Consider the following 71,527-nt stretch of genomic DNA (forward strand, 5'->3'; position numbering starts at 1 on the left):
TTGGAATTTGAAAAAACAAGCCTTGCGTGTGCTGCATGAGGAGTGTTGCCAGTGAACATAAAGGACTGAGATTTTCCGGTAAAAAGTAAAAGAGAAGAGGAAAAAAGAAATTGGGTCGCTTTATACTGGAATTTACGCAGTTGTCAGCCTAACGGGTTGCCGTTAAGGAGCGTGAGGCAAAGAGTAAAGCTGTCGAAGTTGATGTGACGCAGCGAACGACTTATGGAAGCATTGTTCTGTTCCTGGCACTGAGTGGGCGCCCCTTAGCACCGTGCTTAGTCCCCTCTGTGGTTTGTGAGGACTGGTGTGCGTGCCGTGAAAAGCAGTGAACACTCGTGAGGGAGAAGACGTAGCAGGTCTTTCTCCGAGGAACCGCAGAGTCGTCAACAGGAAGTTCCGGTCCTGTAATCGTGAATTAGAAAGAGGACTTCGTAGCCTATACTACTTTCTATGTGAATTTTGGAGAAAAGGAAGAAAGGTGGAAGTACTCAAGTCGGTAACAGAGGGAGTTGTACAAGTCTATGAGGTGAGCCCTTGAAGCCGCGTGAGGAGAAGGGAGCGGAGCTAGGAATGAAGTCACATTTCTAATACCGTAAAAGAAACTGATCTGAGGTGAGCGCCTAGCGTTCGAGGCATGAGTGAGTGACAGCATTGGGAAGCGGGTATCCCCTAACTCCCAGAAGTATTGGAGGCGAGTAATTAATTGTCTCAGAGAATCCGGGAGTATTCTTATATTTAATTGGGAGGAAGATTAACCGTAGGGGACCCAAGCTGGATTACATAATTGTAGTGAGCCTTTGAAACACTGTGAGGAGCGGTGAGCGGAACATAGTGTGTAGAAAACTTATGAAACTGTACGGTGGCAGCGCGTTGTAGCTGTGTGAGGAAATATCAGAGGAACAGAGAGTGTAGCGAGCCTTCGTTCCAGTGATTGAAAATTAACTGTGGCAGCACTTTGAGCTGTATAAAATATCTGAGATGATCAAGCAAGGGAGTTAACCCCTGTTGCCACGCGTGAAACGGAACTGAGGCAGCCTTTGGAAGCGGCGTGAGGAGATTTTAGAGGAACAGAGGGAGTGTGGTAAACCTCAGGGTTCCGTGTAGTAAACTGAACCTAAGCAGCGTGTGGAAGCAGCGTGAGGAAATCTCAGAACTGAGGCAGCGCTTGGAAGCGGTGTGAGGAGATTTCAGAGGAACAGAGGGAGTGTGGCAAACCACAGGGTTCCGTGTAGTAAACTGATCCGAAGCAGCGTGTTGAAGCAGCGTGAGGAAATCTCAGAGGGGCAGGTAGTGCAATGAACCCCAGTGGCGGAGTTTATACAGATTTGAGGCAGCGCGTCTTGTGAGAGATACGTAATCTCTTGGTATCATTGACTTTGGATTGACAAGGATCATAAATCAACAGACGGCGTGAGCAAAGCATATTTAGTGATTTCAGGGAGCTAAGAAGGGAAACAGTAGGCGGAGTAGGAAACCTGACCTTCAAATTAAGAACCCCAGTGGCCACAGCCTGCGCATTACTTTTAATCAGCTTGGGGCACCAGACAGTCCTGCGAGGTGCACTTGTACCGCAATCTTTCTGTAGGAGGTGGATATTACATCTTCATGTGAATTCCTAGATATAACTGCGCATTTAACATGGAGTGGGGCCTGAAGTATAATTTTCCGCCACCAGTGCCGTTTATGGAGGGGGATGAAAAAAACATTGCAGAATGGAGTGAGTGGAAAGAATATTTTGAGAAGTACATATCAGTTTTTGAGGAAGAGGAAGTATCTCTTATACCTGAGGAAAAGGCTGAAATATTACTTCACAGTTTAGGAACTGGGGGACGGAAAAAGTACCATGAGATGAAAAAGGTATTCATGAAAGGATCAGTCAGAAACATTTATGAGGACATCTTGAGGGTGTTGGATGAATATGATATACAAGCCTCGATGGTAAAGGTACAAAGGGATGAAGTGTTCAAGGAAAGAATGGATAGCAAAGAGGAAGCTAATGCAAGTAAAATAAACCCGGTGTGTACTATCTTCATAGGCGGAGTAAAGACAGATATGATCTCAGATTCAGGATCACGTTACAGTTTGGTAAGCAAGAAGGAATGGTATAGAGAATTAGCTAAAAAATATGGAGATGAATTGAAAGAGGCCAACATATCCCTAAAAACGTACACAGGGGAGGACATCAACGTAATAGGTTACAAAGTTATGGATTTAATGCACAAGGGAAATTATACTAGGAGTACCATATATATAACGGAAAGTGGACCCACCATGCTAGGGTGGAAGGATCAAAAGAAATTGAGAATATCACTTAATGGAAGAAGAAAAGAACAAATGAGTGAGCTGGCACAGAACCAAAGCATGCATGTAACAAAGGGTGAAGCATTGAAGGCTCGTACGCCGCCATCCAAGGGTTCGGTAGTTTTTGAAGGAGCTGCAAGTAATAAAGAATGTGGAAAAGAAGTAGCTAAGGACAAACTTAAGGAAAAACGAGAAACTTACCAAAGTTGGGTGGATGAAAGAGAAATACGTAAGAAACACGAGAGAAAAGGCAGTGAAGGTAAAGTTGGGAAAAAAGGAGAATCCGAAAGAAAGGGAGAACGCATAGTTACTACAGCAAATGAGCGGCAAAGGATAAAATGTAAGAGTAACCAATTTAATCGCAAAGAGATGTGGCAAAGAACCCCATCGTCCGAGTTCAGGACCAAAACTATGGAGGAGTATGTGGACAATTATGAACAGGAAAGAGAAGTGGACTCAAGTTTGTTTGAATCTAAGGGTGAGAATAAAGGAAAATACTTTCAAAGGCCCAATAGTGGTAAGTTGGAGAGTGAGAGTAAAGAAATGCAGAAAATACTAAAAGATTTCCCATTAAAGGTCCTGTCAGGGAAGAATGGTCCACTCTATGAGTACAGGAGAAAGCATACGTTTCGTGACCCAGAAAACACAACTGAGTTCTCCTATGGTAGTCTCGTGATGGAACAGGAGGACAGACTCAGGGCAGAAGAGGCTCATGTTGATGATCCGGAGCTGTTTGAAAAGGAATTCGATAAAGGTTTGGATTCTGGTAATGGCCAAGGGAAGGAGGGTAGAAGATGGCCTAGACCAGTCACAGAGGATGACATTGTAAGAGAGACATAGTGTGTCAGAGGGAGTTGCCGGGGTGTGCCCTGGCCTAAGTTACTGCCTAAAAAAAAAAAAAAAAAAAAAATGAAGAGCATTACCGCCAGGATCACCCCTCCTGAGGGGGATGGAAAGACTAGTAAGAAAAGTGCGGAACTCTATGGTGAAATAGACTGTAGGGTTTGTTCAGACCAAGGGGAGCCCAAGGTGAAAGAGTGATGTGGCACACATACCTGTTTTTAACCTATGTCATGAGGCTCATAAAAGAGACATTAGGAAGAGTAATGGTGGGGTGGCAGAAGAGGTGTTCAAGGCATAGGAAGAATCTGCCACACCCATTGTGAGACAAAGTTGCTCATCCCCGTGCGAGAATAGTCAGGACATAGCGTGGGACCTAGCGGGACATATTAACCTACTGTTCCAGAGTTCTTCCAGTCAGTTCGATACAGAGGTTAACCTTAAGGTTATAGTTTACTTTTAAAGTTGCCCATGATAAAGTTCTATCCTACTTACCCTTAATACCCCCGGGACAGCCTCCGCTGGCTCTGGGTTGGGGGGGGGATCTCCCCTCCCTTCCATAGTTGTTCGTTCTCTGTAACTTAAGGGGGTCGTCTTCCCCATACTCCTTCTTTTCATGTGGCGGTTCTCTTTCCTCTCCCATGTGGTCTTTCCCTCTCCCCTGTTTCCATTTCTTTCGTTGTTCTCTTTCAGTCTCCCTCTATCCCTCTCTTTTCCCTCTCCTTTTCCGTTTCCTCGCCTCCTCTTTACTCACCCCTCTTTTTCTCTATTCTCCCTCTAACTGCTCTTTCCCACCTCTGCCTGGGGCTCTGTATTTCTTTGTCATCTGTTCTCCTTAGGGGGGAAGGTGTGTTGTAACCTTACCTGCTGTGACTTCCCAGTCACCCACCCCTCTCCCTTCTCCCCTCTTGGTATGGTCCGCTCTGCCTCCGGGAGCGCGAGTTAGAATGTTGGTTATTAGAGTAAGCCGCCAAGCTGGGAGCACCTGTTTTATCTATGACCAATAAATTCATTCTTGGAACCCTCTTTGAGTAGTGATTTATTACTACACACTGATAATGAGCCACCTGGACTACGGCAATGCCAATCTGGTGGGTAGTAATGAAGGCTCCTGGCCCAGGTTCCAGGTGGTGGAGGACTCTGCTGCTCACCTGATCCTGAACCCCCCCCCTTTTCTCCTCGGAACCCTCTCTCCACTCCCTTCACTGTCTCTAGATTAAAAAGTGTGCCCTCTTCAAACTTCTCTGCCTGATGTGTAGACCCTGCTTGGGAAGGGTCCACTTTACCTTAGGAAGAAACAGCAGACATATATCCCAGCACCTCAGCTTAGATCGAGTGATCTATTGCTTCTATGCCCCAAATGTATTAGAATGACTAGGTTCGGAAGCCACTCCTTTTCATTCCTGGCTCGGCATCACTGGAATTGGCTACCTTTATCCATATTTATTTTATTTTATTATGCAGCTTATAACGCGCAGACTAAACCCGAAGGTATCAAGGCGCCTATCAAAATCAATAAACAGAAAATACAAAGTACCACTACGGGTATGCACGTGTGAAAAGATGAGTTTTAAGCGCGGATCTAAAAGTTTGCAAAGAGGGACTGGATCTTACTTCCAAAGGGAGGGCATTCCACCACTTGGGTGCTAGAAAGGAAAAGGCCTTACCTCCCCATCTTGCTTTTCTAACACGGGGTACAGAGAGGAGAAGTTTGTGACTGGAGCGAAGATTCCTACTAGGGTTATGCCGAGAAAGAATAGATCCCATGCTTGTAGGGCTGGGTTTAGCAAGTGCTTTATACACCAGGCACATGGTTTTGAAAAGGATCCGGTATTCAACGGGGAGCCAGTGCAGTTGTTTTCGGGCTTCAGTGGCAGAGGCACGTTTTGGTAGGTCAAGAGCAAATCTCGCTGCCGCGTTCTGGACCACCTGCAAGCGCTGTAGGTGACTCTTGTTCAGCCCTGCATACAGCGCATTGCAGTAGTCTAGTCGCGAGCCCAAAAGAGCGACAGCAAGTTGCTTTCTTGCCTGGGGTGACAAGAAGTGCCTGATTTTCCTCAGTATGTGGATAATCCCCCAGCAGGTCGAAACAGTCCTGTTGACCTGTTGGCACATACTAAGGTTGGGGTCGATCATAACTCCCAGGTTTTTTGCTGACAAGGTGGGCTCGGGACATACGCCCAGCGAGTTCGGCCACCACTCCGCCGACCAGATCGATTCCTTTCCTCCAAAAACCATCACCTCCGTCTTCTCCCCATTCAGCTTTAGTGAATTGTGGATCATCCACTGGCCAACTGCCTCCATACAAGATCTAAAATTGGCGGCAGTTGACGTAGCTGGCTGGGAGAGAGAGACTAAGATCTGAGTGTCGTCCGCGTAGGAAACTACCTCCATCCCAAAAGATCTAATAAGTCTGGCAAGGGGGGTCACATAGATATTAAAAAGGGTAGGACTAAGCGCTGACCCTTGAGGGACCCCACATTGCACAGACAGGGATGGAGATAGAAACGATCCCAGCATTATCCTTTGTTCTCTAAGGTCGAGAAAAGAGGAAAGGAGTCCCAGAGCAGACCCGCGGACCCCAATCTCCCTCAGGCGAGATGTTAACACCACAGGAGACAGGGTATCGAAGGCCGCTGTGAGGTCTAGAAGGATCAGGAGGGAGGTCTGACCCTCATCAACTCTGGTGCGGATGGTATCCAGCACTATGGTGAGGGCAGACTCGGTGCTATGTTCCCTCCTGAAGCCATGCTGGGAGAGATCCAAACAGCCCGAGCTCTCCACAAATGCAGCCAGATGTTTATTTAGATGGGCTTAGAGCATCTTTGCGGGAGCCGGGAGCAGTGAAATGGGGCGAAAGTTCTTTAACACCCCGGGGTCCAGAGAAGGCTTTTTAAGCAAGGGTTTTACTACAGCATTCTTCCACTGTTGGGGAAAAATGCCTTCCTTCATCGCTCTGTTCATGATGTCAACCAGAGGAGGAAGGAGAGATTCTCTGCACTGCTTGAGGATCTTTAGCGGGCAGACATCCAGCGGAGAACCAGATTTGGTTTTATCAAGCAGGATTTCAAGATCCTGACAGGAAAGGGGAGGAAAGGAAATCAATTCCTGATGTTGAGAGGATTCCGCAACACTAGGCTCAGGGAGAGCAGGCAGCAAAGGAACGGCGGTCAGGGATTTTTGGACCTCCAAAGCAGCATAGATGTCAGCGATTTTTGACTGAAAAAAGGCAGCTATCTTGTTGCACAGGTCCTGAGAGGCAACCACAGGATCCGGTGTCTGAAGGGTCGTAAGGGAATCGACAATCCTGAAGAGTTCTCTAGGAGATGACAATGAGGAGGTGAGTGCCGTAAAGTATTCCTGCTTGGTCTTAATAACTTCTAGTTTGTAGTTTTTAAGCAGGACCCTATGGGCTTCTCTGTCCTTAGAGGCCCAGCTAGAGTGCCATAGGCGCTCCTGCCTTCTTACTTCCTGTCTCCGAAGCCGGAGCTGTTCGGAGAACCAGGGAGCTGAGGGTCTTTTCCTAGCAGAATAGCAAGACCTTGCGGGAGCAAGCTCCTCCAAGGCCTCAGCAATGGTATTTTCAAATATAGAGACCGCAGTGGAGGTATCTGCCTCCCGAGGAATGGACAGACTGGTTGTCCATGGATGGAAGGAATCTTCCCTGATCTTTTTGAGGTTCCTTCGCACTTCCATGGTGCTCGAGGCCCTTCTAATATAGCCCCGTGCGGGATACATCATGTTGAAGGGAACGGCCAGATGGTCCGACCAGGAGAGATGGAAGGGGCTGGCAACTGTCAGCCTAGGGTCGTTGGAGAAGATACCATCGAGCGTGTGCCCCGCTCGGTGGGTGGGACCGTTCACCAGCTGGGTGAGTCCGCAGGCTGACATTATTTCTACCAGGGAGATAGTGTCGTGAGCCTCCAATAGCTCAAGATGGAAATTGAAATCACCTAGAATGGTCAGATTTTGTCGGCCAAAATAGGGTTCCAGAACCTGCATCAGTTTCAGCCCAAATCCTGCTCTTGGGCCAGGGGGGCGGTATACCAAGATTCCATTAAATGCTGGGTTAGCAGAATCTGAGAGGGAAAAATATAAGACCTGGAATGTGTCCTTAGGGTCAGAAAGGGGTATAGTGTGGCAGTGAAATTTGTCCTGATATAAAATGGCCAGACCACCGCCAACACGGCCTAATCTGTCCAATCGAGTAAGGCAGTAGCCCTCAGGGACCGCTTCAACCAGATCAGGGCCCGAGGAGTCTTTGGCCCAGGTCTCCGTAATAAAGACCCAAGAAGGTGTTTTATCTAAGACCAGTTCCTTGAATACAATGTTATTTTTAATGAGCGAGCGAGCATTGAGAAGAAGACAGGACTCGCAAACAGGACATACAAACATTCAAAAATCTCTTGAAAACATGGCTATTCACTCAGTAGGCTCTCACTTAGAGGCTGCTCACACACTGCAAATGTGAGTAGAGATCCCTTTGGGGATGATTTGTGCGCCTAACAAGTGGAATAAATAAATAGAGTCTTGCTGAACCTGAAATTCCAGCTAGAGTGGCTAACGCTTGCAAGAATCAATCAGCTGTTTATTTGGGAATATATGGCATCCTGAAGGATGTGGGATGGTCACTTTTACTGATCTTCATTAATAAACTAATATTGAAATGCTCTACAAAGTAGGTTTGCCTTATGTTGTTTCTAAATATGGTCAGTGCATTTGACTGAGTGGAGTGGGTCACAGAAGTGGCTGGTACATCTATGATTGTTTGGTATTTCCACATGATTGCTTACTTTCCAGTATGCTCTGCTTTCCAGCGTATGTGGCAGATTGTGAGAATGGAGAACGACCACAGTGGTGCAAACTGGATGACAACAGCTGAAGAATGTTAACATTTGAAGTATGTGCCATGACCTGATCAATCTTAAGTACTTGTTCAGGTGTGTATATTCAGCTGTTATTTGAGTAGTTGTGCATGTGAGGGAAGCTTTTTACAACAGGGAAGCTTTTTTTGGTACAGGTTGTTAAACTCTAGCAAGGGGGACAGCATGCTGAGGAACAGCTGAAAATGAGAGTTTGTGTGGGAGGCTCCATTCTCCCTGAACCAAGAAGTTGCTCACTTGTGAGTCAGTATCTAAAATGTCAGCTTATTTTTATTTAAAAAACTATACAACCATTGCACAATAAATACAGCAAGTTTATTAAACAATAAATAAATAACAGAAAACACAAAATATGTTTCACTAACAAAACATGAGAGACTAGCATAGAAAGTCCTTGCATTGACTTATTTTCTCCGGTGTTTTTAGAAAGGTACACATGATAGAGCTGGACACAGAGAATTCAAAACTGGTATAAAATTTGAAGATCCAGCTGTCCCTTTCTTTGGCTCCCGGGGCGAATCATTCATTGTGAAGCAGACATGATATTTCAGTTAGATCAGAGCTCATTTTTCACAATAAACAAAGATTAAATACCAATAAATAAAAAATAACATTTTACAGTCCTTACAAAGGAATCTCAATCCTATAGTTTCTGGCCAGCCAGATGCTTCTTATTTGTAGGGGTCAAAGGGGACCTTTTTGTACTGTGAGACATGACAGCACTTTTCATGAGAGGTGAGTACATGACTGTCACTCATTGTTTTATACAATGTTTAGATAACGTTCCTCTCCTTGAGGCGATTTTCAATTTTATATAAAACAACGTATATTAAAGATGAGTGCACCAGGTGCGTCATTCAACATTTGTGAAAGGGATGTATTTTGATTGAGCACTTTTAGTACAGGGAGGATGTCAGGTCTGAGCTGTCAGCACCTTTAATGCAGAGAGAATGCCATGTGTGAGCTGTATACACCTCTACCGCAGAGAGAATGCCAGGTGTGAGCTGTCCGCCAGGCTCTCGATCTCCTCCACCACTTCAATAATGGCTTCCACCTCGTCTTGGTGGAGCACATGGCTAGCGTTGGAGCAGATTTTCTCATAGAGTGATTCTTGGCTGAGGGGCTTCCTCCAGTGTCCATAGAAGGTGTCACATCTGCCCGTCATGATCTCTCCGCTGTCCAGGAGCAGCGCTACTTCTCCGTACATCTTGTCGAAATTAGCCACATTGTCCTCAGGGTGTTCCACAACCACCTTCTTCAGCAGGTTGATGAGGTCAGGTCTCCTGAGGCTGTCCTCACTGAAGGAAGAGATGCCCACCTTGCCATTCAGGAGGGCTCTGCAGGCGTTCAACTGGAAGGAGTGTCGGGCCTGGTGCTCAGACTCTGGGAAGGGGCTGTTGATGTACTTGGAGACTGGGACCCTCAGAAGAATAGAGCGGATGGCAGTGGGGTTGAAGGAGCCCATTATATTGATGACTCGGTTTCTGGCTGAGATGGCAGCGTCTATGACCCAGTGCATGCCCAGGTGAGCTGGGAACCTCTTGAAGGCAATGTCTTATTTCTCTAACAGGAAGCTGTAATCTTGATCTGGCACTGCCAGAGGCGAGGGCTGGTATTCACCATAGAAAGCACTGAACCCTGAGCAGCCGGGCACATCATCCAAGATGAGTGGGTTGGCTTCCATCCCTCGGGCAGCTAAAAGTACTGCTTCCATGCCAAGGCGGGTGGCGTTGCCAATATGGAGAGGCTTTGCAAGAGTCGTTGCATTGGCCATAGGTGCCCCTGCCAGAGAGGTTGCGGTCGCCAGAGCATGGGCACACTGGTCTGCATTCAATGAAAGAAGTTTCGCTGTGGCAGCAGCACTGCCCATGGTGCCAACAACAGATGGTGGGTGGAATCTGATAGGAGATACAAAGAACAGTGTCAAACATGGCATAAGGTTAATGGCAAGATAGTTGCATGGGTAGTACTAATAATAAGTGTGAACTAAAGGAATATGCTAAGAGCATGTCAGATATGTACCATTAAAGCCATCATGCAGTGTGAGGAGGCATTGTCAATATGCTAAGATCTAATCAAGCACTTAATATAAATATATAACCCAGTTACAGTGAACAGAAAAATAATCTTTACCATATTTACATTGTGTGCTATCCACATACAGAAACTGTTTGGATCACGGGCTCTTCTTTGGGATATTTCTTCCCTCTGTGCACATCAGGCACAGATCATAACATTACCCCTTCTAGGGATCTCACTCATACCACATGGGCTATTTCTACCCTCTTTGAGCATCACAACCATGGTCTTGAGATACTGCAGCCCCTGAGGGCATTCTGTGTTGGTCATGGAATATTTATGTCCTTTGTGGGCATCACACATACCTCTTGGGATATTGCTAGCTTCATTGAAGAAGCGCATGAGTCTTCCTTGCAACTCGATGCCTACATTGAATGCCAACAGGAAGTCTGAGCCACTGGGTCGTGAACCCGCCGGGAGCATCTGGGAAGCAGCCATTAGAGCCGGCAGCACAGCGCCCGAGGGGTGAGTGGCAGGGTGCCAAGTGTCATCGAAGTCCATGGAGTGAGTCTGTAGAAGAGGAGAAGAGGGTTAGGAGGTCTTTAAAGAAGAGGACCAGGAAGTGATGGTAACCAGAGCGATAGTGTCATTAACCTATGGAAACAATTTACAGACAAGGAGGAAACATATTCTAAAATGTTGTTGATTGACTGCACCTTTACCCAATACAGACTCTCTACAGAAGTGGAAACAGACAAGATTGAACACTGGAGGAGAGTGTATAGGAGTAAAATTCTCTTGAACTCATCGCTCCTAGTCTACAATTGATGGATACATTGATAAGCCGCTGTCAAATTCCTTACCGCCACTCCATTGACATATGCAGCCAGCGTGGGAGGGAGTCTCATTCTTTTCCTTCCGTACACAGAGCTGATCGCAGACAAGGAGAACATGTCCTATTGGAGAGAGCATAAAGTGATGAATGAACAGTGCTCCTAGTCACCTAGTGGAGGAAGAAGGTAGCTTGTGAGAGGATGGGTAACTCATCACTAAACACATGATGGTACATCTCCTACCTGGAGTGGTCTAGAAGGAGAAAGACAGAAGCAGGCCAGAGATCTCCATTAGCAGGAGTAGTGTTCCTGAAGGACAGCTTGGTGATACTCGCTCTCCTGGCACTGTGTCGAGCTATTAACTGCTTAACGACCCCAGGGAGCCTAAGTTGTGATTTGTGAAAATTCAAGGTGGATATTATGACTTGGTTTTCCTCTCCTCTCGCCTATTATTTCAGGAAGCTGGTCACACTGTGGGTCTAGAGGGTTATTTAATGGGTGGGGAGTCCAGGGTGTGATGCTTGGTTAGATCCAAGACTCTGATAAGCAGGTAAAATCTCTTGGTGATACTGAACAACTAAAGTCTGAAGAGGTTCTGATTAAGGGATGGTTTTATCATGAGACATTGCTTTTTTAGTCAAAGTTTCCTTTACCTTTCAGGGTATCTCAAGACCAAGGTAACTTTCTGGGTCCTGGTAGTGTGTTTTAATGGTGGTGTGTTACAGGTTGTAGGGTTTGTTTTGCTTCCAGCCTCACTTTAACTGAGAAGACTCTTGGGAGATGGTCCCCTCTTCTGATATATGGGGTTTTAGTGGGCATGTACTTTATGGTGTGCTTTCTGGTTTGGACCCCGCCTCCCTTTAAAACATGAGCTCCCAAAGAGATTATGGCATAGGCGTTTTTTAATGGCTGGGTGGTGAATAGTGGGTGTGCTTGTTGTGGCCCATGTCTAAGGCTGGATCACAGGGAGATGGTGATCAGCATCGGTCTGGAGGGGTTTGATGGATGATTGTTGCTTTGGAGTTCTGTGGTGTATTTCATGGTGTGGCACTTGTTGCCACTTACATGGTGGCATCACAGGAAGATGGTCACACTCTTGGTCTAAAAAGGGTTTTTTATGTCATTGTGTACCATGGGGTGGTCTATGGTGTCTTCCATGTCTCCTCCTACCTGGCAGGATTACAGGGAGATAGTGCACACTGTTGTCCTAGAAGGATTTTTAATGGATGTGTGTTGCAAGGTGTGTTGCATGATGTGTTCCATGTCACCTCTTACCTGGCAGTATCCCAGGGCGATGGCCACACTGTTGCCCTTTAAGAGTTTTTTATGGATGTGTGTTGCATAATGTCTTGCTTTGGTATGTTCCATGTCTCTCTTACCTGGCAATATCCCAGGCAGATTGTCATACTGTTTTTGTAGAATGGGTTTTAACCGACGTGTGTTGCAGGGTGTGTTACTTGGTGTGCTCCATGTCTCCTCTTACCTGGCAGTATCACAGGGTGATGTTGAACACATGGGTCGTGCTTCCCACCAGTCCAACCCCGATGCTGTCCAGGATCATACACTTGCTTCGGTGCCGCACAGCTTGGGACAGGTGATCTGCCTGGACTCCATGTATGAAGAACGCAAAGCTGCTGGTGACCGCCTTCTCCAGGGGCCTCCCCTCCAGCGCTGGGTGAGGAGAAGAGACAGGATCAGAACTACTGGCACTCTGGGTTGGCATGAGACAAGAGTCCAGCTGATCCGGACCAGAACCAGATCATGTGTATATGGGACAATCATTACTCAGGACCCTTGGAGTTCAGACCCATAGAAGGGTGCACAGACATAATATCGACTCCAAAATATCGACTGGACATAATATCGACTTTTAAATATAGACTGGACAAAATATCGACAGGACAGAATATAGATGACCAAAATATCGTTTTTAAGGTAAGTGATATAATATCGACTGTTAAAAATATAGATAGTAAAAAATATCGAATTTTTAATAATATCTAATTCTTTATAGTGTATTTTTATGGTATAATATGTGTGAAAAGTGTGTATTTATGTTATAACTAATTTTTATTAATGATTTTTGTTTTTATAATCATTGTGTAATTTAATTCTGTAGCGGGTTGTGGGTTTATAGGGGAATAGGGTGGGAAGTATTTTAATTATAATTAATCAAATATTTAAATGTATTTATTGATAGTAAATTTAAATTAATACTTAATTAATGTATAATAGTTAATTAATTAAATTTTAATTGGTAATTAATTTTAATTAATTGATTAATTGGTAATTATGTAAATTTTACAAAATTATTTTTGTAGCGGGTTGTGAGTTTATAGGGGAATTGGGTGGGAAGTGATTAAATTATAAATAATTAATTAATGACATTTATTTATATTTATTTAATTTCAAATAATTGTTAAATACTTTTTCATTATTAAATAATTAATAGTAAATATTTGTATTAATTAGTATTAATAGGTGATCAATAGAAATAATTATTGTTAATTAGTAAATATAATATATTAATTAATAAATTGTATACAAATATTAATTATTTTTAATTAATTATTAATAGATATTCAATAATACATTTTATAATTATTTATGAAGTATTTACTTTCCCTAATGTTGTATTCTCTGGAGTGGGAATAGTAATTTTAATCCCTACGCTATCCAACTTTTTCCCTACTGTTGCACCCACTGGAGTGGGAATAGTAATTTTAACCCCTACGCTATCCAACACTTTCCCTACTGTTGCACCCACTGGAGTGGGAATAGTAATTTTAACCCCTACGCTATCCAACGCTTTCCCTGCTGTTGCATCCACTCGAGTGGGAATGTTAATTTTTACCCCTACGCTATCCAATGCTTTCCCTACTGTTGCACCCACTGGAGTGGGAATAGTAATTTTAACCCCTACGCTATCCAACACTTTCCCTACTGTTGCACCCACTGGAGTGGGAATAGTAATTTTAACCCCTACGCTATCCAACGCTTTCACTACTGTTGCACCCACTGGAGTGGGAATAGTAATTGTTACCCCTACGCTATCCAACGCTTTCCCTACTGTTGCACCCACTGGAGTGGGAATAGTAATTGTTACCCCTACGCTATCCAACGCTTTCCCTACTGTTGCACTCTTTGGAGTGGGAATAGTAATTTTAACCCCTAAGCTATCCAACGCTTTCCCTACTGTTGCACCCACTGGAGTGGGAATAGTAATTTTTACCCCTATGCTAATTAATGACATTTATTTATATTTATTTAATTTGAAATAATTGTTAAATACTTTTTCATTATTAAATAATTAATAGTAAATATTTGTATTAATAGGTGATCAATAGAAATAATTATTGTTAATTAGTAAAAATAATATATTAATTAATAAATTGTATACAAATATTAATTATTTTTAATTAATTATTAATAGATATTCAATAATACATTTTATAATTATTTATGAAGTATTTACTTTCCCTAATGTTGTATTCTCTGGAGTGGGAATAGTAATTTTAATCCCTACGCTATCCAACTTTTTCCCTACTGTTGCACCCACTGGAGTGGGAATAGTAATTTTAACCCCTACGCTATCCAACACTTTCCCTACTGTTGCACCCACTGGAGTGGGAATAGTAATTTTAACCCCTACGCTATCCAACGCTTTCCCTGCTGTTGCACCCACTCGAGTGGGAATGGTAATTTTTACCCCTACGCTATCCAACGCTTTCCCTACTGTTGCACCCACTGGAGTGGGAATAGTAATTTTAACCCCTACGCTATCCAACACTTTCCCTACTGTTGCACCCACTGGAGTGGGAATAGTAATTTTAACCCCTACGCTATCCAAAGCTTTCCCTACTGTTGCACCCACTGGAGTGGGAATAGTAATTTTAACCCCTACGCTATCCAATGCTTTCCCTACGCTTGCACTCTTTGGAGTGGGAATAGTATTTTTTACACTTCTGCTATCGTACGGTAATATAATAGTATCTTATTTAATTATAGTATGTTACTATATATATATGTTTTAACAAATATGATTGTAAAAATTTTTTTTAATTAATTTCATTCGTTATTTAATTATTATAAGTTAATTTAAGTATTTTTAAGTATATTTTAGTAATTAAATTTTAATATTAATTTAATTTAACACTGTTTTTAATAAAGTCGATATTTTTTAAAACTATATTATTGTAAACGATATTTTGTACTCGATATTTTTGTACTTACCTGTTTGTAGATACAAACTCGATATTTTGTCTGTCGATATTTTGTCCACGATATTTTTGCAAGTCGATATTTTGTTCCTCGATATTATTTCAGTGATCCCCATAGAAGACGTAAGCCAGTGTGAGCAGCACCAGAACCAGTAACTGGACCCATGACATTAGAGACACAAGTCAGGGTGAGTGACACCAGAACCAGTAAATGGGCCCAGGATATAGAGAGAGGTCTAAGACCAGGGGGAGTGACACCAGAACCAGTAACTGGAACCATGGCATAAGGGACACAAGTCAGGGGGAGTGACTCCAGAACCAGTAACTGGAACCATGACATTAGGGACACAAGTCAGGATGAGTGACACCAGAACCAGTAACCGGGCCCAAGTAATACAGAGAGGTCTCAGACCAAGGAGGGTGACACCAGAACCAGAAACTGGACCCAGGACATAGAGAGGGGTTTCAGACCAGGGCGAGTGACACCAGAACCAGTAACTGGACCCATGGCATTAGAGACACATGTCAGGGTGAGTGACACCAGATCCTGTTATTGGGCCCAAGTGATACAGAGTGGCATCAGAGCAGGGGGAGTGACACCAGAACCAGTAACTGGACCCAGGACATGGATAGAGGTCTCAGACCAGAGGGAGTGACACCAGAACCAGTTACTGGACCTAGGACATAAAGAGAGGTCTCAGACCAGGGGCAGGGACACAGAACCAGAAACTGGGCCCAGGACATAGAGAGTGAGGTCTCAGACCAGGGGGAGTGACACCAGAACCAGTAACTGGAACCATGGCATTAGAGTCACAAGTCAGGGTGAGTGACACCAGAACCAGTAACTGGAACCAGGACATTAGAGACACAAGTCAGGGTGAGTGACACCAGAACCAGTAACTGGGCCCAGGATATAGAGAGTGAGGTCTCAGACCAGGGGGGAGTGACACCAGAATCAGTTACTGGACCTAGGACATAGAGAGAGGTCTCAGACCAGGGGTAGTGACGCCAGAACCAGTAACTGGGCTCAGGCATAGAAAGAGGTAAAGGGCTAAAAGAGCAGATCAGAGGGCAACGAGGGTGAGAAGGGAAAGAGGACAGAGAAGGAGAAATACCAGAGGAGAGGTTTGAGGGTGGTCCCTGTTAAAGGCTCCAGTCTGTCAAGCTGCAGTCCAAGACTGGCAAATGAGAAACTTCAGCCGGGCCCATGGGCAGTCCCAGCTTTGCAGATAAGCAATCCTAGGAGGGCACATGCCCTCTCCCAGCATGACACATAAGACGTCACTGCCTGGCATATCAGCAGGTAAAGCCTGGTTTATGAACAGCCCTTGACTTGCACATTAGCTGCAGGCTGGCACCGTAGCCACTCTGTCTCAAGGATCAAACCTGGTCCATGTAAACAGCGCCGCTAACGCATTGAACAGCACCTGGGATTTATAGGCACCACCCTGGCATATGATGCCAGCATCTGGACACACATGTGATGGCAGCACTCTGATAAATTATGCCAACACCCTGGCAAATGAAGTCAGCACACTGTCACATTATGAAAGTACCCGGCACTATAGGAACTATACTTGGATGCTATGCCAGCGCCTTCCGTTGGCATATATCTGATCGCAGCACTCTGACAAAGTAAGCCCGTCTTCTGGACTATGAAGCCAGCACGCTGGGAGATGATGCCAGCACCTTGGCACGTCATGTTTGGACTTGAGGTGGTCTCTGTTCTGGTGCAGGGACTCTGGTGAGATGTTGGCACGGGAACAATGTGGGCATGATATCAGCTGGCACAGTATGAAACTGTTCATCTTGTTCCTGTCATGGACGTGAAATGGGCAATGTTCCCTAGGGCACAGTGTACCACCAGGGTACACCAAATGGCACAACCATGTCATCTGGGACCCCATATTTCTATTGTCAGACTTCTGATCGGTTAAAGTTGTGTTATTTAAAAAAATCCCCTCGGGGCTGCCTCCAAAGACTCTGGCTAATTGAAAACGTTGTGTAACGTGCATTATTACACATTGTGAAAGAAGCACTTACAATCCAGTCCCAAACTCCTCTTACAACAGACCTTAATTACCTAAGATGCTCCTGTTATGCTCCCGGTAGACATGCACATCCATAGCATGAACAGAACTCAAACACATGACTAATGCACTCAGAGCAGACGATTGAAAAACACAGGATGAGGTCAGAATAAAAGGGGCCATCCTTTTATTCACCAACGTACATTTAAAAACGGAAAAGCGCTAAAAAGTGTGAGTAGGCGTCACTAGGGGGGTGCGGGGGGTGCGGACCGCATCGGGTGACACCCTCACTGTGGGGTGACACCATCTGGTTACGGTTACGCTGTGCAGGAGCGTAACAAACACCCTTGCAGCTCCCCAGTCTTCAGTACTTAAGGGGGCACCCTTCGAGAAATTAATCCTTCCTGCCTGCGCTGGGCTTGGAGGACTCGTTCTGATTACGGATCAGTTGTGTATTTTTCTGTGCTCCCTCTGTCAGACTGTCAGCCCCGCCCAGCCTGCCAGGAACAAACATAGGGGTCCATTAGGATGTCGGGCGGATTGCCTCCGCCAGGGTAGCGGTGGCCACCGCCACCCTGGCGGAGGCAATCCGCCCGAAATCCTTCCCTGCATTCCCCCCCGCCATATTACGATGGCGGAGGGGACCGCAGCGGTGGGAAACACCGCCCGCCTGTTTTCCGCCCCGGTCGCCTTGCGGCCGGGGCGGAAAAGGGATAACATGGTGGCGGTGTCTATCAGACACCGCTAGCCATATTAGCATAGGCATTTTACAATGCCTTTCCGTGGCGGCAATGCCGCCACGGAAAGGCATGCGGTCTTCACTCTGGGGGCCCCCTGCGGGCCCCCAGAGTGAAGTACAGTTGGGGGGTGCACATGGGGGGTACCTGTGGTACCCCCCCTTCACTGTCATTTGCAAAGCGGCAGGCACCACGCGGTGCCTACCGCTTTGCAAATGAAAATGTAAAAGTGCATTTTCTGCATTGTGGCGGGCGGTGCAGAGAGCTCCGCCCGCCACAATGCTCAATATACAGGATGTGCCCGCCACTGTGGCGGGCACATCCTAATGGTGCGTGCGGGACCCCCGCCCTTAGGGCGGGCGGTCCCGATTTCCGATAGGATGGCGGGCGGGCAAAGCCCGCCCGCCATCCTAATGGGGCCCTTAGTTGCGAATCTTCGGCGCGGGCGGGGCTGCTCAGAAATTCATTGAAAGAGGCAGTGCTTCCTGCTCTGGTCTCGTATTTCCCTGGAGCAGAAAGCCATTGAGCGTGAAAAAAGGAATGACGAGGTTAAGTGTGCCTGCTGTTCACACTTAAAATATTCAAAGACAGTTAGTGGCGCTGCCGCCTGCCCTTCCAGCGTTATACCCACCTGGAGGAGAACTGAATGCGACTCTGCACCCACTCGAAAAATACATTGAAATGCTCCTCTGCTGCAGTCCTGCCCAGGATGGTCACAAAACTTCCAAAGCTGGGGACGTCGCAGCTCAAGGGAAAGGAGCAGATAAACCGTGAGCATGAGGAATATTAGGCAACAACTCCGATCTTTCTTTGTTACTTATGATGTGCATTTTAGTCATTGCATGCCAGGTTATCAAATCCGGGGCTTATTTTGGGAGCAGAGCAGAACACGAGTTAGCAGGTCACATTATTGGCCCGTTTTAGAATCCTAAGCACACAGGAAGTGCTCCAGTGACTGTGATTAGAAAGCCTGCACTTGATGGGGTCATGATAAACTTTCGACACAGCACCTGCTCGGGCCTCTCCATGCCCCCCACACCTCCACAATGGGAGGGTTGACGGCTGCGTCAGAGGCCTACACATATTTGTTGAGTAGGCTGGGGCACGACCTGTATAGACGCTCCGCAAGGCCAGAGTTGGGCATGCACAGAATAAGGTAAGGTGAGTCCTTATTATTATAGGCTGTTCTAGGTGCTGTAGCTGCTTGATGGCTGGCACTGCACCAACTGTATTTCTGCAACCACTACCTTAAATTGAGAATATCACCCTGAGAAGTTGCTGTTGGGAGCTGGATAGCAAGCCTCCAGCCTAAGGATGAGTTTGCAGGAATAGCAAAATGCAAAGTAAAGGACAAAGTATTGGTAACAAAACCATGCATGTCTTTAGTTTTTCCTGTTCAACCCATCAAATATAAACCATGCAGTTGCAGATATGAGTGTCTAAGCGCATTGAATCAAATCGCAAATCAGGAATGGACTAATGTAACCATAGGGCTGTTTTTGAAAGGTCTATTGGTTGAGAGGGGAGATGGTGCAGGCTGAGGGGGAGATGGTGCAGGCTGAGGGGAGATGGTGCAGGCAGAGGGGAGATGGTGCAGGCAGAGGGAGAGATGGTGCAGGCAGAGAGAGAGATGGTGCAGGCAGAGAGGGTGATGGTGCAGGCAGAGGGGGAGATGGTGCAGGCAGAGGGGGAGATGGTGCAGGCAGAGGGGGAGATGGTGCAAGCAGAGGGGGAGATGGTGCAAGCAGAGGGGAGATTGTGTAGGCAGAGGAGGAGATGGTGCAGGCAGAGGGGGAGATGGTGCAGTCAGAGGGAGAGACGGTGCAGGCGGAGAGGAGATGGTGCAGGCAGAGGGGAGAGATGGTTCAGGCGGAGGGGAGATGGTGCAGGCAGAGGGTAGATGGTGCAGGCAGAGTGGGAGATGATGCAGACAGAGGGGGAGATGGTGCTGGCAGGGCGGAGATGGTGCTGGCAGGGGGGAGATGGCGCAGGCAGAGGGAGAGATGGCACAGGCAGAGGGAGAGATGGCGCAGGCGGAGGGAGAGCTGGTAGATGCAGAGGGAGAGATGGTGCAGGCAGAGGGAGAGATGGTGCAGGCGGAGGGGAGATGGTGCAGGCAGAAGGTGAGATGGTGCAGGCGGAGGGGAGATGGTGCAGACAAAGGGAGAGATGGTGCAAGCAGAGAGGAGATGGTGCAGGCAGAGGGTGAGATGGTGCAGGCGAGGGGAGATGGTGCGGACAAAGGGAGAGATGGTGCAGGCAGAGGGGAGATGGCGCAGGCAGAGGGGAGATGGTGCAGGCAGAGGGTAAGATGGTGCAGGCGAGGGGAGATGGTGCAGGCGAGGGGAGATGGTGCAGGCGAGGGGAAATGGTGCGGACAAAGGGAGAGATGGTGCAGGCAGAAGGGAGATGGTGCGGACAAAGGGATCGATGATGCAGGCAGAGAGGAGATGGTGCAGGCAGAGGGGGAGATGGTGCAGTCAGAGGGAGAGACGGTGCAGGCGGAGAGGAGATGGTGCAGGCAGAGGGGAGAGATGGTTCAGGCGGAGGGGAGATAGTGCAGGCAGAGGGTAGATGGTGCAGGCAGAGTGGGAGATGATGCAGACAGAGGGGGAGATGGTGCTGGCAGGGCGGAGATGGTGCTGGCAGGGGGGAGATGGCGCAGGCAGAGGGAGAGATGGCACAGGCAGAGGGAGAGATGGCGCAGGCGGAGGGAGAGCTGGTAGATGCAGAGGGAGAGATGGTGCAGGCAGAGGGAGAGATGGTGCAGGCGGAGGGGAGATGGTGCAGGCAGAAGGTGAGATGGTGCAGGCGGAGGGGAGATGGTGCAGACAAAGGGAGAGATGGTGCAAGCAGAGAGGAGATGGTGCAGGCAGAGGGTGAGATGGTGCAGGCGAGGGGAGATGGTGCGGACAAAGGGAGAGATGGTGCAGGCAGAGGGGAGATGGCGCAGGCAGAGGGGAGATGGCGCAGGCAGAGGGGAGATGGTGCAGGCAGAGGGTAAGATGGTGCAGGCGAGGGGAGATGGTGCAGGCGAGGGGAGATGGTGCAGGCGAGGGGAAATGGTGCGGACAAAGGGAGAGATGGTGCAGGCAGAAGGGAGATGGTGCGGACAAAGGGATCGATGATGCAGGCAGAGAGGAGATGGTGCAGGCAGAGGGTGAGATGGTGCAGGCAGAGGGTGAGATGGTGCAGGCAGAGGTTGAGATTGTCCATCCGGTAAGTTGTGAGGGGGTGACACCATGAGTTACCCGCACCGGGTGACACCAGCCCTAGTGACGCCACTGAAAGTATTTTAACATTTCGAGAATCCTAACGTGAAATCAAAGACAAATAAACGTGTGAAAGGAGTATTATTACCATGTACATCTTCTAATAAATAAATGCACTCTCTGCTCTATTTTAAAATAAATCTCTATAAAACCAAATTGAATTTCGAGATCTAGAGACAGGCGTTCAACCAATGGAAACAGACGATGCGTCCCAAACTATTGCAAAATATACAAATACAGCCGTTACAGCTGCGACCCCCGATATATGTAGCAGGGGCTCACCTGCAAGGCGCCTTGAAGCATCCTGTGCCTAGTGTCTGCTCTGTCCTTAGTGGGGTTGTCTCTGTCGCGTCAGTCAGTCTCTGGGGAGGTCTCCTCTGTCTCTGCAGTCAGTCTTAGTTCCAAGAGAGGTCTCAATCAGTCGCTGTCTTTGGAGATAGATGTTCTCTGTCCACCTGGAGGGTCTTTTCTGTCCCTGTCCTGGGACAGTCCTTCGCTCTCTCTCGGGTGCTGACAGGAGGGGGCGGGTTGGGCCTCTAGTGCTGGCAGGTGTTGTGTCTCTCTCCAGCCAGGGGTTAAATACGCTTAAGGGGGAAGTGATCCCCCCTAAAAAAGCCCTATGTGGAGTGACATCACTAAAAGGGGCGGGGCTGGGCCTGGCATCACCCTCTGGGAAAGACCAGGAAGACCTATTGGAAATTCCTGCAGTCCATATACTGGAGAAAAGAACAAAGGTGGGGGAGGGGCCTGTGGGAAACCCCTGGAGACATCCCAGACTGCGTCGAAGTGTCCGCGAGCCCTCCCCTGGCTTCCTAGGATGACGGATGGACTTAGATAATAGTGATGGTGATATCAAGAGGGTGTGTGCGCGCTCAGATATATAGCTCCTCTTCTGTGCGCTTCTAAACCTGAGCATATATGTATGTACAAATGAAACTGCAATTCTAGTTACAATCGACCACCAGATCTCAACCCCAGACACATAACAGGCAAAGTAGTCTGTGCCATGGGAGAAGCAGCATGTACCTGATAAAATATGTCCTCTGGAAAAAGACCTATAGAAAATCCTTTCTAAATGACACCAAGTTTGAATATTTACCACTGCTCCTCTGCCAGTTAATAGCCCCTTAAAATTCTATTACAAATGAATCTCTAATATACCAGGGCCCTGCCGTCACATTCCAAGCTTCTTCCAATACAAATGTAAGTTTTGCTCAAATATGCCAAAGTTTTCCCAATTACATAACGCTGAGTGTTGTTAATATGATGATCAAGGCGCTAGCCTGTCCCCGGGGCTGCTCAGCTGTGCGAGACATAAGGATGCAGCTCACAGCACCAGCCATCTGCTCACAGTGCCAGGTGTCTGCTCACAGCGCCAGGTGTCTGCTCACAGCGCCAGCCATCTGCTCACAGTGCCAGGTGTATGCTCACATTGCCAGGTGTCTGCTCAGAGCGCCAGGGGGGTGCCCACAGCGCCAGGGGTCTGCTCACAGCGCCAGGTGTATGCTCGCATTGCCAGGTGTCTGCTCAAAGTGCCAGGGGAGTGCTCACAGCACCAGGGGTCTGCTCACAGTGCCAGGTGTCTGCTCACAGCGCCAGGGGTCTGTCACAGCACCAGGGGTCTGTCACAGCACCAGGGGTCTGCTCACAGTGCCAGGGGTCTGCTCATAGTGCCAGGGCTATGCTCACAGTGCTAGAGGGTCTGCTCATAGTGCAAGGGGTCTGCTCATAGTGCCAGGGGTCTTCTCGTAGTGCCAGGGCTCTGCTGACAGTGCTAGAGGGTCTGCTCATAGTGCAAGGGGTCTGCTCATAGTGCCACGGGTCTTCTCGTAGTGCCAGGGCTCTGCTGACAGTGCCAGGGGGTCTGCTCATAGTGCCATGGGGTCTGCTCATAGTGCCAGGGGGTCTGCTCATAGGGCCAGGGGATCTGCTCATAGTGCCAGGGGGTCTGCTCATAGTGCCAGGGGGTCTGCTCACAGCGCCAGGGGGCTGCTCACAGCGCCAGGGGTCTGCTCACAGTGCCAGGTGTCTGCTCACAGCGCCAGGGGTCTGTCACAGCGCCAGGGGTCTGTCACAGCACCAGGGGTCTGCTCACAGTGCCAGGGGTCTGCTCATAGTGCCAGGGCTTTTCTCACAGTGCCAGAGGGTCTGCTCATAGTGCAAGGGGTCTGCTCATAGTGCCACGGGTCTTCTCGTAGTGCCAGGGCTCTGCTGACAGTGCCAGGGGGTCTGCTCATAGTGCCATGGGGTCTGCTCATAGTGCCAGGGGGTCTGCTCATAGGGCCAGGGGTTCTGCTCACAGTGCCAGGGGTCTGCTCACAAAGCCTGGAGTCTGCTACTCAAAACTGACATTCATGTTGGTAATGCAGTGATGCCCCAGAGTGTGAAATGCATCTTCCTGTGCCAGTCACTTACCCGGCCCCTGCAGATAAAGCACCATCACCATGTCAATAACTCACATCGACGGAACACACAAAGACGACCCACAGTCCATGGACGATTTCAATATGTCAATAAGTATATCACAATAAGTAGGAGTGTACCTTCTTTTTTTTATTTCAAATGATTTTATTAGGAAATTTTTTACATACACAGTACAGAGATAGTGAAGGCAAAACTGGTCTTGTTATAGCGTCGTCCGTTGCAGTTAGTATACACTAGATATGATGGGACGCTTTTATGCTGCGTTTGCATAAACGGCCTATGACATTTGCAGCATTTAATGTTCTTGTGCGTTGCCTTCGTAATTGAGAAATCGATTGGATTTTTTTTTTTATTCTCCCCCTTTTACCTAATGTTGTGTTATTTGTTTCTTCTTTTTTTCCCAGAGTTTTATATAGCGCGAACTTGACCCGAAGGTGTAAGGTATCTGAGCGCTTTACACAAGCACCAGTTGCTTTAAATGAGGACACATTCATTTTTAGTAGGCACAGGAAGATTAACTGATTTTGCCAGGGTTACAGGATGTTGCGCATCCTTGCTGAGACGTGACCCAGTTCATCAGATTTGAGGTCCAGCGCCCTAGTCGTTAGGCTACTTCCTCTCCCCTATGTTATTAGTTTTCGGCAGGACTGTGCTTGTGAAATCTATTGTTTTTCATATAAACTTAAGAGGGGTTTAAATCCAGGCTTTTCATTGGTTTCTTTGCTTACTACTTACTTTTCCGCCATTTCTATTGGCTGTAGCATATTTTCCTGCATTTACCAATGTTTGTAACTCATCTGCTTCTCTTGTCAGTTTCCCGTAGCCGAAATACTGTTAATAGCAGCTTTGGTAGAACTATTTTTCATAAGGTTTTGCCTCGTTCTGCTTTTTTGTCTTGCAGCAGATTTACATAACACAATTTATCACCCGGAGAGATGAGGTGACCTCACAGAATCACAGAACGCCGCGCCGCAGAGACTTGAACCAGGATCTACAGCTCTTGATTCGGCCGCTCTGGTCGCTATGCCACATCCTCTCCACTCCCATGAGACTTGACAGGAAGCTCTTTCCTTTGCCCCGAACAGTGATTGATAAAAGCAGCTCATTATTCTTCACACAGGCGAAACCGATGCATTACCATTGCTTGTTAGGTCTCGTGACCTACAATGCGCGCAAGCGCATTGAGGGAGCGAGAATTCAAGTCGGCAAAATCCTCGTCAAACCAAGGGCTTTCAGCCGCGGTTTTCTTGAAGTTCACGTGAATCACGTGAACAAACAAGCACGCGCATCAGGCACTCCTCCCACACCTCACAGACATCTGTTCATTTCTCCTCCCCCTCCCCAGCCAGCTTCCCCCAGGCTCCTGCTGCTTCACACCCAGCCTCTGCACCCTCTGCACTCCCACGCCTGTCGCATTTCTCCTCCCCCCTCCCCTTCTCTACCTTCCCTCCGTCTTGTCTATCACGTGCTTTTCTTATTCTTTCTGTCAGATTTTTATTCATTTCCTTTCAATTTCTTCCTTTTTGTTTTCTTTCTGTTTCCTGCTTTGTATCCCATGGATCTCGCTTTTCATCTTCTTCCTACACTACACTAATGTTCATGTAAAATCACAGAAAGACCCTGTGAAGTTCCGGGGATCACATTTTGTAGCAAGTAGCTGAATTGCACTTTTAACGAGTGGGTCTTGATGAGGTAACATGCTAATGGCACAGTCTGATTTTGATTTTACAATGACGTCTGCATTATTCAACCATTGGAGAAAGAGCATTTGCATTAATCAACCAATATTCAAACTCCAGCGCTTCCTCAGTCACCGAAAATGTCGCACCGATCCGGTGGGGCAAATGTTACCATTAAACTGATTGATCAGTAAGAATGTCACAGTCCACAATCCTGTTGTAATTGGCCCGGCCGTATTAGCGATTAGCTGAACCTACACGTTGTCCTCCTTAACTTGGCTATATATGAAAACGCCATTTTGAATGTTGCAGCGGCCATCTTAGATCATGAGCGGCCTCGTGGCTGGCGTGCCCTTTAGTCCGTTGTCCGTTCCGCTGACCACTTCTATCTGCCCAGCAACAGGCTATTTTTAGTACTGGTCAAGCCGCACATGCGCAGTTCCCACTGACCCGTAAACCTTCTGGAATGTGCACCAAACTGACCAGCGGAGTTGTGCCCCCTCCAATGAGCTGGCAGTATTCCAAAACATGACCATATATGTCCTTAAATGCGTCTTAACTTGTGCCGCCTATCTTTTATAAACGGGGTCACACCGGTGTTCGGTGTGATACCTCTTGCATTACCGAAGGGTGCTGTTTGAGTGTACCACCACCCCATGGGGTCTTAATAAATTTGTTCTTTGCCTTTTACAGTTTCCGTGCCAACAGTTCTTGAGTGTAAGTGGGTTATCTCTGGAGTGTGTAGGCCTTGGGAACCCCGAATTACTTCAATTGGCGACCACGAAGGGACTCATCGGCGACTCGGATGCCCGAAGGAAAGGTCGTGACGAAGGCTTGGAAACTCGCCATGGACGCGCGCTGCCACGAGTGACCCGAGTCTTGGCTGCCACTGTGTTTTTTCCTTTCCTTCCGATCTGACCTTCCAGGTGGCGCCGGTCTCCGACTGAGTTTCCGAAGTGTCTGCATCACTGAGAAAGTGCCGTTTGGCTGATTTGGCTTACAAGACCTTGGCAGTTGGAATCTGGACATTTGGGAATTTGGGTAAGCTTTGTGATCGGTAAGGTAGTCTTCGGACGCTTACTGAGGTCCTATGATTTGTGTTCGGTAAGGTAGTTTTCGGACGCTTACTGAAATTCTGTGATTTGTGATCGGTAAGGCAGTCCTTGGACGCTTGCCGAAGTCCTACGATCTACGTCTTTGATTTGAGTTAGCTAACATTGTGAATTTGTTATCTTTGAACTTATATGTGTAGTGCACTTCACATAGGCAGGCATGTAGAGATGTTTCTCTAACTTTGTTTTTTTTCCCCTGAGCGGCACACTTGTGTGAAGAACTGTAAGTGCCATTTTGTGTGGTGTCACGTGTTCGTGATACTTTTTGAACATGCCTGTTTTCAGCACACTCCGAGGAATGTGTTGTCTTGGAGAAGGTACCTCAATTAGATTAGCAGAAGCACAGCCGGCTCCCCCAGAGGGAACACCAAATAGGGACATGTATATAAAATTTGGCCTTCCCCCTATTATGTACAGTAAATTATGGCATAAGTACACCAAGGCCGATCCTGAATTACAATGGCCTCTACACGGGTCGTTTGATTTAAGTAAAATACAATTTGTAGAGAAATGTTTGTTTCAACGTAGGTCTAGACAAAATATGTTTGATTGTGTGCGAATGTGGGAGAAAGCGGCGCGTGAGCGAATGAAGCGTGAAGTTGCCTTGGCGGACAAAGAGCAGCGTAAGGCTGCTCGGGATAAGGCTTTACAGCTTGAGGAAAAGGAGGCTCAGGAGAAGAAAGAAAGGGAGGAACGGGAACGTAAATTGCAAACGACTGGTCAATTTTCTATTCGTCGACCACTCTATCCTGTCCTTAATAATGAAATTGATGATTTTTCTTTGTTAGAACGGTCACCGCCTCCGTATGTTTCGCCGACGGCTCCGGATGAGGATTCAGGGGACGACGGACGGGATAAGTCGGACAAGAAGGGTATATCCGCTCTCAGGTTCACTGCGGAGAGGTCCGCTCACCTACGCAGTTGGGCTCGTAAAGTGAATACGCGTAGTATTACTCAGGAGCAATTGTTAACAGAAAAGAAAGGGTGGTCGGATCTTGAATTGATGTACTTTTTGTCTAGTCTGGCGGATGAAGTAGTAGGCGCATATCGTGACCTTTCTGATACGTTTGAGCCCAAAGCATTGTCAGTGTATCGTGAAAATTTGACTAAAGGTGATTTTGATCTTTCAGATGTTGATGACCTGTTTACGCAATTGATCAAGCTGCGGGATGAGACAATCCGATTGAGGGAGGAACGGAAAAAGAGCCAAAAGGAGGCCGAATTGGAGACAAATGGGCAGGCCAAAGAGTGTTCTCTCCGTGGTTCAGATAAGAGTTTTGCATTGCATGTTATGCCTATGCGTGAAGCCGCACCTTTGTATGTTCCGCCAAAAGGGGAAGGTACGGATGATGATAAATTGTCGAAGGATGCGAAAGGGTATTTTTTGTATAATTGGGTATATACGCCGTGGAATAGAGCGGATGTCATGGCATTGAAAAATTCTCTACCTGATCTTCGGAAGAATCCGGCGGCATTTTATGAGGGGGTGGAGGGGGCTATATCATCTTGTGTGATGACTCTTGTGGATATAGATTTGTTTTTTGGGCTAATATTACCACCTGATATGTGGAGGCAGATTCGTAAAAATAATGACGAAACGATATTGGGGGGAACATGGAAGGAAATAAATGCTGCAGATTTAGATAGAGAACCAGCCTGTAAGCCTTGCCAGTTAATTCTAGATCTGCCGGCAGCTATCTTGAATAAATTAAAAACGCTTGTTCCCTCCAAAAAGATTGATTGGACTATGCTAACATCGTGCAAGCAGAAACCCGATGAAACGGTTTCAGATTTCTTTACACGCTTCGAGGAAGCATTTCATGATTACAGTGGTCAATCTTTGACAGACGATACGGGCCGGCATTTGTTTGTAGATAAGTATGTAGCTAATCTCCTACCAGAGATTGCAAAACGATTGAAGTCGAGTGAAAGTTCCTGGGCCACGGCGACCCCTGCGTCCTTGTTAACTATGGCTCAGTATTATGAGCGACAGGAAGTGGAGGCTAAAGAAAGTGTAGAGAAAAAGGCGAAGGAATTGAAAACGAAGGTGATGTTGGCGCAAGTTCGGGGAACACAGGGTAGAGGGAATGATAGAGGTAGACGAGGTGGAGGAAACGCATCGTATGGTCGTACGGATATTGCGGAGGATCAGTGTGCTTATTGTAAGGAGTTTGGGCATTGGGCCGAAGATTGTCCGGTACTTCGTGAACAGCGTAGTCAGCGTGGTCGAGGAAGTGGAAGGTCGAGAGGAGGTTATACTGGAGCGAGGGGTGGCGGAGGTGATCATAGACAGGTTGAGGAGAGGGGCCGTGGCCAGGACGAACGAAATACGTTTGATAGACGGAATCAATATCAGATTTCGGAAGGAGAGAATGTGGAACATCAGGATTATGTGCATGCATAGGATTGCGTAGGATGGGGTAAGGAATCAGTTGAAGTGCCGGTAGATCAGCAAGGTCCATATGTAACAGCGGGCATTCTGGGTTCTACTGATCAGTTTCTAGTCGACACAGGAGCTACTCGTAGCGCTTTGTCGAAAAACTTGGTTCCGAGGGCTCCCCTGTCCGGCGAAATGATCACGTGTGTAGGGTTTGATGGCACACCCTCCCCCAGCCCATTGTCCAAGCCCCTTGCATTATGCATAGACAAATACTTTAGTTTTGGTCAATTTTTGTTATCACCCCATACCCCAGACAATATCCTGGGCATTGATTTGCTTAAATATTTTCGAGCGACAATACGTTGCGCTCCAGAGGGAGTGCGGGTTATCCTGAATGACAATTACCCTGACCCTGACAGATTTTATGCTATTTTAGACATTCCAGCTTTGGCCTCTCTACCGCATACGTTGTGGGCGACCTCAGATACGGATGTGGGAGAGATGCGTATTCCACCAATACACATTACTGTTAAGGAGGGGGCCCCTCTACCACGAGTACCACAGTATAAGATTTCGAGAGAAGGTGAAATTGCATTGACACACATTGTTCAGGATTTGATTTCTGCAGGGGTTGTGGAGGAGGTCCCTTATAATGTTTGTAACAGTCCTATTCTTCCGATTCTTAAGAGAGACACTGATGGCAAAATCTATCGATTTATTATCGATTTGCGAGAGATCAACAAAATTGTCATTCCCCAATACTCGGTGGTGTCTGATATTACGACCTTGCTTACCTTGGTTCCACCGACAGCCACCACCTTTAGTGTTATTGACTTAAAGAATGCGTTCTTTTCCATCCCTGTTCATCCTGATAGCAGATATCTGTTTGGTTTTACGCTCAATAATAAATCGTATAGATTTTGTCGTGTTCCCCAAGGATATACTGAAAGTCCTAGCATCTATAGCCAGGCTTTGAAAAGGCAGCTAGATTCGTTTAAATTGCAGTCTGGCGTTGCGCTCATCCAGTATGTGGATGACCTTCTGCTTGCCGCTGACTCTTATGCACAATGTGAACAGAGTACACTTGCGTTGCTTTCCTTTTTGGCACAAAACAATCACAAGGTTTCTAAGAAAAAGCTCCAATACTGTAGACCCCAGGTGACCTACCTTGGTCATCTGTTGTCTAAGGAGGGGCGTGCATTAACATCTGATCGAATTCAAGCAATTTTAGACACACCAGTCCCCCGCACGCAGAGAGATGTACGTGCCTTTATAGGGTTGACGTCCTTTTGTAGGCAATGGATCATGGGTTTCTCGCATATCATAAAACCTTTGCTAGCATTACTGTCCAAAGCCACACCAATGCCTCTTGAGTGGACAGATGAATGTCAGAAAGCTTTTGAACAGTTGAGGCAGGCCCTTTGTTCCGCACCCGTGTTAGGTACACCAGACTATACGAAACTTTTCACATTGTACGTGCATGAGAATGATGGGTGCGCGTTGTCAGTGTTAGTGCAATTACACGGGGATAAGCAGAGACCATGTGCATACTTCTCTGCAATTTTGGACCCTGTAGCGCGAGGGTTGCCCGGGTGTTTTCGAGCGGTAGCAGCAACTGCAGTAGCCATACGACAGAGTGAGGGAATAGTGTTATCACACAAATTGTTGGTGTTAGTTCCTCATGCAGTAGATGCCCTGTTAAACCAAACTAAGACCCAATATCTCACGAGTGCACGGCTAACAGGATACGAGCTGACACTCTTGGCGCCACATATTACATTGAAAAGATGCGCTACTTTGAACCCTGCCACTTTATTGCCCTATCCGGCCGAGGAGGGTCAGGAAGAAAAACATCACGACTGTGTTTTCCTGACCGAGGAACAGACAAAGGGTCGTGTCGATTTACAGGATGTGCCACTTCCAGATGTGGATGGGGAACTGTGGGTTGATGGATCGTGCCTAAGGCTGCCAGATGGCACGACTTCCGCAGCATATGCGATCACGACACTTAAGACAGTGGTAGAAACAGCTAGGATACCACAAAAGTCGGCTCAGGCAGCAGAGCTGATAGCTTTAACAAGAGCCTGCGAATTAAGTGCTGGATTATGTGTGAACATATACACGGACAGCCGGTATGCCTTTGGAGTGGCCCATGACTTCGGGCTACTTTGGAGGGAACGTGGGTTTCTGACATCACACGGAGAGCACATTATGCATGGAGAGCTAGTGCGTGATCTCCTAAATGCATTGCTTGGCCCTAAGAAAGTAGCGATAGTGAAGTGCAGTGCCCATAAAAAGATTACGGATAAAGTGGGTCAAGGGAATGCCTTTGCAGACAGCATAGCCAGACAAACGGCTATGTCCCGAACTAGCTCCCCCATGTATGTGGTACAATCACAGGCTGAGCGCTGGAATAATGCTAGAGCAGAAATATTGGATATTCAAAAATCAGCTACTGAATCTGAACTTGCGGCTTGGGCAGCAGACGGGGTACTAGATGATGAGGGTTGTTGGAGAAGTAAAGACATGGAGAAGTGGAAATTGCCTGCAGCTTACTTGCAGGCGATGGTCCAGATGACGCATGGACTAGCTCATGTCGGGGCTCTGGCAATCACTCGGCTTTTAACACGAGTTTGGGAACATCCCGAGATTGCTAATACTGCAACGAGAGTAGTGCAGACCTGCCTGGTGTGTTTGCAACACAATCCTGGAAAGGGGACCCATACTCCGAAAGGAGGTTTCGTTCCACCTTCGGCACCATTTGAAGTGCTTCAAATGGACTACATCCAACTCAAGCGTTGCAATAACCTGAAGTACGTCCTAGTGGTGGTGTGTGCTTTTAGCAAATGGGTTGAGGCCTACCCCACGAAAGACAATACGGCTTTGACGACAGCTAAGGTGTTGCTTAAGGAATTCTTTCCTCGCTTTGGAGTTTGCAAATTTTTGTGGAGCGATAATGGGCCCCATTTTGTTGGAAAGATTGTGGAATATGTACTGAAGGGGTTAGGGATTCAGCAGAAGTTCCACGCTGTATTCCACCCTCAGTCAGCAGGTTTGGTCGAGCGGTACAATGCTACGTTGAAGCTCAAGCTAGCCAAAATTGTAGCGTCTACATCGTTGAGGTGGCCAGATGCTTTGCCGCTGGCACTGCTTTCTCTTAGATCAGTACCCCACTCACGAACCGGCCTTACGCCTTATGAGGTGGTGTTTGGCCGCCCGATGAATATCTGGGGGGTGCCCAAGCCGCGATTAATACATGATGTGCCTTGTGTTATGATGAATGATTATTTGGCACGATTAACAAATGATTTGCTCTCTATTCATCAACAGGTTCGAGAAGCGCTCCCTGACAACTCTACTGGAGAGGGCCATGATCTTCGTCCTGGTGACCATGTAATGGTTCGCTCGTTTGAGAGAGCAAGCAGTTTGGAGCCCAGGTGGAAGGGCCCCGAGCAGGTCCTCCTTGCGACCCGCACCGCAGTACGAGTGACTAACAGAAAGCGGTGGGTGCATTCGACACATTGTCGCCGTGTCTCTCCGGACCTGGTGACTCCTGCTGTGTTGACTAATTATAAGGAGATTTTGGAAAAAGAAAAGAGCCCAGCTGTGACGTCGCCCGAAGTTGAGGGAGCCTTCCCGGACCAATCTGCTACCGGAAGAGAGCGTTACAACTTGCGCCCACGATAAGAAGATTTTTGTTTTGTCTTTTTTTTAATGACTGGTTGGTTACCGCTCCAGGTTTGTGAAACGGAAACCGGGAATTCCAAGGGGGGGGGATCAGTTCTGCCAGAGTAGCGACACCCGTCTTGGCCCGGAGAAGAAAACAACGGCTACCTCGGAGTTCAGCACCGTATTTTTCCTTTTTTTAGGTATACACGTACGTGTATCTGAGACTTTGGTGAACAATTTGTGAACAATTTGTGCTATTTGAGACTTTCCACGAACATTCTTGAACTATGGCATCAACGGCATCCCGGGATAAGAAAATATTGGGTGCCTTTTTCTTTATTTTGACCATTGTGGTGATAGCTGTTATAGCCTGGGTAGTTGAGCTTGTGGTGCCTGTACGTGAACATTTGCTGCCAACCACCCCTGCTCCGTCTGAACATTTTCATTTTACACTGCCCTTTCATGAAGAGCGACATCGCCAAACGTACTTAAATAACAGCTTCATTCAGATTCTTCACCACACACATAACATGACCAATACTTCAAATTGCTGGGTATGTGGGATGTTGCCAGGGCACCAGAAGAGAGGGGGCACTCCACTTATTCCACTCCCGTTTTCGCATAATGGGTCATGCAACGCTTGGTACACCCTCCTCTTTACTATGAGATGGCCAACAAAAGGGGGGGTGCTTTTCCGTTTGAATAAAGTATGTTTCCACGACAAGGATGGGTTTCCCCGGGCTGAGGGTACTCGTTTTGAATGGGAAGAGTACAGGCCTGACAATGTGTCTGCCCCACGTGTATACAGCAACCAGAGGAACATTAATGTCTCTAATGCCCATGTTATAGATGTCATTGCTACAAAAGCCGATTTATGTATCAGGAAGAAGGGTTCGATTGCAGTGGGGAAAAGCGAATGTAATACTACTCTCACGTTTGATAGCCCGAATGGTATTTCATTTGTTGCATCACGAAATACATATTTTATCTGTGGAACGAAGGGCTACCATCAGCTTCCATTGGGGTGGTTGGGCACGTGTTATGTATCGTTTGTGTTACCTCCCGTATTCATTGCCCCTCCGATGTATCACAATGACTATACTTTGTACCATGATTTTGTTCTGAATAGGGTTAAACGAACTGTTGTCCTGGAGGACATTGACCAAACGGACACTGCGTTACAACAATATGTGGACTTTAATCTGGGACTATTCTCCTTTGTGGGGGCTGCACTGAACAGCCGGAAAATCAGACGACTGACACGTGTTGTCGAGGCTGTTGCGAATGACACTGCCATTGCTCTGGGGAATATTACCGAGGAACTACAGATTTCCAGAATTGTCACCCTCCAAAATCGAATGGTATTGGACGTTGTTTTGGCTGATCGTGGGGGGGGCATGTAGGATTATCGGAAGCAGCTGTTGCGTATATGTCCCGGACAATTCTCCATCTGTGTATGATGCTATTTCCAAGCTTCATAAAATAGCAGCTGAAATACACCCGGACAATGGAACTTGGACACTTTCAGGATGGTTTTGGTCTATGATTACAACTTGGGGCTGGAAACTGTTGACAATTCTCTGTATATTTGTAGGAGCCATGTTTTTTATATGCCTATGTATTCAATGTGGCCCAGCTTTATGTTCAATGTGTTTATCAGCTTGTATACCATCAAGACGAGCTCTTGCCCATGACAAAATGATGCTTCACAAGGAGGTAACACAAATAATGTTAATAGACATCGAGGACGAACATCCTGACTATGTTCACTATGAGGTAGATTCAGCTAACCGCTAAAAGGGTCGTCTGTTGTAATTGGCCCGGCCGCATTAGCGATTAGCTGAACCTACACGTTGTCCTCCTTAACTTGGCTATATATGAAAACGCCATTTTGAATGTTGCAGCGGCCATCTTAGATCATGAGCGGCCTCGTGGCTGGCGTGCCCTTTAGTCCGTTGTCCGTTCCGCTGACCACTTCTATCTGCCCAGCAACAGGCTATTTTTAGTACTGGTCAAGCCGCACATGCGCAGTTCCCACTGACCCGTAAACCTTCTGGAATGTGCACCAAACTGACCAGCGGAGTTGTGCCCCCTCCAATGAGCTGGCAGTATTCCAAAACATGACCATATATGTCCTTAAATGTGTCTTAACTTATGCCGCCTATCTTTTATTGCCCCAAAACTGTATATAAACGGGGTCACACCGGTGTTCGGTGTGATACCTCTTGCATTACCGAAGGGTGCTGTTTGAGTGTACCACCACCCCATGGGGTCTTAATAAATTTGTTCTTTGCCTTTTACAGTTTCCGTGCCAACAGTTCTTGAGTGTAAGTGGGTTATCTCTGGAGTGTGTAGGCCTTGGGAACCCCGAATTACTTCAATCCCACGTCAGAACTCTACATTTATCTAATCAATGTTTTGGCCTTCACAGGTTTACCGAAGAGCTGCCATGTCTCCTAGTTTCGATATCAGTCTTAATTCCTTCCTTCTCCTCGTTGGCTTGTAGAAACTGTTGTTTCACGAGTGTACGGGACATTCACTTTTAACATTGAGCTTTTATCTTCTGTCCCACGCGCATCAGGCACTCCTCCCACACCTCACGGACATCTGTTCATTTCTCCTCCCCCTCCCCAATCCAGCTTCCTCCAGGCCCCTGCTGCTTCACACCCAGCCTCTGCCCCCTCTGCACTCCCTCGCCTGTCGCATTTCTCCTCCCCCCTCCCCTTCTCTGCCTTCCCTCTGTCTTGTCTATCACGTGCTTTTCTTATTCTTTCTGTCGGATTTTTCTTTATTTCCTTTCAATTTCTTCCTTTTTGTTTTCTTTCTGTTTCCTGCTTTGTATCCCATGGATCTTGCTGCCTGTGCCAGCCATGGTCCCTTTCATCTCCTCAGTCACCCCCAGAACCACAATGTTTCGGTGTACCCCAGACTGGCAAGTCTGGGACCGCGAAGCAGGTCACCATTGCTGTTTATAAACTAACATATACGAAGTGCCTAATGACATCAGCTGGGTGTCTGCATATGTGATCCTGGGAAATTGGTAATTCTTCCCGAAGCTATAAATAGCAACGCTTAATTACACAGCTAATTACCCTGTTGCACAATACTCCCATGGGCAGGAAAAACTGTCTCAATAGTGAGTTTTCATAAAGCAGCCCAGAAGTGTATCCCCACCCCCACAATGCCCCCCCACCCAAACATTCGATCTGGGAGAACAAGGCCAGCTAGTTGGCTCAGTGAGTTAAGTGCTCGATGCGGATGGATGTCTGTTGGAGCTGCCAATCACAAGTTCAAATCCTGAAAGGTTCACCTCTGCCTTTTCATCCTTCTAGGGTTCATAATTTCAGTCCTATTGAAACGGGGGGGGGTGATAACCACGATTTACAGCACTTAGAACCCTCAAAACTGGAATGCTGAGCGCTATAGAACAACACAGAGTGGGAAGGGTCAAACAACACAGAGGGGCAATGGTCTGGGGAAGCACACAAGAAAGTCACCTGGAATAAATATGCACTATGCAGTGCTTAAGCAAGAAGAAACAAGAGAGAGCAGTGTGAGGGGGGAAAAGTAGACGGATAAGAGACCGACACGGAGCAGGAGAGGGAAAAGAAGCGCATAAGGGAGATAACTGGAAACGCATGCACTCACTGGGAGTTCTTAAGCCTAGAGAACACACAGCAAATAACCTTATCTCTATTGGCAGTCGCTGGAGAAGGTAATGGTGCAGAGGAACACTTCGGGCAGAGGCATAGCCATTCATGGGTACAACAGGTGCAGTGGCACTAGGACCCAGATGCCTGAGGGGTATGCTCAAACCTGACTATTGGATTCTTTTATAATTCAGTCAGCAGCCAAGGGACCCATTTCATTCCTTGCACTAGGGCCATTGAAAGGCTGGCTACCCCACTGACCCCAAGAGCTCTTGGCAAGAGGGATGTAGGAATGCCCGGTAGGAAGGGAGCACAGGGTTATTTCACTTCCCCCCCCACCTCCAGGCTTTCATTTTGTGGTGAGGGAGCATACGGGAAATCTTCTCTCCAATGTTCCTTCTGACCCACAGGCAATTGCTTGCGAGTTAGGGTGCAAGTGGGAAAGCTTCAGATGGTGATTGGGGTAATCATAGAGATTTGCGTAGGGGGGGGGGAAGAAAAACAAGCACTGGCGTTGCCAATAGGTCTCGCAGTAGGAAAGTTGGAGCTATTACAATTGCAAATAACAATGCCTTTTATTTTTCTTTTAATTTTAAAAACATAAAGGGCTTTGTCATTTACAAAACCAATAGCTCCAACTTTCCTACTGCGAGACCTATTGGCAACGCCAGTGCTTGTTTTTGTTACATTGATTGTGCTGTGCAATAATTCGGATTGATGCATTTTTAATGACCAATGAATATATAATTAAATGATCTATGTGTGTTTTAAAAATTCCTGTGGTACTACATTTGTTTGATTGTGGTGACTGAATGTGAGTGTATTTATTGTTTAAATAATCTAGCAAGGGGAATCCTTTAGATTGACTGGTTGCTTAAACACTGTCCCTTGTTTTGAGGGGTGTCTCTCTTTTTCAAGCAGAAGTAAAGGGACCCTTTAATCGGACACCCCAGAACCCCATACACGGAAGGCTCTGTCCAGGTAAGTCCTATCTCTCTTTCTTATATAGGCCACTCACTGTACCTGTTGTGTAATTATTACATTATTTACGTTTCTGTTAGTCTAATCTTTATATGTTTCTAATTGTACACGCTTTGTGTGTAGTCTATTCCCTGTTCCTCGGTACAGGCGCTATGGTGCCTCGAGAGGCCTAGTTGGCACTACATTGCAATGAATAAACACAGAAATTAAATCCGTTTTATTTTATATTCTCTCGGCAGAGATGCATTTCATTCCCCTTTAAACCGATGTATTTTCTGTGGAAATCACGAGCACCTTCTCCCTCCCTTCCCCGTCTCTGCCCTGTCTCTGCAAATGTATTCCTGCCTGTCCTGGACACTGTCCTGTATGTGAGGTGCGACCCCTGCTGCTAAGGGTGCCCGTAGAAGCAGCTCGCGGGTGTGAAACCCCCCTCCATGTTTCGTACCACGCAGCTGAGGGGGGGGGGGGGGATGAAAGGGGGGGGGGGGTTGCAAGGCGCTGCCCTCGGGAAAATCCCACTGCGCCGTGAGTGACAGCGACTAGACACGCCCCCCTCGAGGACACTGCACATAAAGAGCTGCTGGGCCGGGTGTGGAGTGAGACACCAGCGGTGACTGACCCGGGCGCACTCCAGCTACCCCAGCCTGACGGGCTCCAGATTCACCCACGCTCCGGACTCACTCCGGATTCAGACCACACTCCAGACTCACTGCGGATTCAGACCAAACTCCAGACTCACTGCGGATTCAGCCCAGACTCAATCCAGATTGACTCCAGCCGCAGGATATCGGAGCCAGGGAAGGCCCCAGAGCCCCTTCACCATTCCATTGGGATCTTGTCCATCTCTGCAGGTAGGACCCATACTGCCACTTTCGTCATGTTTGATGCCTTTATATAGCGCTAGGATCCGATTGAGGCAGGCAAGCCGCAAGCGCTTGGTGAATGGAGAGTCTAGGGCTCTGTTTAGATGAGGTCTAGGGGAATCATATTAGTGTTGAGTTGTTTTCTGAGGCCTAAGCAGTGCTTTAAATGGGAAAAAATAAGTGCAGGTACTCATTAAAATGACCTAGAGGTGTGGCAAGTGGGCGGGGCTATGGGCGGGGCTAAGGTCAGGTTATGATAATACATATTGACTTCTATACCGGTTGCAGCACATATCAATACACAACAGAAATGCATTTATGTTAACAAAACAGGTTAAATCATTACACAAAGTGAAAGACAAACAGGGTAATATATTAAAAATGTCCTTGTTTTGTAATATATGCAACTTCTTAATGTCATACCGTTATTTCTTGTTGTTTGAGACCATGCTATATATCCTCAAGTGTGCATACACACAAAGAAATAAGCGGAGGTACAGAAAAGCGGCTGAGCTAAGGACTACAGAAGCACCTTGGCTGTCAGAGAGAGCTTCTTCTTGGACAGCCTAGTGCCCAACAGCACTAGCAGCCAATGAGCTTACTTTTCATGAGTACTGGTACTCTCCTACGTGGTGGCGAAGGGTCAGTATTGCAGTGATAAAAATAAGAAGTACCAGTACTCAGAACCTGTGAGTACCGGCCCATTTAAAGCACTGCTTCAGCCCTTTGCCCTAAGGCCAGGCTCGTCCTATCTCCTTCTGGTTCAGTGTCTTTGCATCCACGTCTATGGTCCTTTCACGATTAACCTCTCATTTCTAACCAGCCTCTAACCTTCTCTCTCTGGTTGTGCCCCTCTTACTGCCACCTCTCACTTACTTTCTCCACAAGTCTCTTAAATTTTGTCATTGTTTTTTCCCCCACTTGCCTCCTCTTCTTCCCTCCATGATGTACCCATACCCTAAATTTGCCACCTGGCCTGTGATTTGTTGTCCTGTGTTTCATTGTTTGTGTTGATAGAGCACGCTTAATGTTGAGGCCTGTATTTTGTAAATATTTTTTCTAGTAAATAAAAGCAGTACAAAACAATTTTCAAGCTGTGAAAGTGTGTGTGTGCATGTGTGTGTGACTGAGTGCACGCAAGCTCCGCCACGCCCTGTAAATTCTGCCGGGCAGCGTTTTAACCTGAATTTCAGGCATGTGGTTCATCAATAACTAAACCAATTACTTCAAAAAATACAGCAGATTTGAATTTGTATTAAAATACAACTCCTAAGCACCCATTTAAAAACGAAACGAATATCTAGCTGGTATTATCTGAAAAAAATGGTCATTATAACTTAAGCTGTCACCTCACTTTTTTTACAATCTTCCCTCCCCCTTCCTTATATGTCATCTCGGGTTGTCACCTTGTCGCCTTGTATTTGTAAGGAACGGTTGTGTCTGAAATCGATCACAAAATGAAAACAGCGGCTTCACAGCATTTACTCCTTTGTTCGGTTGGGCCTGGCTGTTGTCGGGTATTAACACGTCTTTCTTTGTCATGCAGATGAAGGGTATCCTTTCTGCTTAAACTCCCTCCCCCTTCTCTCCCTTTCCAAGTTTCACCAATCTATGGGAAAGAAACGAAGAAAGTTGGATTGCAAACATTTCCCGGCCCCGCATGGGCGCCTGTAAAAGAGGGAGTGCAAAGCGCCTAAAGTGCACGGAATGGAAGCGCTTTTCAACAGGACATTTGTCTGCTGGTTCCTGAAGAGGAGGGCGTCAGCTGCTGGGATTTACAGAGAGAGCATCTTGAGTGCTGCAGCGTTCGGTCCTGCTATTCATTGCTCTTTGGGCAGGGCTGCCTTCACACCTAGGGATTCCTCGCTGTTATCATGTAAATGCAGCCACACAAAGGAAAGCAGCTCCTGTTCGGAAAAAACAAAAACATACAAAAACCGGCTTACTGACCAGCAGCCCCCAGGCTATTTCACACACCTAGCAGGGGGGGAGGAGGGGATGGGGTGGGAGTGCTAAGCACTTTCAGCATAATGGTCGTTTCATGCCTAATCAACAGTGCAGGGTCTGCCTCGACCCTGTCCTGTTAATCACAGCGTTAAGCAAGCGCTCCCTAACCCCTGCAGGGTGTGGAATTCAAATGAGTGCTACAGAACATTAGCAGCATCTCTGTAAAAGTCCCCTTCAGGTCTGCGAGATCCAAACGCAGAGCGGCATTTGTCCCTCATTGCAGGCGATAACATGCCATCAATCACGGTACCGGTACTCTCCGCGACTGGAAAAAAAGTGCCGGTACTGACAGCTCGGAAATTGTGAAGTGCCGGTACTCAGTACCGGTGAGTACCGGCCCATTTAAAGCACTGGGCCTAAGAGAATGGTTTAGGATGGGTTAGGGCCAGGAGCCGGTAGAGCTGGCGAGAGTCAGTGACATGCTATCTTCACAACTCAGTGCGACTGACTGTTTCAACTCCACCGGCCTTCGGAGCAGAAGCCTCTCAGAAAGTCTTGGGTCCCCTATAGCTCAGCTCATGTCTGAATACAGCCATGTAGGCGCTTTCTCCCAGTACCTCACCTGTAACTAATCATTATTGAATATTGGAATAATAAAGTGAACAGATGTTTTCTGGGTTAAGGCGCGTGCTGCGGAGATCTGAAAGGAAAGGTGTGTGTTTGTGTCACGGATATCTTTGCTGTGTATCCGGGCTCCTCCCAAGATGGGAGAGAGGCTGGTGTGAGTGTAAGTTATCATTTCATGTCTGTCTCTGTGTTTCCAGACTCCCTCCTAAAGAGGGACCCTTGCAGGCGTGTGTTTTATTTATCTTTGCATCATGGCTGTCTTTGCTGTTCTTCCAGGCTCCCTCCTGCTGGCAGTGACGTCATACAGCTCCTCCAGAGCCACGCCCCTCACCCCCAGTACACCCCTGGGGGTCCTGCTGGTCATATTGGCAGCTCTGCTGGGATATACAGGTGAGATCACACGCGTGGGGTTCAGGGGATGTAGAGAGGGAGGGACACGGCTGAGAATGTGCGACTCAGTGCCTTAAATACACCATGATTGCTTCAATGCGCTTATGACATCTCAATATGTGAATGTAGTGCTTGAAACTAATGCGAGGTGGAGATGCCCAGAGAGGAAGTCTTCCCTCGCCCACCCTGGGGGAGGGCCTCGGGGTTAGGAGTGAGAAGAGACCCCTTCTTTCGGATAATGATAGGAAAATAAACCTGTCGAAAAGCCTGGTGCCGGTTCTGTGGGTCAATGGTGGGTAAATAAAGTGCAGTCCAGGAATGAATAAAGCATGAGCCCGGCTCTGGCTGAGATTTTGCAGAACTGGTGAGAACTATCGGCCAGGGAAGACAGGAAGTTACATTGATGCTGATCTGAACCTTTTTCTTGTTCCATTTCTCGATCTTGTTTCCACCTCTGCTTTCTCCCTCGGGCCATCATTGTTCTCTTTGTTTTTTCTTACTTCCAATACTTTTATCATTCTTTTCTTTTAATGATTTTCTTTTCCCTCTTTAGTCACTTCTCCCCTCCGTCTCTCTTCCTCTCTCTATCTACTATATTTATCTCATTCCTCACACTACCCACTTCCTTAAATTTGTGTTTTCATGTACTCAGTCTCTCTGCTTGTTATTCTCTCTCTCCTTTCTGCCGTGGCTCTTTTTCTTCCTTTGCCACACTTTTCATTGTACAGTTTTCTTTAATGTTTAATTTATTTTTCCCTTCTCTCTTTCTTTATCTCCTCTCTTTGTTCCTCCTCTTTCTCTTCATCACTCATCCTTTCTCTTTTTCCATCCTCTCCCTTTTCTCTAATTTTCTTTCTTCCAGTATTTACCTCTCTCTTTTCCTACCTCCTTTCTTATTTTCTTCTCTCAATCCTCTTCTTAGCACGTTGTCTCTTGTTTCGTTGTCTAGTTCCCTTTTTTTATTTAAATGTATGGCTCCCATCTCTCTTTCTCTGTCTCCTCTCACTCAATCCCTTTCAATCCTCTAATCTTCTCCCCTTTCAGCTTTCTTTCTCTTTAATTCCATCTTTCCTATACTAACTTCTTCCTTTCAAATCTTTCACTCTCTTTCTAATCTCTACCTTGTCACCTACTTGTGTCTCTAATTTTCTTTCTTCCTATATTTACTTCTCCCTTCTTCTCTCCCGCAGGAGTCCGCAGGAGCCGTGGTCCTGTCCCCTTGTTTGCCTCCTTCTGCCTGACGGTCTCAGCGCTATGGTGCTCTAAGGGAGCGATCCATATCATGGACGGGCAGGGGGTCCTCGGCGGGTCCCTTGATCTTCGTAATGCCATGGTCCCTGGTTTTGCAGCCTTCACCCTGGGACTGCTCATCATCAGTCTGGTGGCCGTCCTTCAGAAGGAGGCTGCCCTCGCCATGATGGCGTTGGCCATCTCGCTCTCCGCTGCCCATGAAACCGCCACATACTATGACAGTAGCTTTGGTGCCTCGGCGGTGGCTTCTAACCACCTCCTCGTCTGTCTCGTTGGGGCGTACTTTGGTGGAGGGAGGCTCCTTCATATACTTACTGGGAAGTTGGTCACCCTCCCTGGCACAGATCTGGCTACGGCTAAAGCCATCCCCCAGGGCTCACCCATGACCGCCAGCAGCAACGACCTGGTCATCATTGGGCTGATCTTGAATATGGTGTCCGCCAGCGTCTTTGGGTGCAGGGTCCTGGGAGTGACCACCAGTCTCTTTGTGGGGCAGGTGCCTTGGCTTTGGATGGCGGGGGTCTTCCAGATTGGGGTCTGCATCCTGTCCTATCGATGCTTGGATACCCTGGCGGCCACCTTCTTTGGTTTCACCTCCATCCTGCGGTTCGCTGAAGGGTATTCCTTGCTCTACCAGTTCTGGCAGGCCACTGAACCCATTTTCCCTGTCCCACTACTGGTGGTCTTTCTGCTCCTGTTCATGGTCTTGGCTGTATTCATGGCTGGTAGGAGCCTGGTGGATGGGCTGTATCTGCTGTTTTATGTGACCTACTGCATCGCTTTGGCTTCACGTCCCACTGGTTTCTTCCATGGTGGATCACAAGGAGTGAATGTGGCTATCTACGTGGCTTCAGCACTTATGACCCTCATTAAACTTTACAACATGAAAGCGGCCACCAAGATTCCAACAGGAGAGGGGATTGTTAAGAGTCTGTTCACACCTATTAGCAATTTCAAGTTACGTCAAGAAAAAGACCTGCATGTTCCTTACCTCGGCTATTCTAAGTATGCGGATGGAGAGGTGCTTGGCCACGCAGGCAGCATTTTGGCCGCCTTTGCAATCACTATGTCTGTGGACCCAACAGACGCACGTGCCACTGTCGTCCTACCGTGGGTGGTGGTAGCTGGAGGGCTTCTGAAATGTGTCTGTGGCTCTGTGGCCTTCTCGCGCGGTAAGACCCTTGAGAGCAGCACCTTTATTCTTTATGGAGTTATGTGGATCATCTGGGGTCTCACCAGGTACGGTGGCCTCTACGGCTCCACGAGGGGCTTCCACGTGGCTGTGGGCATCATCTGCTTCATGCTCTTGAATGGGTTCATTATTTTCTGCACGCTGTTCCTAAGCAAAGCCTGGTTCCTGTATTGCCTCACCTTTGAACTCATCCTCATCAGTTTTCTATTGGACGCCGTCGCAGCCCTCCCAGTTGGGTATGACATTGCTGTCACCATCATCTTTGGCGTGGTCAGCTTCTACTGCTTCCTGGCTGGGCTGGTCAGTAACACCTTTGAAGAACCCCAGCTGCCCATGGGCCGCCCACTTCTGCAGCTCCAGGGGCATGGGGGTGGAGCCTCCAAGTGCCCCCACCTTCCTGCCAGGAGGGCCACATCCGTCAAGCAGATCGCAGGTAAGGAGATTCTGGGGGAAAATCCTTTTTTTTTTAATGTTGGGAAATTTAAAATTCTACTAATTTGATTACAGTTATGTCTGCAATTTTTAAATGTTTCCATTCTTAGTTTAACAAAGTTGTACATTGTTTACTGCTGAACTTTGTCCGGAAAGACTTAGTGAAAATATGATTTTACCAGCAGAAAAATTTCTCCTTGGCAAAAGTAAGACTTCTATTTTACCTCCAAGTCACATATTGAATCCTTAATAACATTAGTCATATTATAGTTTGTACTTCTTTGTTATATCCATATTTTTTAGGGGTTTTGTGGAAAAATGATCCTGAAATTAGTATATTTCCACATTCATTTAACCAATAAATATGCACTTATGGTTGAATGTCTGCAAGGGTTCGGTGCTGTGAACACTTCAGAAGATAAATCAGTACATTATGTGAAAATATGTGAATTTCAGTATCAAAGTTGTGCATATCTACTGCTGTTAAAGCCTTTTACTAAAATTCCTTTCTTTTTGAACCCCCTTATTTATCAATCCACACATCTATTGACCTGGCAGTCATGGCAAACAGGGTTTAGAATTACTCAAAAGCGCCCCAATTTCAGTTTTTATCCACATTTAAAAATAAATACATGCAAAAAAATAAATGTTTTCTGTCTGCATTTATCTGCAAAAATCAGTAGAAACGGAAAACAGGGTGCCTTACCTATAATCATGGGGTTCTTGCTCTTCTGTTGCAGAAATCATGAAAGATGGAGGAATCTGTGGTGTCCCCACAGACACGGTGTATGCGGTGGTGGGAGCCTGTAACCGTCCGGCGGCCGTGGAGAAGGTGTACAGGTGAGTGTTATCTTCACAGCCCTTATTTTCAATCAATAGTGAATATTTTAGATTGATGAATTCTTATAACAATGAGAACCACAGAATGAAATAACCAAACACCAATTACATTGAGGAAACCCGAGAAAGAAACAACAATATACCAAGAGCAGAGAACCCCTGGAAATGAAGCAACAACAAACAAGTAACCTTAGACACTTCTGTAAAGAAGAAACTAAACATGCTTATAAAACTGAGAACAGACCAGCAGTACTATCCCTCTTTCTGCACCTTTTGGGGCATGTGAAAAACACCTTAAAACCAGGATTCATTTTGTGACAAGTGAAAAGGACCAGTGTCTTGATCTATATGACTGTATACATCGTTCAGTCTTAAGATGGAGAGTAGATCTCATCCTAAATCTTCCTTTTTCCATCATCATGTCCCTGCTGGTGGTCTGAGATTGGCCAGAATCTCAACTCTGGATCCTTCAATCCCAGTGAGATGGATCTCGTCCCTTCACTCAGTTGACCTCTGTCTTGTTTCCTTCCAGGACAAAGCTGAAGCCCAAGGACGCCCCCATGTCCATCTGGATCTCGACCTTGAAGCAGCTGGAGCCGGCTAGACACCTGTTCAGCCCTCTGCTCTGGGACTTCATGCAGGCGGCCTGGCCTTCACAGATGAGCCTGGTCATACCAAGAGGTGAGCAGGGGGTCTCTATCTGAGAGCACATGAAGACCAGCAGATCCCAGTTCATGACCACAAACAAGGGGGAAAGATGAGAAAAGTAACACCCATCATCTGGATACAAACCTACCACACACATTAATTGTGACTGCAGACTAGGACCCAGTCCCAGCCACCCCAGGCTTCAATGCTTCATGTGTACACACAGACCATACATGCTCTTCAGCTTCCATGTAGGATTGTTTCCATGTTCCCTCATGTACTGTTTCTTTACCGCTCCTGTTGCAAACATTCACCACAAATTCCGAGTGTGATCTGACCCGTTACATTAGAGTCGCCTGTCCTGCCAACACCTGTGCTTTATCCTTCACATGTCTATACGGAGGAGGCCCCTACATTGCCTGATCCATGTGTATAGGACAAGCACCAACATACCGCCTGCTCTGTGAGTCTAAGGAGGATCTTTAGTGATTATTTGGATCTTGGGCGCTCCTGTAAATATTCTGGTCCATAACTGCAGAGGATGAGCACTGCCCGCTCGCTGACCTGTATCCTTCTCTACAGGGTCTGAGCCTCTCCATTATCTGCCTCCACCCATAGGATGAGCACTGTCCGCTCGCTGACCTGTATCCTTCTCTACAGGGTCTGACCCTCTCCATTATCTGCCCTCACCCATAGGAAGAGCACTGCCCGCTCACTGACCTGTATCCTTCTCTACAGGGTCTGACCCTCTTCGTTATCTGCCCTCACCCGTAGGAAGAGCACTGTCCGTTCACTGACCTGTATCTTTCTCTACAGGGTCTGAGCCTCTCCATTATCTGCCCCCACTCATAGGATGAACACTGTCCACTAGCTGACCTGTATCTTTCTCTACAGGGTCTGAGCCTCTCCATTATCTGCCCCCACTCATAGGATGAACACTGTCCACTAGCTGACCTGTATCTTTCTCTACAGGGTCTGAGCCTCTCCATTATCTGGCCCCACTCATAGGATGAGCACTGCCCGCTCACTGACCTGTATCTTTCTCTACAGGGTCTGAGCCTCTCTCCATTATCTGACCCCACTCATAGGATGAGCACTGTCCGTTCACGACCTGTATCTTTCTCTACAGGATCTGAGCCTCTTCATTGTCTGACCCCACCCATAGGAAGAGCACCGCCCACTCACTTACCTGTATCTTTCTCTACAGGGAGTGAACCTCTCCATTATCTGACCCCATCCATAGGATGAACACTGTCCCCTCACTGACCTGTATCTTTCTCTACAGGGAGTGAACCTTTCCTTCATCAGACCCGCCTGTGGGAAGTGCACACTTTGCTGTCTGTATCTTGTATAGATGAAAGTTTCTCTTCATCATCTGACCCACACCTATAAGGGGACATCTTTACACTGCCTGACATATCCCAATAGGGATCCTCTCCATTATCAGAGCCCCGTCTACAGGGTGAATATTGTCCTTTGCATGCTTTTTGCCTATAAGGAGATGTTAGTTCGTCATCCGACCCGTCCTACCTATAGTGCGAGCACCTGTGTAGTTTGAAGGCTGGTAATATGGAGGCTCCCAGCCAGAGGCTCGTTGAATATTGGCTTCCAGGGATGAGTTGAACAGCAGCAGGGCACGTTGTGAGTTTAGTGCACACCATAGGATCCTCCTGCGGCTTGGGAGGAGAGGGGTGCTCTTGTGAGCGCGCAGGAGAGGGCCACGTTCGACTGGTGCATAGTCACTCACAGTGACTGCATGGGATTGGGGTATTTCCAAGGGTACCCCCTCACTTTACCAGTGTTTTTTTGTGTATTTCTCCATCATGCAGGACTCACACCAGTGGTTAGTTTTTAAGTGGAGGGGCCATAGCTTTCCTGAATGGTGGGGTTTAGCAAATACCAAGGCTGTCTGACCTTGTTCCTCCTCATGCCTCTTCCTCCCACATCCCTGCATTTCTTGTCTCTTTATCTCATTTTGAACTTTCTTCATCCTTGCTTTCATTGTCTCTGTTTTCCTTTCTTTCACTTCTTCCTTATTTCTCTCTTTTCTGCCTTTGTCCTCTTGCTCTGAGGTCCAAGTTTGATGACGAAATAAAAAAACTGTGGTCCCCAAACATGAGTGCTGGTTCCTTTCAATGGCATACACCTGCCCAAAATAAGCCCTGCTCACACCTTTCTGTCTTCTTGAACCCACAGGCGAGTGGCTGCAGTGCTTCGGACTGGAGGACTCCGCTAAGTACATTGGCACCGCAGAGAGCATCGCCATGAGGATCCCGGATTGTTCTGTGACCACATCCCTGATTGACCTGGTGAGTTGTCTGGTGGTAGCGGGATGCCAGCACTGCCCGGGCATGGCTGGCACTGTTCTGCCACCGGTGATGAGCATGGCTTCCAGTCTGCTGCACCCTTTGTGGGGGCATGAGAGGCACTGAGCTGCTAGTCCTGCTCAAGCATGGGTGGTGTACACCAGCATACATTTAAGATATGTAAACGCATCTCTCTATATCTGGGGAGGGTGAGGGGGACACTGCTTTGTGCCCAATGAAAGTGAGTTGAATCTCCAACTCTGTTTCTTTGTGTTTCACCAGGTTGGGCCCATTGTGGTATCATCAGCCAATCCGAGCGGAGAAGCCGACACCACTCACCACAACCAAGTGTACGCCAAGATGGGAGACAAGGTAAGTACCATTACAAGCACAAGAGGTGTATCTGAGGACACTGTTCAGAACCCAGAGTCCTGATAGACCAAGGAGTCTTCTGCGTGGCCTGCATTGAACAGACAACATTAACATGGATAGCCCATGTGCACTGTCAATTATCCTGATGAAAGTTAGTTTTTCTAGATAGTTCTGATTTAGTAACTAATATTTGGTAGTTTTTTTGCCAAATATACACTGGATAAAGTCTGGATAAATTTTACAAATGTGATTCGGTTAAAAAAACTTAGAATTGCTCCATGGGACTAGGTGACCGGTGACAACTTAGTTTACCGACTGCAAAGCATTTCAAAATGATGTGATGGTCCCTCTTCTATATCTAGGGAAGATCCCCGAGTGGTATGTTGAAGGTATGCACAGCATGAGTGGGGGATCCCAGAGGAGCATGTTGAAGGTGTGCGCAGCATGCATGGGGGATCCCAGAGGAGCATGTTGAAGGTGTGCTCAGCATGTGTGGGGGATCCCAGAGTAGGATGTTGAAGGTATGCGCAGCATGCGTGGGGGATCCCAGAGTAGGATGTTGAAGGTGTGCGCAGCATGTGTGGGGGATCCCAGAGTAAGATGTTGAAGGTGTCTGCAGCATGTGTGGGGGATTACAGAGTAGGATGTTGAAGGTTTTCGCTGCATGTGTGGGGGATTCCAGAGGAGGATGTTGAAGGTGTGCGCAGCATGCATGGGGGATCCCAGAGTAGGATGTTGAAGGTGTCCGCAGCATGCGTGGGGGATCCCAGAGTAGGATGTTGAAGGTGTGCGCAGCATGTGTGGGGGATCACAGAGTAGGATGTTGAAGGTGTGCGCAGCATGTGTGGGCAATCCCAGAGTAGGATGTTGAAGGTGTCCGCAGCATGCGTGGGAAATCCCAGAGTAGGATGTTGAAGGTGTCCGCAGCATGCGTGGGGGATCCCAGAGTAGGATGTTGAAGGTGTGCGCAGCATGTGTGGGGGATCCCAGAGTAGAATGTTGAAGGTGTGCGCAGCATGCGTGGGGGATCACAGAGTAGGATGTTGAAGGTGTGCGCAGCATGTGTGGGCAATCCCAGAGTAGGATGTTGAAGGTGTCCGCAGCATGCGTGGGAAATCCCAGAGTAGGATGTTGAAGGTGTCCGCAGCATGCGTGGGGGATCCCAGATTAGGATGTTGAAGGTGTCCGCAGCATGCGTGGGGGATCCCAGAGTAGAATGTTGAAGGTGTGCGCAGCATGCATGGGGGATCACAGAGTAGGATGTTGAAGGTGTGCGCAGCATGTATGGGGGATCCCAGAGTAGAATGTTGAAGGTGTGCGCAGCATGCATGGGGGATCACAGAGTAGGATGTTGAAGGTGTCTGCAGCATGTGTGGGCAATCCCAGAGTAGGATGTTGAAGGTGTGCGCCGCATGTGTGGGCAATCCCAGAGTAGGATGTTTAAGGTGTCTGCAGCATGTGTGGGCAATCCCAGAGTAGGATGTTGAAGGTGTGCGCCGCATGTGTGGGCAATCCCAGAGTAGGATGTTTAAGGTGTCTGCAGCATGTGTGGGCAATCCCAGAGTAGGATGTTGAAGGTGTGTGCTGCATGTGTGGGGGATCCCAGAGTAGGATGTTGACTCTGGACAATAGCTTTCTTAATCTTCCTGACGGCTCCCAGCACTGGGAAACCTACGGGTAGCTGTGCGCTTTACAAATAGAGGATTATTATAGTTTTAGTATCCATGGAAGCCCCGCAGCTGCCTGTGTGATGGGAGTCTGTGGGCGGTGATCTCACGTGTGGCTTTGCTCCTCAGGTGGACGGAGTCCTCTGCAATGGGCCTTCTCCAGAGAACATCGCCTCCACCATCGTCAACTGCACCAAGATCGACAGTGGGACCATCGGGTTCTTCAGGATAGGAACGGTGCCCAAATCCCACGTAAGTAGAGTGTGTGTATGTGTGTGTGTGTGTGTGCTATGCATCTGTGAGTCTCTGTGTGTGGTTGTGTGCTTGTTTGTCCCTTTGTGAGCATGTGTGTGTAGTGTCATCCAGTGGCAAATACAAGGAAGGCAACTGATCACGTGCTCTTGGACATTGGGAAAAGAGAATGGGAAGGAGAGAGAGAGAAAGAGAGAGAGAGAGAAAGAGACAGAGAGAGAGACAGAGAGAGAGCGAGAGAGAGTGTGTGTGTGGAGCCTAGGATGTTGGATGTCCAGGGGCAGAGGGTTGCATGTGGAGTTACATCAGTGCCATCACAAGAAGGATGTTTGAATATCTAGGGAGGAAGCAAACCTGTAGATTGGAGTTCTCAGGGGCCATATTTAAGAACATTTCCCACTCCAGTCTGATGCCACACACAATGCTGCTGATAGAGTAAAATGTGGAAGCCCCAGAGAAGAAATTGTGGGGCATAAACATGTCAGGAGAGGAGTCATGTCATGCCAAGAGTATGTGTTTGAAGTAGGGTCTAGTTGAGCACATCCAAGAAGGCAGTAAATTCAGAGAGGGGACTAGTGCATAGATGGCCGAGGTGAGCTCGTGAGATAGTGTTACTCATAGCATTTAAAAAGTCGTTAAAATGTCACTCATAATTACTCTGACATTATGAAAATGTCACACATAGCAATCTGAAACCTTGGCAGATATGCATTAGTTTCTTAGAAGAACAGACATTGAATTACTGCAGCCCTCACGTCCAGTCACAGCTCTGAGTACAGCCTGAACGCACTGTCGGAAGAGTGGAAGATTCCATTCTAGCTCTCTCCGAGGGGGAGGCCTGCAGTCAGTCATACTTTGTCCAGACTCCCTGGTGGTGAAGTAATGACATTGCTCCTTCAGTAACGGCGCCGGTGTCTCTCTTTGCAGGTGATCCAGCTGTTCAAGCAGGTCCAGAAGAAGCACATGTCCGGTTATGTGTCCAGCGCCTTCACCGAGGTCCCCATGGAGCCGCCATACTTGTTCAGTTCCATCACAGAGCACACGCTGCCCAAGAGCTCCGAGGACCCTTCCCAGCAGTCGTACGTCAATGGAGGATTCAGCATTGAGGATGAGAAGTTGTGATGGACTTGTGTGGGGAGAGCGCTACCTAGTGGCGCAGGAAGGGTGCCCGTGACTCTAGTCAAAGCAAGGAGAAAGGACTCCCTATGACAGGGTTGTACAACACAGAACACAGTCATCCTGGGATGCAGTGGAACCTGAAAAGGCTGGTGCCTTTAATAAAAATGCAACAAACCTTTACCATCTTGGACGAGTATTCCAAAGTCATAGATCACTGCAAAGTCATAGATGGCACAGACCTCGCCGGCTCATGAGGGTTCACCTCATCTCTTGTGTTTGATATTGCACACCTGTTCTAAAACTCTTTATTTAATATGTTCTTTATTGCATTCTTGAGATTGTTTCAATGTGTACATCATCCTATTGTGAAGGTTTTCAAAACATCTGTATTTTATTTATCAATGTATTTATTTATTTTTTGTATTTTGTATATGAATAAACTCAAGTCTAAACTTATGTTATTTACCTTTTTTTTCTAAATCAGACATCAGTTCAATCTTGCATCCAGTTCAAAAGCTAAATAAAGCCATTTCACATCCTAAAAAAATCCTCTTCATAGCACTTAACCGACTGGGCGCTATAGTTTGAGTAGTGAGGAGTGGTGGACCCCAAACCCGCTAAGGGCAGAGTTTGATTCTGGTTCATCGCATGACAGATCGCAACCCCCCCCCTGAGGATTCATTTCACACACGTAGCTCACTGAATCGTACCTTGGCGCTGTAGCTCAGCTGTGGTTGGATTGGTTCTGCCAGCTCACTCTCATTCGGTCCTGAGTTCTTATTTGCGAACACTCTGGGTTCCCTTTACTGGCATCAGAGTGCAGTGCGGGCACCATCAGGGGGCCTTTACTAAACAGAAGCACAGAGCAGACAGCGCCTCCGCCTGAATCTCTACATGAGAACTGTGCACGACCCTCACACAATCATGAACGTGCTCCCTCATCAGTGGAGAAGTGTGGCTCAATGGTTAGAGCGGCAGACCCTGATGCAGAGGTCTAGCACGGGACCAGGGTTCAATTCCCCGCCTTGGCTGGTCTTGGGCTCAAAATTCCACGGACCTGATAATTCTCGCCTCGGTGCCTATTCCAATCAGAGAGTCCCACTCTGCAACTCTGGCAATAGCTTGCTTAATCTCCACAACGCTAAGGATGCCTGGCTTCCACCTTGGGGGTGCCCAGGAGTGGACGCCTCACAGGGAAAGCCAGGATGGTTTCCACAGCGGTATTCGTATAAGCGCCTTGAGACCCTTGAGGGTGAGTAGTGCGCTATACAAGTATCAATTTATTTATCAGTCAGAGGTCACTACAGTGCAAACATATGGCACAGATCCCTCTGAATGTGGACTTCGATGCCCGATTCACAAAACACTTTATAAGTCAGCGCCCGCAGGCTCCGGCCTTGCATAACAAAGTGTTGAGATTTAGACAGGCTTCAAGTCTCTGAAAACCTTCGTGAATTGTGAATTCCGTCTACACAAAGGCATTTGTGCGTGCATACTTGTAGATGGTGTAAAATTACACATCAAGGGAAAACATTGCATTTGTGTAATTTGTTTATACAATAAAACAATAAAGCAATTCAATTAAAGCAGCAATAAAAATATGATTATGGAGCAAACACTGATCTTTGTTTCTGACTCAACATCTGAGCACCTAAATCTAGCTCCTACTTCACAGGTGTGTTGGGCGAGGCACACTCTCACCCTAATGAAGTGTATGTGTTGGAGTCTCTAAATCCAGGCGCTAGGGTTACTTGGTTGACCCCAGTAAGAATTAAAAGACCCCAGACACATAACAGGTAAATTAGTCTGTGCCAAGGGCGAAGCAGCATGTATCTGATACAATATGTCCTCTGGAAAAAGACATCGAAAATCCTTTCGAAATTACACCAAGTTTGAATGCTCATCACTTTCACTCTGACAGTTAATAGCCCCTTAAAATTCTATTATAAATGCATCTCTAATATACTCCAGGCTTCTCCCAATACAAATCTAAGTTTTGCTCAAATATGCCAAAGTTTTCCCAATTACATAACGCTGAGTGTTGCTAATATGATGATCAAGGCGCTAGCTTGTCCCCGGGGCTGCTCAGCTGTGCGAGACTTAAGGATGCTCCTCACAGCACCAGGTGTCTTCTCACAGTGCCAGGGGTCTGCTCACATCGCCAGGGGTCTGCTCACGGTGCTAAGGGTCTGCTGACAGCGCCAGGTGTCTGCTCACAGGGCCAGGAGTCTCATCGCATCAACAGGGGGTCCGCTGACAGCGCCAGGTGTCTTCTCATAGGGCTTGGGGTCAGCACATAGTACCAGGGGTCTGCTCACAGTGCCGGGGGTCTGCTCACAGATCCAGGGGTCTGCTCACACGGCCAGGAGTCGCTCACAGTGCCTGGGGTCTCCTCGCATTACCAGGGTTCTGCTCACGGTGCCAGGGGTCTGCTCACGGTGCCAGGGGTCTGCTCACAGCACCAGGGGTCTGCTCACAGTGCCAGGGGTCTGCTCACAGTGTCAGGGGTCTGCTCACAGGGCTAGGGGTCTGCTCACAGTGTCAGGGATCTGCTCACAGCACCAGGGGTCTGCTCACAGCGCCAGGGGTCTGCTCACAGTGCCAGGGGTCTGCTCACAGTGCCTGGGGTCTGTTCACAGTTCCAGGGGTCTGCTCACAGTGCTAAGGGTCTGCTGACAGCGCCAAGTGTCTGCTCACAGGGCCAGGAGTCTCATCGCATCAACAGGGGGTCCGCTGACAGCGCCAGGTGTCTTCTCATAGGGCTTGGGGTCAGCACATAGTACCAGGGGTCTGCTCACAGTGCCGGGGGTCTGCTCACAGATCCAGGGGTCTGCTCACACGGCCAGGAGTCGCTCACAGTGCCTGGGGTCTCCTCGCATTACCAGGGTTCTGCTCACGGTGCCAGGGGTCTGCTCACGGTGCCAGGGGTCTGCTCACAGCACCAGGGGTCTGCTCACAGTGCCAGGGGTCTGCTCACAGTGTCAGGGGTCTGCTCACAGGGCTAGGGGTCTGCTCACAGTGTCAGGGATCTGCTCACAGCACCAGGGGTCTGCTCACAGCGCCAGGGGTCTGCTCACAGTGCCAGGGGTCTGCTCACAGTGCCTGGGGTCTGTTCACAGTTCCAGGGGTCTGCTCACAGTGCCAGGGGTCTGCTCACGGTGCTATTGCAGCGTCGCGTAAACACACACTACGCCTCACTGCGATCAGACACCTCTCTGAGACCAGACTCTGCAAACAGTTCTTGTCCTCTGCGTACCCGACCAGCAACAATGACAGCAGCCCGGCCGAAGCTGAAAGCGGGAGGCACCGGATCCTTGCACTTGTCGTCAAAAAGTTGTTGTAATGCAGGCAATTAAATAAATATCAAACTTCTGATGAGAATGACACTTTATTTACTTCCTCTCGCTGGTCTGCGTCACTCACAATAAACAGGCGCTCAGCTTGGAATCCTCCCGAGCATAGGGGCAGATTTACAAGTCCCTTGCGCCACTTTTGCATCACTTTTCCCATGTCAAAAGTGACGCAAAAGTGGCGCATGGGGCTTGTAAACTTGCCCCATAATGTTCTTGGAGGAACCAATCTTACCGCTAGAGCAGGGGAAACACAGGAACAATGAAAAAACATTATAGAATAAATGGATATATTTCAACACAGCATATATAGCATTATAATACAAACGAGCTCTCAACAATCCAATGTTCTAATTACTAATATGAACTTTCAGTCAGCCCCATTTATTCATTGGTTTGTTGTGTCAATCATGTTTTTCTTCTGCCCACTACAACATAGAGCGTGGTGTAGGAGAGTAGGATCTGCTTACTTTGCTCACCCCCACTTTTTGCTGTGCTTCACGTGTTTATCGACTTTAGTCTGGCTGTGGCCCTGCTAATCAGGACCCCAGCCTAGTTGTTCTCTCTCTAAATTAAAATCCTGTACATTAGGTACACACCAGATTGGTTACTGGGTTACCCTTGTGAGTCCCTAGTATATGGTACCTTAGGTACCAAGGGCATAGGTACCCCAGAGGTCTACACGGGGCTGAAGCATGTATTATGCCACCCCTGGGAAGCCTTCCAAAATGGCACCACAAGTTTGCACTTGCAGCCTGGGTAAGGTGGTGTAAGCACCCCTTACTGAGATATAGTATACCTATATCTACCTTTAAAAACAAATATACATATAAACCTATGCGTTACTTCTATGGTAGGCCTTGACAATCCTGAAGGCAGAGTGCTTTGTTTTTTGTGAGAGGGTGCCCTAGCATGAGCTGAGCCCCTCTGCAGCTTTCGGAATCCCTTCATTATAGCTGGTCTGGCCATACCATATACTCTTAAGTGCATTATAATCCTTGCGGTTAATGCTAACTTTGGTTTGGCTTTATCAAAACATGTCATGTTTGGTGTCAAACACTTTGGAATAGTACCCCCTCCCCCCCCTGCCAATTCTGGCGACGGGGGTAGCATTCCATCCTTCTAGAGGGAGAGGACATGTAAACACTTACTTTCCCGGTAATAGTTTAAAAGAGCCCCAGCATCACAAAATGGATGCTGCGGCATAGACACAGGTCTGACCTCCTGCTGCTGGACAAAACTCTGGCAGGGGAGACCTGGACAATAGGTTTCTCGTCCTCACCTCCACAGACAGGCTTTAGTGTATTGGGGCAGGGTGGGTCGCATTCAGTGAATGCTTTTCAGACACTGTCTGGGGCACATAAGGTGTCTCATTCAGTTCCCAGTTCAAACCAGTTGCTGGGGCACTCAGCCCCAGCTCTGGCGCAAAACTGGACAAAGGGGAAGGGGTGTAACCACCCCCTCCCCAGGTCCTCCCATAGGTGGGACCTGTTGAACTTGGGCCTTTTTGGAAGGTTCACCACTAGACTTTTTGCATTTAGCCCCTGGCATGGTGGTAGTGATTTTAGGCCTCTGCGCATCTTAGCACTGTGGCCCAGTGTAAAGAGCGCGCCCACTCTGAGTGCGTGTCCTGAGAGTGGCCTGCCCTCCTATAGGAATGCATGGGGGATATGTGTATCCATTGTTACCCCCCAGGATATAGGTGCATGGATTCGCTAATTTAGCGGCACAAAAATGGAAATTTAGCGGCACAAATATGGAAATTTAGCGGCAACTTTGCAGCATTTTATTTGGCCATTTTTCCTACAACAAACACAGATATCTTAGCTTTTTTAGTTATTTAACAACTTGAGCTATGTATATTTGGTTTAATTACAATGTAGACACTTGTTTCCCTCGAAAAGCATGTACAGATATTCAAGTGTATATGGATATGGTTTGGGAATTCTCAACGTGTCAAATCCTGGTGCTGGTCGTAGGGAAATGAAGTGGTGAAGTATTCCAGGGGCGTGACGTCGTTGGACAGTCCGCACCATTGGTCTCTTGAAGTGCGTGCTCTAATTGTTGTCGAACCAGACCTGGAGTAGGTGATGGCGTGACCGAGCGAGATGTCAAATGCAGAGTTCACCCGAGTCCACCGTGATGCACACCCTTTGGCTCACAGCCCTACTTATGCCTCGTCGTGATGCAGGGTGCACTTTCGGTTCTCTGCAGCTATATGTGTACTGTAAATGCACCCTCTCCTAACCCCTAAACTCCAACGTGCAGAACTCCCTATGCTTTCCCAAGTCCAATGGTAAATCCAGAAGTCTCTTCTAAGTAGCTGCACGCCCCTACCAATCCCCACACATGTGCAACGCAAACAACCTGCTCGCTTTCAAGAAACTGCTGGAAACACATCTCTTCAAGAACATGTTCTACACTTTCTTGCATCCTTCTCTTTTCTCTCTGCCCCTAGAAGCAATTCAGGCATCCGGTGCACACTATTTAAATATACGTAAATAAAATAAGTATTCAGTGACAGTGCAGCTTGCATTGTGGGCACCCCACCTGCAAAATCGTATGCAGTGTTGTGGCCAGGAGTATAGGGTGGTACTTAGGCACGCACAGCTATCTTCCCTAAAGGGCTGTAGTGACTGTGCGAGGTTGGACCTGAAGAAGAAAGGCTGGAGTGCACATTAGATAAAAACAAACACTCCTGAGGGCATTGTGGTGTCGTATCTACCAAAGCCTCCATCAATCAGGGCGTGTACCTGGCTAGGTAATAAAGGACCTCCTCTGGCAATTGAGTGGCATTTATTTTCTACCACAGATCTACCCGGTCCAAGGCGCCCAGGGGCCATTTCCCCTAAGAAGTGTGACAATTCAGACTATTTTAGGTCACACAAAGCTATAATAGTGGCATGAGCGGTTGGGATTATTAATTTTCAATCTATATTGTGTAAATATAACACTGCTGTTGTGCTAATCTCAAAATTAAAAACAGCGCCACCATCTGAAACTAGGGGTGGTACACTTTTGCAGACACTTGGTAACATATACGACTTGGTAAGACATATAAGACTTTAATGCCCCTCAATCACTGTGACTGTGTTTTGTAAATATTGCGTAAATATTGTGTAATTGGGACTTTTGCAGCTGTTTTACTGTACTCTTGATTTACTAGGCCCTCCTAATTATTTTTACCACAGAACTTCACCTAATGCCACTTATTGGGTTCTTGTTTCCGGTCTTTCAGGTCCTCTCCTGACTTGCAATGATTGCAGAGCGAAATTGTTTCACAACATTGGTAATTTGTCTGAGGTCACTTGCAATCAGACCCCCCAGGATATAGTGGCATGGATTAGCTTTTGTAAAAATACCGCGATTTCTACAAAAGTGCCGATTTCGCAGGCACTTTTGTAAAAATCGCGGCATTTTTGCAAAAGTGCCGATTTCGCGGCAAACCGCGAAATCGCGATATCCTGGAGGGTCTGATTGTAGTTCCTGATATGTGGGGAGTGCAGGGTCAAGTTTGGTATGTGTGAACTCGTGAGAATAAATGTTGCGCGATGGTGTGCACAGATTTATTGTGTCTAATAGAGAAGTGCCACTTTTAGAAGTTGCCATTTCTGTGTGCTGTGAGATGTGAATTGCCTGTCTGGCTTGTGAGTGACAGGGGCTGGCTGGTGTGGTTGGCTCCAGGAGCCAGGATGAGTCTGCCCGGTGGTGAATAGGGAGATCTGCATGTAGATGGGAGGGAGGAGTTGCACCTGGGACTTGAATAGGGCTGTGCCTTCCCTCTACAATGTTGGCTCCGCCCCCTGTGGTGTGTCTGATGTCCCTGGTCTGTCTTGTAAATAGAGAGGGGAGCTGAGCAAAACAAAGTGCTCCAGAACCAGTTGTGTCTGGCTATCCCCTTGCCTGCACCTTTGAGAACAAACGATTTAGCTGTATAAAAGGAGGGGCTGTGACCCCAGGAAGATGTTCTTGTTTTTGACTTGAATCTACCAGGGGCGTGCTGATGCTGGGGCCCAGGGGAAGGCTATCTCCCTGCCCCTGGATGCCTGGTGGACTCCTTGGGACCCTTCTTCCTGTCCCAGCTATGCACTAGGACTATTTTTGAGCTATTGTTCCCTTTGGGACTGGGTGTCTGTACGTTTAGCGCCTGGGAGCTTTATCTCAATTATGCCCGCTTATTTTAATATTCCATTGCAGGTGCCCACCCTGCATTGTGTCCGCTTGTTTTATAATTAATTATCCCTATAGCGCAGGTACCCACACTGCGTCTTTGTTTTTACTTTATAATTAATCAGGGTGCCCACACCGCTTATTTGAGTCTAACGCGGGTGCCTTCCCCGCTTCTACAGTTATATTCAACCCATGGGAGCCTACCCCTCATTGCCCGATAATACTTTAGTGACCGTTGCGGGAGCCCACCCCGCGCTTTCAGCCTTTTTCGCTCCAGGCCGCTCCAGTTCAACCCGGAAGACAGGCACCGTCCCTGGGACATGGGCGGGCCTGGTGAACTCTGTTTCCGCTTCACCCTGCCTGGGGAAGCAGTCCCGCACCTGGCTGGTCTCCCATGTAGAGAGGGAGACCAGAGATGCTCCCCGTCGCGCTGAGAGGAGATCCGAGTCCCTTGGCCCCAGAGCCTGCCTTCCGCCACTGAGAAGACAGCACTGGTGGAGAGAGAGCACCGCGTGGAAGGCGCAGCTCCAGAGCTGGTGAGTGCAGCTCAACAGAGTTTGGGGGGGAGGTGGCAGAGTCAGAGCGGCCCTTCTCGCAGTGGGCCGCTCCAACGTTGTTAATCCACCTCCTGGGAGCCCCCGTGGGCCCCCGTGCTTGGGGGCAAGTTCTGCTTTGGCCCTGATTTGTTTAAAGTCCCCGTGAGGGGCTTGGGGCCTCATTTGTTCCACAGAGCCCGTGGGGCTTCCATGCTTTTGGCCCCATTACTCATAGAGCCTAGATGGCTTCAATGCTTCCTATTATTTCTTGGAGCCTAGATGGCTCCAAAACTTCCTATTATTTCTCAGAGCCCAGTGGCTCCAACAAGCCCCCAGTTGTTTTCAGAGCCAGATGGCTCCCAGGGGGACATTATTTATTTACTGAGCCCGTGTGACTCCAACGCTTTGCACATTTTGTTCTAAGGGCTACTGTGAGCCCATGCAGCATTTTATAACTTCCCAGCTGCCCAGCAAGTAGTGGGCAGCTGCACCCTTTAGGTCTTTTTGCATTTTAGGGGACATGTGTTAAGTCAAGGAGTGAGACGCACTCCTTTGCCCTACCTCGGCCTGCACAGATGCGCAGCACTTAGTGCCAGCTGCTACATTTAGGCCCTTCATTGAGGACTCCCAGCTGCCCAGCAAGTAGTGGGAAGCTGTAACGTTCAGGTTTGCGCCAAGTGCACCCCTTTGACTGTCACTGCATTGGCAGCGTGCCCTGACTTTGGACAGAGGACATTTGAGCCCCTTAGAGATGGCCAGTTGGCCCTCGCGACTGCTAGATTCATAGGGCCAGAGACCCTAGTGTGATTTATATAGGTGCTAGGAAATGCAATGTTTATGTAGTATGGTTTATGCACCTTGATTTATGCTTATAGATGTGCTTTTATGCTTATTAAGGTTTTACCTACTGTCTTATGTTTTATTTGCTTCTCTACTGTGGTCTAGGTTTGATTTATTCCCTACTACAGGATATGTTATTAAGTTTAGTTTCTAATGCAAGTTATGTTTGGGAGATTATGGTCTACCAGATTTTATCTTATGAGGTTGGCGCAGAATAGAGTTCTCGCCTTATGTGATAGTGTGCCTATTATGATTTATGTTACAGGTTGACACAGAGTATAGTGTCTGCCAGTGATTACTGGCTGTGTTCTAAGTTCATGATACATTCTTGCTTTTACTATTTTTACCAAGTGCTGAATATGACAGTGGCCCACGTTGCCCTGTCATGTGTAAATAATCCCTTGTAAATATTACCCGTTCCAGTTGGCACAATGTATATGGTGTGATAACTATCTAATGTGTTTTATTACAATACAAAGGCTGTTTTTATATATAATTTTGTGTGGAGTTCCTTTTGTGGTGTGCCTAGTATGTTGTTACTGTGTGAGTTGTGCAAATGCTTTACACATTGCCACTGAGATAAGCCTAACTGCTCGTGCCAAGCTACCAAGGAGGTGAACAGGAGTTATCTTTGGCGTGTAACTCCCTTTCCCTCACTAGAGTGGTGGTCTCTGCCTGGCTTTGGTACAAGCCTTAGCCAACCAGAGAACCCCATTTCTAACAGGGCCTTAGAGTTAGTCCAACCCCTAAACTTAGTTTAAGTATAGGAACCCAGTCCCTAGGACTTTAGATTACCCTGGACGAAATTCTGAAGAAGAAATCTTGGACCTTCAACATTACATATCGACTGGAAGACGGAAGAAATCTCCCGTGGGTTCAAGGAGTGACTCCCTTGTTCAAACAGGCACCAAAGAAGCATCTTGCTGGTCTGCATTTTCCAGGCTCCTGCCGGACCCTGAAGAATCTGTGACACAGGACATGGACCTCCAGACATCTCCGAGGCTGACACGAGTCCCCAGCGAAGCTGAGACCTGTAGCCATCACGAGGGAACCGGAATGCCTGGAAATCCAACACATTTGCTAGCGCATTGACTTCCCTAGCTTTTCTGAAGTTGTGCATTGGGCTACGTATAGTACAAGCCCTGAGCATCTTTTGCAGCGAAGATCACGAGCCTACACTCCACGAGTGTTCCGTGGGCTTGCTTCTAACATTTCTGCTCGAGGCGCCTTCACGATCACTGGTCCGTTGACTGGTGGGTCCCCACAAAGGTAGCTCTTCTACTTCTTGGGCTTTCCTGGTTGCTCCAGACGTGCCTTGACTCCCTTCCAAAGGGTGAGTCCCTCAGACTTTGCTGATCTGCACTGAAGCGAATCTTTGCATCTTGCGTGCGTTGCTGTTACCAAGGCTTGTTGTGTCCAATCCAGATACCGATGCTGCAGCACAAGACAACCTTTGTGGAACAGTTCGAATCCAGCTTCTGGTTGTTGTCACACCTCCTGGTCCTCGTGGCTGAAGAGTCAAGCTTCACCTACTTCACTTGAAAGCACCCAACATCGGCTGGCATCTTCTTGTCGCCATCCTGGTCACTGGCTACTGACCCAGACTCTGTCTCTCTGCTTTCAGGTTCTTCAGATCTCTGATCCACCCTTGGATACATCCAGACACTTTTCTCCTGTTCGCCAGCTGCACTTCTTGGCAGCTCTCCATAGGAAACAACGACGAAACCCGACACAAAAAGACAGCTATGCACCCGGCTTCCCTGGGTGAGGTAACATGAATACTTTGGTGCTCCCGTGGGTCTTGACTCTCAGAGTGTCCAGTACTGAAGGGGTTCCCTCGTAGTCCACTCCTAAGTATCCCTAATCTTTAACTTTGTAACTTGTGCTATTTACTGTGTGCTATTTAAGTTCTTGTATTGTATTTTTGCCCCTAACCTCATCCAGAGGCTAGAGGGGTTGTGTTTAGAATAAATACATATATATTTGATATATACCTGGTGTGGTGCTCTTTCCTTTGGTCATTCAAGAGATTATAGACTGGTAAAACAAGCTGCTTCAAGACTTAGCCTGAAGGCTGCTCTCCACAGCTACCACTAGGATAGATTTCCACATAGGTTGTCTTTAAACCTACCATCAATCAAGGTACTTTGGACTGGTGCAAGGTTCCCACTAGAATAGTGGACTTCATATGCCAGGCCAACTTCTCACACATGGGACAATGGTTCAGCCCACTTCTGCCACTGGCTAAATTCACTATGAGGGGTGGTATTCTGTCTTTTCACAAGGAGCTCAACTACACACCAAGCAGATCCCTTAAGTGCCTAAAACTACTGTGGTAATACTTACTTTTTTGAGCACATGGATGACGGAGAGCAGTTTCCCCAACTATAAAAGTGTGTAAAATCCATGATAAAGCACAACAAGCATTGACCAAGCCAATAGGGTGGCTTCCATTGCCAGAGCTATAGGCTTTGACAATGCTTGTTTTTATCTATATGTGGCAGTGGTGGTTAGCAGGGAATAGGGGTTGCAGGGTGGCTCAAAATGTTTTTTAAAAACACTTACCATTTGCCGGCCACAGTCTCTCCTCTACTTCGGTCCCTTCCCATGCCACCTTCTCCTCAGCTTCAGTGGAACCAGTAAGAACACAGGTTCCCTCCCCTAAGCCAATCACAACACTGCACAGTGCTCAGATGGTGACAGGGAGCCTGTGCATGTTCCTCACCAGGCTGTGTAATGCAGCCTGGTGGGTAACATGCAAAATGAGCATCCATTCCATTTTAAACTTTATTCGACAATTAAGTCATAAAAGCATTCATAAAACATACATAAAAAAAACACAGTTTTTCTATATAAAATCCAATAGAACAGTTCAATAAATATCTAAGAATAGATTAAACTACTATAGCCTATTGCCGAATATCAATTACTGATGCGCTCAGGGGTCAATCGCCTACCCTCCTTCGACAGTAGGTGACCTTAATAGATGACCTAGTGTCAACAATACTGAAATTTGAAAAGGGACACTTGATGTCCGTTTTGTGCCAAATGCAACAACAATTTAACCGTACTATCCTTGCAACCTTGTTCAGTGTCGGAAGCTATAAGAATATCGTCTACATATTGGAGTAATACGTTACCTGCAGGAAGCGCAAGGGAGTCCAATTGGGCTTTTAAAGCTTGACTATACCTACTAGGGCTCTCAGGATAGCCCTGAGGAGCTCCACAGAAGCTAAAGCTTCTGCCAGCTAGTGTAAAACTGAACAATTACCCGCTGTCTGGATGGATCGGAATACTGAAGAATGCATTTTTTAAGTCAATGACAGAAAAGAACTTAGCTGTAGAAGGAATCATCGTAAAAAGAGCAGTATTGTTAGGCACCACTGGGAACTAGGGAACCACTATTTTGTTAATTTTGCACAAATCAATCACAAAGCGATAGACGTCGGCAGAGGTACCCCGAGGTGCTCTTTTAAGATTGGGAAGAATAGGGCTATTGCAAACATTATAATTAGTCTCCTCAACCACATATTTTTTAAACAAATCCTGTATAATCTCCAATAGAGCTCGCACTCCTGCCTGCTGTAATTTATACTGAGGGATGCGGGGCAAACTGGCATTGTCTTTAACTCGAATAGAAACAGGTGGTACTTTTAACAATCCCACGTCTGTGTCACCTGTCACCCACACAGTGGGGGGCATGTCCTTAAATTTAGCTGGAAGGGGTGCATCCTTAAACAAACACTGTCTAGCACATACTACGTTTAGGCCAACAGTCATGTAAACACCTTCTGGAGAGCAATAAATTGTAGCATGCAACTTCTTCAACAAATCCAAACCCATTAAATTTTCTCCATATTTAGACATCAACAAAAATGGCGAATCTACAGTAAAAGGACCTATAGTCAATGCAAGGTGTTTAGAAATGGGGCTTACAACCGTTACACCAGAAAATCCGACCAAAATCTTATTATGGCCAGACAGAACTGCCCCAGGGACCAAAGAATGAGAAATAGAGCTATTTGTTACACCTGCATCCAACAAAAACTCCTTAGTTGAGCTATGCAAATCCACAGTAATGTAAGGACCACGCTGATCTACAAGTATCTGAACTGTCCTTGGCAGTCCTATCTGTGAGACATTCCTGTCACCTCATCCATGTCATAGTCATCATGATAATACTGTCCGCCCCGAGCGTCATCTAAATAGTTACTATCCGGGCCATCCTGTGAGGCCGTGGCATGCTGAGCTCTGTCCTGTCTGCCAGCTTCCCACCCTGTCCATGATAACCTCGTCCTCTAGGGGCCACGACTTTCTGCAACAACACTGGACACTCTCTACACCAATGTCCCTTCCCCTTGCAAAATGCACACTGATTTGGCCCCACTGGCATAGTATTCCAGATAGTACGGTAAAGCTGCTGGTCCGAACCACCCCGTCCTCAACCGTGCCCCAGAGAAACCTGCTGTAACAACAACTTAGTCTTCGAATCCTTATGATTTTTTCTCCGTCTTCTTTGAATTTGTTTAAAAAGAATAAAAGATGATTTAGGTTTCTATGGCATTTTTCCAAATCAAGATGATTAAATTGTAAATAGAAAGTGACAGCTGTGAATGTAGTGGATGCATGCTTGAATGTGTGTAAAGGTTGAATGAGACATTGAATGGGGGAAATATGTAAATGTAAATGTTTTACTGTGTTATTTGTGTTACAATCATGATGTGAAAAAAGTTAATGTTTTGTAAATTTGAAAAAATGTTCGTCTTGACAAAAAGCTAATTAAAAAGGAAAAGATTTATTCATGACAGAACTAGAAGTCTATAGCACTTTTGTTTGGTCTTTTCGAAATGGTTGCACTAATTAGGCTATAATTAAAAGAACAGTATTGGCATTTGTTTAGTTTAATCTAGGTCAGTGGCTAGGCCTTACTGTTGGTAGCCCGAACCCAGTGGTGTTATGAGAAACAACAGGCGTAGCAGGGAGACTGGTAGCCATTGTAGCCACAGATGGCGAGGGCACAGAGAGGACAGGAGTCGCTGTGGCCAAAACAGATGGATCAATAGCAGAAGAAGCAGAAACAGCAGAGACAGTAGGAGCGGGTGGCTGAGGTGGTGATAGGGCAGGGTACATTCTCTGCAGGGCGTACGGAGGTGGGGGTCATGTATCTAACAATTCCTATACAAAAGTTTCATTCTCTTCTCGAACTACATAAGACTTTTCACATTGTAATCGAAATATCCTATTTGCACACTCTATTCCTTTTTCTATCTCTCTCTATCATGCGCTACAGCCTTCTGAGTCACTAGTTGCATTCTCCCTTTCGGGCCTCTTTTACTGCTTTTATCTGCCTCTGTTTGGCTTCCTTCTGCCATGTCCCGACAGTATCAAACATAGACTGCCTACTTCTCCTTGCAAACAGTTTTACCTGCAAGAACTCCATTTTCTGCTCATCAAAAGTACTTGTCAAAGGTCACTGCAACTCGGCATTGTCCCTTGTATATTTGTGCCATAGTGTACTAAACATAAAAGGGCCAATAACATGTTTCACATACATATCAAAATTTGGAGTGCATTCCGGAGGCGCTGGGTCGCTTTCTTCCAAATGAGCATCAGCAGAACAACAACGACAGCCCAAAAAAACATTTTGCTGAAACAAGGCATTCTCAAAAGATAACAAGTTCACTGCTTATGCCTAAAAAGTATTTGCAAATACCTTTACCAAAGTTGATCCTTAGACTGCATCAAATACAAATCAAAGTGGTACCATGTTCATAAAGAACTCAAAGAAATTCAAGTGCTTGTCCAAAGACAGTCTTCAAACCATGTCAAATACAAACCAAAATGGCACAGTCTCCACAGAGACCGAAAGCAGACTTACCTGGTGCACACAGGTCAAACAAATGTATTCTCCACTGCTGACTCTTCGGACCAAACAGTCAAATCTAAGGGTTTTGCCATTCCGGACCCCAGTCTGGATGACCGCTGGGCGAGGCACTGCCCGGTCAGACAAGCGGGGCAGCTGCGAGTTCAAGACTCTCTCGTGAAGGGATCCCTGGTCCGCCTATCCGACCGACGATGGCCCCCGACTTTCTCACCGGTCCACGGACAAGGATGGGTCACCTGATAGAGTGCCTGTTCAGGAGCCAACTGAAGGTAGTGGCCCGCTTAGAAGAGTCGGTCACACAGTAGAGAATACAACCCACATATATTTATTATTTACACTGAAGCGGAGCCCTGTCTGCTCAGTCTCTTGGGGTGCTGCATAGGACTGACTACAGCAAGCATGGTAATACATAATATACAATTAAGAACCAAAGAAGGCACGCCCTAACTGGAAATTTCCAGTTCGTAGCTGGTGAACAATGGAAATTCAGAAGGATGGATTTTGATCCTGAGACTAGGTACATGCTATCTCAGCGCGAAGCAACTGAATACTTCAAGTGTCACCGATCACATGACCCTACCCGCACTGCATGTTGCAAACAATAATTTGCCAAATGTATACCCACACATTTTTTTTAAAATCCATACATTTCACATGTATTTAATGCATTCTGTTTTGCGTAACAATTATTATCTAAAATGAAACTCTGCACGAAAAAAATTGTGTCTTTCAAACAATATTATTCTAGTCTGTAAAATTTCTTTTTATCAAAACACCAAAGTTTTATCAAATGCATTTAAACATTCATGAACTTCAAAAGTTGTTTATCCAAATGCATTTCAGGATGCAGGATCCCTTCTTCAGGGAAACTATCAAGAAATAAACAACATTTCACATATCATTGTATCGCACAACGCTGTGGGATAAAGTTACAATCAACTTATTTACCAAAAAGCGCTCAAGAAATGCTGGCTGGTTATCTGATAAACCTTCACCCAACTGAAAACACCTGAATTGTGAATCAAAAGTGTTACTTGAACAGTACCACTTACCAACAATGAGTTCAAATGCGAACAAATAATGCTGCTGAAGTCCAGATCGTGACGCAGTGAATTCTAAAATAAAAAAACGAACTTGTGTTCAAAACCCCAATTTCCTAGAATTGCTGTGGCAATGTCTGCTATCTATAGGCCCAAGCGTCTTAACTTTAAACAGTCCTGCCAACTGAAGTCTTTGTACACTGTGTAATGAACAGAATCCACTGGTCCTTCTCCCAAAAATGTTCACTGCAAAAATAACAGTACGATGTAAATATCTACACCAGAGCCATCTGATATGACCGCGATTGCTACATGTAAGTAAGTTAGCCAATAAGTTAGCCAATCTCTCATACGTCTTATCAGTAAACCTCTTAAATCAAAACATGTCCTCGCTCTGAAGCGTAAAAACCACTATGATTAACTCGATGATCTAAGTATACCTAAGTATCAGTTGAAAACAGTTTGCAATGACCCTAAGTGGGTATATGTTAAAAACCAATAACTCAGCGTGCTCTCAATTATGCCTAAAAATGAACATGATTACCTTAATGCGAAGATGAGACGCGGTTCTCGAATAATAATGAAGTCCACAAACAGCCCTTCGTGGAGTGTGCTGCGCACCCAGTCTGTAGATAAACTTGTATGCCAAACAGTAGCCTGTAAACCATAAAACAAAGGTTGAAGCACACCAGTGTGCGTACACCGCGTTTTTATTCTACTCTCAATCTGTACGACTGACCTGTAGGATTGCCGACAAATTTACAACTGAAAAGCGTGCCGATCGAACGCTGGGAACGTACACAAGTCTCTGTGTTTTCCCGATTCTAGTACCGTCAGAAAAAATAGGACTACTCTGAACAACACCGGGGTAAAAACGGTGGCCATCTTGCGATGACTATATCAAACAGATTTCTAATGCGCTAGTGTACCATCATAAAAAGATCAAAAGGATGAAAGAAAGGTGAAATGAAATCTTCAAGCAAAAAGTGAATTAAAGTGAACCTATTGTACTAACACTCTTCCAAACTTCAGTTAACATAGAATGAGTACATAGACATCTGCATGTTTACAAAGGTTATTGCTGTAAACATTATTTTACTAAAAACATAATATGTCAATGTTATCATACAGTTCCCTCGGTATCATGGTATCTAAGAATTTTAACCACCATTGAGAAAGCCATTTGGCATTATCCCAATCTGGTGAAAGTTTGATTTATTCTAACACTTGGAATCTCAATTGGGGAATGAGGTGATGTTGTTCTACCCAATGAGTTGCTAGACTTGAGGTACTGGTTTTACTTCTAATACGGTTCTTATGCTCGGTAATGCATACCTTTATTTTTCTCTCAGTTTTTACTATGTATAATTTGCCGCACAGGCATTTGATGCTGTAGATCACATATGTTGAATTGCAATCTGACAAATCTCTCAACTTGATGCGTTTGCCTGTTTGGGGATGTAATATCGTTGATCTTACAATTACATTATTGCAATGGGTGCAATTCGGAAATGTTTTCATTCCTGGATTGAGGACCTGCTCATGATTGCTTTGAGGTGTCGCAGTTACCAACTCTTTGAGATTTTTGCTCCGAGTGTAAGCAAACAATGGTTTGCTGTTAAATAATCCCTTGAAGTCTTCTTCATGTTGCAGTAGTTCCCAGCGATTATTGAGAATTTTCTTTATCAGATTAGATTCAGTTGAGTAGAGACAAAGATTATACTTTCTTGTTTTTTCTTAGGTTTCTCTTCTAGGAGTTCTTCCCTAGATAAGCCAGCGATCCTTGTTTCGGCTGTTTGTATGGCTATGGGAGGGTACCCTCGTTCTTGGAACCTTTGTCTCTGTATTTCCATTTCTTCAAGTAGTGCACCTTCGTTGGAGGAAATCCGTTTGATCCTCATCATCTGGGAATATTGCAAATTTTGTAGTAAAGCTTTCGGATGAAAGCTTGTAAACAATAACGCATTGTTGCGGTCAGTCGGTTTATGGTAAACTGCAGTTTCCAATCTTGAACCTGTTATGTTTACCATTACATCCAAAAATACTATTGCTTGGTGACTGATAGAGTGTGTAAATTGAATCCGGCTATTTTTCATATTCAATTCTTGTATCTTGAGTAGTAATAAATCTTCACTGCAAATCCACATTAGGAAGATGTCATCAATGAAGCGCTTAAAGAATATTGTCTTCTTATTCCATTCGTAATTTGCAAAGATAAAATCATTTTCAAATTTGGCCATAAAATATTGGCAAATGATGTGGTTCCTGGAAACCCCTTCGTAGTGCCGCTAATTTGTAAGAAGTAATCTTCTTTCCATCGAAAATATGAGTGGCGTAAGCAGAATTGTAATAACTCTAATATGAAGACTTTATATGCCCTTAAATCTGTTGACTGTAATAAGGCCCATTCGCAAGCTTCCATGCCCTCTGCCAGTGGGATGGACGTATACAACGCAATAACATCAACTGTGCACAAAATTACTCTGTTGGTATCAACGTTCACTGTTTTTAATGATTGAAGAAAATGAGCCATGTCCCAAATGTATGTAATCCAGTTTTGGACGAATGGTTTTGAAAACTCGTCTATGTATTGACCAAGTGGTTCGAAAATGGACCCACAGCCGCTTACTATAGGTCTAAAGGGTGGATCTTGTATGCTCTTGTGGATCTTTTGGAAGTTTGGGGCGTCTGGGATGTGAGGTAGTCAAGAATTTCTTTGTGTACACATTAATCCATTCAGTTTCCAATGTTTTCTCCAAAATGTCGGTCAATGGCTGTGTAATCTCCACTGCAGGATTGTGTGCTAATCTCAAGTATATGGATTCATCACTCACATGTTCCGAGACTTTCCTCTCAAAAAACTTGGTATCCATAATTACCAATGCCCCACCTTTGTCCGCTGTATGAATGGTTATAGATGTGTCATTAGCCAACTCCTTGATAATGTTTTGTTTCATGCTTATTGATTTTCATTTTGACCCGGGTATTCCTTTTGAGTTTATGCAGATCTTGTTTACCAAAATTGTCAATGATTTTATGCAATATGTTATGTTATGTTATGTTATAATCCATTTGTAAAGCGCATGTAGACCAAGGTTTCATGGCGCTGTTCAGAGTAGGATGCGGGCAGGACTAATTTACTCATGTGCCTGTGTGAACATGCCAGGTCTTAAACTGCTTTCTGAATCGAAGTAACTCAGAGCAGGAGCGGATCTCTAATGGTAGTGTGTTCCAGAGTTGTGGTGCCAGGAACCCGAAGCGACGGCCGCCATGTCGCTTCCGTTTGAACCTGGTACTCACTAACAGATTTTGATATTTAGAACGGAGATCGCGAGTGGGAGTGTGCCTTAATATCAGATTATTAATCAAGATGGGGCTATAACAATTTAAGGACTTGAATGTTAGGCAAGCTGTTTTAAAAATGGACCATTGGAGCAGTGGAAGCCAATGTAGCTTCATTATTAGGGGTCTTACCGATTGCCATTTAGGCTGTTGATAGATCAATCTCGCAGCCTGGTTCTGTATATATAGAATATATATATATCTATATATATATATATATATATATAGATATATATATATATATATATATAGATATATATATATATCTATATATATATATATATATATATATAGGTGGCATGAATGTACTGGGAGTCTTGAATTCTTTGTAATCAGCTGTTTCCTTATTTTGTGTGTACTCAGTTGTTGATGGAACAACATTAACTCCTTCCACGCTCATGACGAGCCCAGCTCGTCATGCAGTAGCCTGCTGCTACACTCATGACGAGCTGAGCTCGGCATGAACTAATGGGAAAGGGCCAAAGTCAGCGCAGCAGGGGAATTCCCATAGCATTGAAGGTGTTAACAAAACAAGCATTTGCAATGCAATAGGTCTCTCATTAGGAAAGTTTGAGCTATTGGTATTGTAACTGACACATTTTTTATTTGTGTTGGTTTTCAAAATAGCGAAATTAATAGCTTTGTCATTTACAATGCCAATAGTTATACCTTTCGCAAATGTGACACCTATAGCATTTGTAATGCAATATGTGTTGTATTTACGTGAGTTACATATATTGATATTACAAATAACAATTGTTTTTATTTTGTTTAAATAATTAATACTTAAATTAAACTTATTGTAATTTATAATGGCAATATCTTAAACTTTTGTAAATAACTTTTGTGAAGATTATGTTCAGTGTATTTTATTGTGACGAAAATCCAAGAACAGAAGTGAAATATTAACATTTTTTGGTGACATTTGTAATAAAGTTTGAAACATTGAGAGAACATATTTGAACCAGTTGTTGTTGAATGGTTGCACAGATTGATGCTGTGGTGGCGCTGAGTGATGTTGTTGTGGTGACGAGTGGGGGCTAATGTGTGAGGGGGCAGTGTGTGAGGGTGCAGTGTGTGAGGGTGTGGGGTGTGATTGTGCTGTGTGTGTGCCCTAAAGTAGTGTGAGTGAGCAATGTGTGAGGGGGCAGTGTGTGAGGGGGCAGTGTGTGAGGGGTGTGATTGTGCAGTGTGTGTGCCCTAAAGTAGTGTGAGTGAGTAATGTGTGAGGGGTCAGTGTGTGAGGGGTCAGTGTGTGAGGGGTCAGTGTGTGAGGGGTCAGTGTGTGAGGGGGCAGTGTGTGAGGGGTTAGTGTGTGGGGGGCTGTGTGTGAGTGGTGTGTGTGTGAGTGGGCAGTGTGTGGGGGCAGTGTGTGAGGGGGCAGTGTGTGAGGGGGCAGTGTAATGAGTGTGTGTGAGGGTGCGAGGTG

General features: G+C 46.7%; 2 protein-coding genes and 1 pseudogene across 2 annotated transcripts; 1 reads left to right on the forward strand and 2 right to left on the reverse strand.

Moving 5' to 3' along the window:
* Positions 1-9,000: 9,000 nt before the first annotated feature.
* On the reverse strand, positions 9,001-9,543 carry LOC147689176 (cis-aconitate decarboxylase pseudogene; annotated as a pseudogene).
* Positions 9,544-9,579: 36 nt separating this feature from the next.
* On the reverse strand, positions 9,580-12,244 carry LOC147689177 (cis-aconitate decarboxylase-like). Its single transcript, XM_086939876.1, has 4 exons — positions 12,152-12,244; positions 10,907-10,999; positions 10,342-10,613; positions 9,580-9,922 (listed from the first exon to the last, which is right to left on the reverse strand). Exons 1-4 carry the CDS (start codon positions 12,242-12,244, stop codon positions 9,580-9,582), a joined length of 801 nt encoding a protein of 266 aa, XP_086796002.1.
* A 145-nt stretch (positions 12,245-12,389) lies between these two features.
* Positions 12,390-50,939, forward strand: LOC147689178 (uncharacterized). Its single transcript, XM_086939877.1, has 10 exons — positions 12,390-12,551; positions 37,752-37,881; positions 40,744-40,857; positions 42,048-43,733; positions 44,473-44,572; positions 45,105-45,253; positions 47,417-47,529; positions 47,809-47,898; positions 49,695-49,817; positions 50,745-50,939. The coding sequence occupies exons 1-10, from the start codon at positions 12,390-12,392 to the stop codon at positions 50,937-50,939; spliced, it is 2,862 nt and encodes a 953-aa protein (XP_086796003.1).
* Positions 50,940-71,527: the final 20,588 nt, after the last annotated feature.

This window comes from Lissotriton vulgaris, chromosome 10 (assembly GCF_964263255.1).
Source record: "Lissotriton vulgaris chromosome 10, aLisVul1.2, whole genome shotgun sequence".
Classification (NCBI taxonomy): domain Eukaryota; kingdom Metazoa; phylum Chordata; class Amphibia; order Caudata; family Salamandridae; genus Lissotriton; species Lissotriton vulgaris.

What these genes read in the sequence shown, in the direction of transcription:
- LOC147689178 (XM_086939877.1), top strand. Translation starts at nt 12,390, where the DNA reads ATGGGTCGTGCTTCCCACCAGTCCAACCCCGATGCTGTCCAGGATCAT. An exon ending in AGCTCTGCTGGGATATACAG is followed by an intron (nt 40,858 to 42,047) that starts GTGAGATCACAC and finishes TCTCTCCCGCAG; the next exon opens with GAGTCCGCAGGAGCCGTGGT. An exon ending in ATCCGTCAAGCAGATCGCAG is followed by an intron (nt 43,734 to 44,472) that starts GTAAGGAGATTC and finishes CTTCTGTTGCAG; the next exon opens with AAATCATGAAAGATGGAGGA.
- LOC147689177 (XM_086939876.1), bottom strand. Translation starts at nt 12,244, where the DNA reads ATGGAACATACCAAAGCAAGACATTATGCAACACACATCCATAAAAAA. An exon ending in CATATGTCAATGGAGTGGCG is followed by an intron (nt 10,614 to 10,906) that starts GTAAGGAATTTG and finishes CCTCTTCTACAG; the next exon opens with ACTCACTCCATGGACTTCGA. An exon ending in GAATGCCCTCAGGGGCTGCA is followed by an intron (nt 9,923 to 10,341) that starts GTATCTCAAGAC and finishes ATCTCCTATCAG; the next exon opens with ATTCCACCCACCATCTGTTG.